Consider the following 72089-nt stretch of genomic DNA (forward strand, 5'->3'; position numbering starts at 1 on the left):
CAAACACTTCGTCCAGCCCTGGGGATTTGTTTGCCTTGAGTTTCACCATTTGTTTAATAACATCCTCCCTGGTAACAAACTAGTCACCTATCCTCTTCCCCACCAACAGACTTGTTTGGCTGAAGCATAATGTTAAGTTGCTTTTTAGTAAATACAGAGATAAAATATTTATTTAAAATACAGTACTACTATTCTCTTCGTAATTATCAGTAATCTGACCTGTCTCAGTTTTTAATGGACTTATCCTTTCCTAATCTTTGCTCAATTTAACTTAAAAAAAAAAACTAAGATTTGTCTTTGCTTGGCCTGCAATACAAACTTCATAGTTTCTTTTTGCCCTCCTCCTCTCTTTTTTTTAACATTCTAAACCGACATCGAAAATTCTTGTTCTAAACCGACATCCCCATTATTAATCCTTTTTTACCAGGCTCTCTTTCTACCTATAAGGTTCTTCAGATCCTTTGTTATCCATTTTGGGTCATTAGTATTCGATCTATTCAATTTGTATGGTGTACTACATTCCTGTGTGTTGCTTAGAATATTTTATATATTACTTAAAATAATATATACATTTTATATAAATAAGTTATATTTTGAATCCACATCAAAATTCCTTCTTATGTCACCCATCACTAGGTTCATGTCTCACTCTCAAGACTGGCCCACCACCCCCATACCCAGGACTTTCCAATCTATTACACCAAAAAAATTTCTTAGCCTTTCGGAAATCTGGCACATTAACAATTTTCCCCTACAAATCTATTTCATTCTATGCTAAATCTGATTTCTTTGTGATCACTATTCCCTAGCTCATTCCACTTCGATGTCATTAATTTGTGTCTTCGTTAGTCAACACAGTCTAAAATATAATTTTCTTGCATATACAAGACTTATCAACCTACACAACCATTTTCCATTACATGTAAATCAAAACCTTATTATGACAGCTACAGACTTAATCTCAGACTTGACACTACACTACATCAAGAACATTTAATGTAACAGTATTAAAATATTTAATGAACCCACCTTCTCTTGGAAGCTGAAAACACATTCAGCAAGACGTTGAACATAGGGGTCCAATTTGTATGACTCCCACACCAATGACATGCCCTTTAAGGGAGAAAATGCTATGAAAATATACATTTCTAAAATGATTATAAATACATTATATTTCATGTAATCAGTAATTATCAACAACATAATGGTAATGAAGCTTTAAGCCATTAAAGTTCAGTGAAAAACCTACACATTTACCTCTGAAACGAGCCCCTGAACTTCCTTCCGCATCCCTGCTACAAGGAGTAATATGTTGGTCTTGTCTTCCATCTGTAATGAATACTAACGTAAAACATTTGTACAACAAAAATAAAGTGTGACCAAAATTCAAAGATTTATGAAAACTAATCAAGAAAATGTAACTAGTCTTGTTCACTACTGTTAACCATTGATGATCCTGGTATTATGAGGTCTAGTTCTGATAATTTACCTTACAGAATATTACTTTAGAATACAATTATATTCATTTTAACACACTACCCTCAGGGTTGCATGCAAAAAATGCTATGCAAAGTGTTATTTTGAAATTAAATACTGTATGCAAATCCAGTGATGCTGTAAACAAATTTCAAACATGCTAGTTAAGCATTAGCAATTAAAATTAATAACCAGACAATTCTAAGTAATCACATATTGATGTAACCGAGCTCAAACAGCATTATTCAGGGCCTGACCCAATTACTGTGCGCCATCTCTGAGCGAGCGCTAGCGAGGCTTTGTGGGGTAAATTCATAACCACACAATAAATCCAGCATGCAAGCCCCTGACAGTGTTAGTATTCCACCATGCAAATCACCTCAAATTAAGTCCATTACATCTTACACAGTCTCCAAAGATACTAGACAATTATCCTCTTCACATCATGCGCAGCCACCAAACAGTGCTCCACCAAGCTCCGTAATAGACAAGGGGGACGAAACGACAAGGGACAAAAATTCAAATGACGTCAAAATTGATTTTGTCTGATTTACGTCAATAAATAAGCTGTCAAAGAAAATGGATTTTATTTGCATCTACAGGATTCATAGCAGATGACACCCAAACTTGTTTTTTTATATCATTAACTTGTCAAAATGTTGCACACTACTGAATACTAATTACAGACTCATCACAGCCACGGGATAATTAAGCAAGGGCAACAGCAAAAGGGAAAGCCTCAGCATGGAATAAGGAGTCATCACAAATGATATTAATAAGTTCCTAATTATTAAATTACTAAATTATATGCAAGACAAAAGCTTTGACATTTGTAAATGTGCTTTTACACACCAAGTGCCTCTCTTCGTTAGATTCCTTGACAATAGAATACCGAATCCCTCAAGGCATAAACAAAAAAAAATCTTTATATATGAAATAAAAATTTTCTGGTAATCTAGTTAATTATATATACTAAGAATCTGTGCTTATAGAGCTATAGTAAGCAGGGGAAATGAGAGTGTATATGAGGGATATTGAAGAGCAAAAATCAGTGTGGAAATACATCATAGACTATTGCCTCTACCCTCACATGACATGTCCCGACAGCTTCTGTTAAGCTACGAGTAATTCCTCTCCAACAGGCTCCTGCATGCTTATGTTTATTATTTTCTTAAAGCATTACTTAGCTCTAACAAACCGTTCATTATTCATTAAAATTGTTCATTTTATCAATACAAAATCTGTCATGTGAGGTGCAGCAAAAGGATTGGGGATAACAGTCAAGTGTTGTGATGGACGAGAGAGCGCGGTTATGGCAAGAGTTACACTGATGAAGCCACACAGATTCTGACAAGACGAACATACCAACAGGGACGCTTTGATGGCAGGGCTGTGTGGTCCACCCCGCGACAACAGCTGTGGTACCACCATAACATCAAAAATCATTACCAACAAGACAGATGTTGGTTGTCAGGATTGGCAAGTTAGTTGTATCAAACTTTATAAGATTTTCTTCATAACTAAAGTTTTGGGGAGGGGGGGAGGGGGGGGGGGTTAAATAATGCAAGGTAAATCGCTAGTAAACATATTAGGTATACCACTCCACAAGATCCTAGTCACACATTAGCATCATGGATATCTACACCTATATTTTTAAATACCCATTTATCTTACTAAATTTCAAGTCATTACAAGTAACTTTCAATAATCTAATATAATATTGAAGCACTAGATTTATATATATACTGTATATCCTTTAAAGCCATAAGCTATAACCCCTGTAAATCTATTATCTAATATATATATATATATATATATAAGAAAGCAAGAGGCCTGCCCCATGATGCAAAAAACAAAACAAAAAGCCACTTCAAATATCAACGTAAACACACTAGCCAGCATCTATTAACAGCATGAGCAAGCTGGGAAAACGGCAACACCACCACTCAAACTCACTTAAAACTACAGTATTAGACTTTACAAGTAATTATTTGAAGTGGTTTTTCTCTACACTGGAAAAAGCTTTTGAGCCTGCAGTACTCCCATTTCAAATGGTATATCAATATACAGTATTCACGTCGTCGTTTCCCAGATTCCATTCTAATTCATGAGAGTACCGCTGCTATGAGTCTTAAAACATTCAACGAAGATTATGCCCTTACCTTCTCCAATGTTCGTTCATATGTGCGGACACTCTCTATGAGGGAAATGGCAAAGGGATACAGCTGATTGGCTTGATGTGCCTTGTTGACAATAGCTAACGGCACTCTGAAGCCAAGATTCTTCAGGTTCCGAACCTAAAACAAATGCATACAATTATATTAAATATTGAAATAAAATTTATAGAGATAAAAATAGCCTCTATCATCCATGTACACACAAGGTGTGTACATGGAGCAATTATATTTTTAAGCAAATTCAGTCTGTTTAAGGACGCTATGAGCAACAGGCAAAAATGTTCAAATTTCAAGGAATTTGTATCATCTTGCAATACTGTGTGGGGTAAAAACATTCCACATCTTTCTGTTCCCAGGTGGTTCCAGATAATATTTAGGTTCAATCCAGAGATCCTAAGATTCATTTAGGTCAAACCTCTTACCTTGATTACCCAAAAGTATCAGCCCATAGAAGACCAAAAGATTAGCACTCCCACTGGAAAACTTTCAACAAATTGCATTAACATTTTCACAAAATTTAGTTTTTCATTGAACTTTCTTGGATTTGGACAGTCAAAAACCCTAGTCTTACAGGGATTCAATGGATCATGGTTGGCCAAGTATAATAAATTAAAAATGTCACATGCAGTTCAGCTTTCTCTGCACGTGATTTTCTTCCCTGCAAATCTCAATTGTTCAATTAATGAAGTACAGTGGCATCTCAATTCAACACAAAAATTCAGCGAATCTCCAGTTGGAACACTTTCCATGCCCGATTTACTTGCCAAATTTGACGAACAAGAGTTCGCTGAAGCAGGGGATGTGTGGATTTGCTTTGGATGTTGAGACCCGAGCTCATACATGGAAGCAATATTACAAGAAATAGTCAAGACTTGGGAAAGTCACTGAGCATATTTAAAACTAAACTATGTTCCCCCCCCCAATTGCAGAGTTTTTGGTCAGTAAAATATATGGGCCCTTTATCTTTTGAAAACGAGATTTCAAGGCTTATGCATAACAAATATGCTGGATGTGGTTAAATCTTTATCAGACAGGTTCTCTTGGCAATTGCCCTTGTATGACAGCTTGAAATTATAATTTCGCTCAGTGTAATCAGCCCATAAAGCGTAGGAAATATTAGGTATGAATGGAAGCACTTAACATGGCTCCATGTAGAACAGGATACGACGGTGTCGCGTTCTGTTCTACCCCTATGGCTTCAATCACGTTTTTAAAAGATTGTCATAGTAAGTAAATAAGTAAGAGGTTTTGGGAAAGCCAATTATCACATTTAAAACCAATTTCTATGGTTCATTTTAATCGAGATGCCCCAGTTTTCGTTCAATAATATGGGTCCCTCCTCTGAAAATGAGATTTCAAAACTAGGGTATAAAATGCTAGATGTAGTTAAACCTCTCTACAGGAAGGTTCTCTTAGTAGTTGGCTTTCGTACGACAGGCTGAAATTAAAATTTCGCTCTGTGAAAACAACCCTTTGAGGGTCAAAAATATTATGGAATGAGTGATAACCAATAATATGGCTCCAATCACAGTTTTGATGGTTTTTGTAGATGGACTCAACATTACACAAAACAGTTGGAGCCTTAATTAAATTATTTACGATATTTAAAAACCAAATTCTATGGTTTGTTGTTATTCTGAGTGATCAAGGTTTCTGCTAACTCAGATATGGTCCAGTTACCTTTTCAAACAGTTTTGAGGCTGGGAATGTGAGAAATAAGCTAGATGTAATATTTTTTTTCTAGACATGTTCATTTGGTAGTGGTCTGTTGTAGGTTGAAATGAAAACTTCACTAAGGGAAATTGACCCATAAGGCATGGGAAATGCATCCTGGAGATATCTCTGGTTACAACAAATTGGGGTTGGTTCCATGTAGTTCGTTGAATTGAGGTTGGACTGTATGGCCAGCTCAGAATATAACAAAAGCATTAAACTGGCCAATGGGGCTTCAAACATTATTATTTTCTGAAATTGATGGCAGAAGCATATTTGGCATAAATTTAAATTTACTCACCTCTTTGGACAGTGTGATGATTTCTGGCAAGAAATTAACTTTTAACTTGCACTCATTTCCTTTACCGGTCTTTGATCGAAGCATTTCAATTGCAAAGATGCGGCCAGACACACCCAAATTGCGTTGCTGAACCTAAATGAAATATTACAAGACATTAATTAAACAAGAAATTATGTACAACATATGGACAATACCAACGGACAAAAGTTCATCAACTATATCGACAAGCAGCAACAACACGTAATTTAATCTTTCAATCGGAAAATTCAATCTTTTTCATTAGCAGTCATATCTGTCTACTTTCATGAATCTATTAAGCTCAAAGGTTAAATAATAATAACTATAAAAATTAAAACCTTCCATAGTATTCACAGTGAATTGTATTCATAATGTCATACAGGAAAATGTGCTATGCTCACAAGTATGAGGAAAGGGTATATTAGATGTAGATACATTACAACATTGGAACTACCCTAGATTGTTATACTAGACTTAATACTGTGCTACTTTACGCCGGTACACCAGGACGGACCGAAAAGTTGTCGTTCCTTCATTTTCTGACGTATGGTTTGGTCATCATATTTTCAGCCCCGTTATTGCGACTCCTCGTCTGCAGTTTATATAATTATTCACGACTATGCTTTTACTTAGTATTTATGGCTTTGTTAATGTAAACATTTTAGATAATGAGAAATTTCCCCCAGGAGTTTATAATAATTATTTATTGAACGGTTAGTAACTGTTCAGTAAGGTTGGCTTGCTGCACAACCCTTGCCTATGCTGCCTTTACTTGTATAATGTGGATTTAACTAATTCATTTACCGTTAGCAGGCATTTCTTTTACCTTTCTCATTTTATTATTTACCCCTAGACTCTTAACGTTTATTTAGGCCAATAACTTGAAAGTTTAAATGTTTGAAGACAGTATTAATTTTTGGAGGCAAATTGTAAGATACAAAATGACAAAACCCGGCCTACTAACTAGTGGTATTCAAGTAATTCAAAGTAAAGCATTAAGTGTAATATTACCACCACCCATAATGCTTTCCTAGGAAGTACCTCTTTCTCTGCACTTTCCATAAAGTTTGCCCCATGTCACCATCTCCATTGGAATCCATCATCCAGTCAATTTTTTTTTTTTTTTTTTTTTTTTTTTTTTTTTTTTTTTTTTTTTGAGAGATATATACAGTTGTTACATTCTTGTACAGCCATTAGTACGCGTAGCGTTTCGGGCAGGTCCCTAGAATACGATCCCCTGCCACAAAGAATCGTTTTTTCATCCAAGTACACATTTTACTGTTGCGTTAAACAGAGGCTACAGTTAAGGATTAGCGCCCAGTAAATCCTCCCCAGCCAGGATACGAACCCATGACATAGTACAATTTATCTGTGCAATAACATCACCGAGCAAGGCACCGAGCAAGCCAAGCTCCAAGCACTAGGAGCTTGGCTCCCATTGGTATCCTATTTATGACCTTAAGACTGTTGTCCTCATTATACTCTTCCAGAGCCTCCTGCTCTTAAGAGGATATTGTACGATCACTACTAACATTGTCTTGTTTTCTAGCCCAACTACTTGGGCTGGACGGGAGCAACAGTCTCGCTGCATGCAGGTCGGCGTTCAATCCCCGACCGTCCGCAAGTGGTTGGGCACCATTCTTTTCCCCCCGTCCCATCCCAAATCCTTATCCTGACTGCTTTCCAGTGCTATATAGTCGTAATAGCTTGGCACTTTCCCCCTGATACTTACCTTACCTTGTTTTCTATCATTACCATGTCCATTATATAATCCTGTGCATCCCCAATCTCTACCACAGGTTTTTCTTAAATACTCGAATGCATTTTCAATAGCAATGATACTCCTTCGTATCATTTCTTTGGTAACGTTATAGCTCCTTGAATAGACAGTATCACTCTACGATTATTTTTAAATTTTAATTTATGTAGTTACAATTGTGTGGCTGCATCTCTTGTACCTTTTTTGCAATTTCAAATGCTAAGATGTCATACCATCAGCATTTGTAAACATTACTGTTCCTTATTCTATTTATACTATTGCATTATTACGGGGGGGGGGGGATAGAGGCCACATGCAGGATAAAGGGGTTCACCATGCGTCATTTTGGAATAGAATTCGTTACTGTATATTGATAAATTGAATTTTAATACTGCCACCTCAGAAAACTTGAAATATGTAATATAACAAAATAGATAGTGTTTCTGCCCGAAACGCTATGCGTGTTAGTGGCTTTACAAGAATTTAAAAACATCAATGCTATGTACTCTCTAAAACCCAATGTACTTTCTTGTATATAAATAAATAAATAAGTAAATAATCTCAAATTAACTAATAAGCCTGTAATACTTTACTGCACTTTCTCAATTGCTATTCTAGTAGCAGATTCTCATTCTTCAAGCATCTTGCCCAAGACCACAACCACTTTTCTGATGCAATTATCCCAGGAGTCTTATTTTATTATATTTTGGCCCATGTAAGGTCTGTGTATTGCAGAGTACGAAGACCATTGAACTTTGCAGTTACTTCTCTAAATGAGAGAGATACATATATGACACTTTGCAATAATAGTAATTTAATTTCATTATTTGTTACTGTACTAATGTTTGTTAAATAATATATATTTACTATTGGCAGCATTAGATAAAATAATGTGAACTGAGCATATGTTAAATTTGTTTAAGCTTGTTAAAAACCTATACTGATAAACTGGAAAAGATTACCCATGCTGCAATTACAATTTCTTATGTATAGTTTTGATGACGAATTGACTAAACAAATCAATGCAAAACAAAGGAAAACATACCTTTCTTGCCCAGTCATCAAATATATCTTGAGTATTCAACTTCAGTCTAAAAGAATCTCCATCTCCTTTGAGTTTCTGCCCTTCAACATGGCTTTCCCAGCCCTTGCCGAGAACATCCTCTACTCGTCTCATGTAAGCAGTTAGCTGACGATCAATCTGCTTGGCCCAAATAATGGATCCAGATACAGGAGGGATGTCTCGAACATGACTCATTCGACACGATTTGCTTTGAGGATACTGGACCTAAAATGTTAACAATAATATTACTACAAACATTTCAATAAATACAATGAACTTAAAATGTATAGTAAAGTACATGAAAAAATTCAGGTTGTGCAAAACCATTAAAAATCATAAATAGACACCCTTTTATTAATAAAGTAGCATTGTACCTACCTTAAACTTTTCATGAAGGCTCTCAATGTCATCCTTCACTCGCTGAATGAGCTGTGTCTGATACTCCCTGATGGCACCTCGAATGTGTGGACGCACAAACAAGGCATTGAAACGAGAAAATATGCGGAACATCTCATTGGCATTCTTGGCTGTACCCAATTGGTCCCTCAGGCGAGCTGTGATGCGTGTCTGAATAAAATTATAAATAATTATTTAAAGCTGTAATATTATTTTCTAAATTTGCAGTTTATAAAACAAAGTACTTTATCTACCTGAATTTGTAAAGAAAACACTTAACATGGTGTATTAAAAACACAAGTCCCCTAGTACTATATGTATACTGTAGGTACGATAAATTATTTTAATTTATAACTATAAAGTATTGGAAAATATGATTATTCATTCGATTGACAGGGATGCAGTCAATAAAACAGATACAAATGAGGACAATAAATTGTAGTACTACTCTATCTCCAAGTCCTAATGCCTTGAATATATACAGCACTGTTCATATCACTTTGATTCATCAATAAAATGCTGTTCATTATGACGAGTATAATACTAAAGGCAAGAAAATGTTACATAAATATATTCATAATAATTTTCCATCTACAAAAAATGCTTGACAAATTCAGGGAAATATTCTGTAATAGTACACCATAATTTAACGTTTCACACTTACCTCCACACGGTCAATTCGTTCATCGTAACGCTTCAGTGCAGCCTCCCACATTTCTGTTCCCTCTTTGCTAATATCTAGTCCATCAACTTCCTTCACATTTTCGTAGGCTAGATTAACCTAAAACAAACGATGACAAAGGGTAAATTTAGCTAATGGTTCTGGTGAAGGGATAAGGTAAAAATGTTGACAAACCTTAAATAACAAAATTTGTTATTAAAATATGTGCATTCCTTAACACTAGCTGGCACGAAGTGCTAGTTCCCTTCACTGCTTCGTAGGTCTCCTTAGAGTTACCCAAGAAGGAACTTTTTACTTGCCCAAATTACTTTTATGTTACCCAAGTAACTTTTGACCCAAAAGTTACAGAATACAGTACAATTCCTCACCTTCATGGAGGTTGGGAGGCATCAGTCAAGAAAAATACTACAGTAAAAACAAAAGAAAGGTACCCCATCCATGTGAGCTTATTCCCACACTAAATGTTTCAGCACTGCAGAGAACCAGCACCATCACACTACAGCAATACAATTGCAGCAGCAGCAATCCACTGCTTCATGTAAAGTCTAAAGTGCTTCTTTCAAAATTCCATTTTCCCTTGTTTTCTGCAATTTCTTGTGCACTCTTCTCACACACGCTTCCTCACACTCATTAACCACGAATGGCCATCTTGGCTTCTCATTCGTTGTCGTCCTTTCAAGCTCGCCCATTTGCCAGCCCAACATTTGCACAGAATGATTAAATCAATTTGATTAACGCAACCTTATTTACCAATTTTTATAATTTTTAAATTAAATATGCATCCTTTACACTATCGTTCAAACAAATGCATCTGTCCATTTCAACATCCATACATCTGTTCATCAGGGCACATACTACAGTACTCCTCTGCATACAGTGTATGTAGAGGAGTACTCCTGCATACACTGTATGCAGTACACTGTCTGTATACAGTACTCCTCCATGCAACCCTATTAGCTACCTCTTCTAACCAGGGCTTTTAGTATAAGGAAAATAGAATTTTCAAATGGAAAAGTGAAGGGTGAACGTGCTCTAAGCCTTGAAGATGAGAGTACTTACCCTTGCTCTTTAATTAGTATATAAACCTGGTTTAAAACACGGACATAATTTAGTAATATGTCTTAAGAAACAACGTATTAATCTTGAGTATTTCACAAATGGGACAGGTAATTGATGATGAAAAATGTAAGAGGGTGAGGATTGTACCATGCACGAGTTTAATTAAATTTCGGGCTTTGAGCTGTATAGTTTAAAGAAAAATATGACTAGCAAGAAATACATATGGCACATATACAAATGTAAAAATATAACATTACAAATTACAGTACTAATCAGATTCTATCGATTCAGTAACCCGTATTATTCTTGGCAAGATCTAACACTATTAAAAAATTATAAATGGGTGCTCATACTTCTTCAATGGCATTTAAATCAGCAGCATCCATCTCCGGCTTGAGTTCTGCTGTATCACCATCCGCTAGAGTTGTCGTCTTCACCACAGTTGGTCGAAGAACCCGCACTATGACGGTTCGTAGTTGTTCGTGCTGACGACGGAACTTGCGCATTTGCTCCATACGTAACTGCAACTTCTTGTGAGCAGGAGATACTCGCCATACCATTTTCAGCTGCTCATCGCGCTTCTTTTTCACAATGTCTCTGTAAAGAAAATTAATCAATATATTATACTGGTGTTGACCAGACCACACACTAGAAGATGAAGGGACGACGACGTTTCGGTCAGTCCTGGACCTTTCTCAAGTACTTGAAGGGACGATGACAAACGTCGTCGTCCCTTCACCTTCTAGTGTGTGGTCTGGTCAACATACTTTAGCCACGTTATTGTGACTCATCGCCTGCATATTATACTGGTATCAAATATATTACCTAAACAAATTTATACTAATACTTATGTAATATTTAACCAATTAAATATTAGCCTAAAATATTATTCTCAATGCAGTTAAAAAATATAGACTATTTTTAAAGATGTCAATAACATACAAAAATGCAGGTGGGAAAAATATTAGATACAAAATTCCAAAGAAAAAAAAGTTGAATTGGATACCTACCGAAGAAGGCCCTGAAGCTTTTCATATTCATCGTCCCAAGCAATGAACACATCAAAGCACTGGCTCATCACCTTCTCGAACTCCTCAAAAGCAATATGCATCAGACGACGCGTTCCCAGGACCTGTGTAGTTAACATTAAATATTCACATAGTGAGTGCAGATCATATCAACATATCAATATCATACCATATCAACATAAAGGTGTTGATATGGTCAACATATATAAGTGATAAAAGACAGATCTTCCAGGTACACCAAGTTAATAGTTTCTAATGAATAAACTTATATTAAGCTAGCAACCTCATCTCTGGAGCCAAGACTGTTTTTATCCCTACTTTAACTTTGATTTCACCTATAGCACTATTTCAAACATCAATATTTAAACTTTTTGTTTTTAATGTATGCACATATTTTAGTTTAATTTATATTTTAATCATCATAATGCTAACCTTTAAGATCTGGGATGACAAATCTCTTGAAATAGCCTCCACCAGTCTTAACGCTCTCTGAATAGGATACTTTGTTGATCTAATCTTCCGAAGGTGGTTAAAGATAGCCTGTACAGCCGAGCGGATCTTCTCCAACTCTGTGGCTGCCAAGAGGTCATTCAATGGGAAATCCTTCATGAGAGGAGCATAATCATTCACTGTTGCCAAAGCCTGTTTTAGACCTGTAATGATAAACGTACATATTTGATTAAGATCCGATAAATTAACACTAATTTATACTGCATATCTATAATACTTAAACATGACCTCAATATGCATGTTCTTTATATTATCCTCTTACTTACCAGTATCGGTATCGAATGACACCGTTGCATGAAAACGTTTCCCATGCTTCAAGACATCCAGCGTAAGCGCAACCTCTAAGCTTTCTCGCTTATCTTGTATTTTAAGTAGAGCCCTTTCTAAGTTGAGCCAGAAGCTTATCTCTTGCAAGGCAGTACCACTTGATGGATCTCTGTCCAGCTTGGTCACCTGATTTACAAAGATATTACATACTATCAGCTTAGATGTAATTTCAAAAGGCATGAATGTTACACAGTATATCAGCAACTGCTTGGGTACATTTAGTTAAGTTTTTCAAAGATTTAACTAGTCTATTTATGGACACATTTCAGACCAAGTCAGTATAGTATTTTATGGAAATTTACAGTGCAAATGTAGTCCACTTTTTGTTAACTATTCAATAAAGGGTTAGCATAAATGAGATATACAAATGGACGAAAGGGTATAACAAGCATGTTATTAATAGGGTGCTAAGTAAACAAAATAGAACAAAACAATGAACACACACTGGATAAAGTCGAGATTTGGAAAAAGCTTAGATAAATACTGGTTTGGTAATAGGTTTGCAGATTTATGGAATAAGGCTATTCACCATTTACCAATCGGGTAATCCATTACAATTATTTTACATTTTCTACGTATCACATCAATGAAATTATATTAGCTACACCAAAAAACTTCCTTCACATTTCTTTTATACTAGCAAATATGCAATATAATTATCCCCTTAACTTTTGAGCTCCAACTAGTAATTCATTAACCCTTGAAGAGTGACTTGTCATCTAAAGTGCCAACTCGGCCCAAAGAAATCCTGCTTCTTTTTCAGTCATGTGAGACGTGTACAGTAGCCAGGTGGAAAAATCAACACATCTGCATTACAGTATACACACAATTTGTCAACTTGTGTTGACGAGGCTCAAATGATGAAATTGGGCGATGTTCATGGTTTTATCTATTAGAATTTTTTTGTACTGAATACTTAGCTTATGTACATTTAGTGCATATAAATAGGTACAAAACTAATCAAGCACTGCATATAGACCTACAATGAACAGTAATATGTACTAAATTCTTTATTCATATAATACTTAAATCTGTTCCCCCCTGGCACAGCTCACCCAAGAAATTGCATTACTACCCACTCCTTTGCTGGTCTGGGAATAGTCTCCTATTTTGTCTGGGAATATCAACCAGAGATTCCGACACTGACGGGAAAGACCAAAATGTGACTTGGCAATCACAGGTTACTAGAGGTTAGTTACTATAACCTCGATTTGAGCAATTAAAAAACAAAACTAAGATTTTAACATAGGTCTAGGTACTGTATACGCTACTCATTACACGCATCAAGAGCTATTATACCCTTTATTACCATTATGGGTATACAAACCGGACAACAACAACAGAAATCCACACAAGACGATAAGCGTATTAGCCCGGGGGAATCAACACATGACAACTGCTCTTAAGGGTTAAATTATAATTGGTATCCAAGAAAATATGCACTTAATGCCTATTTATGTCATATGCCTATATATTTTTTTTTTTTGAGATATATACAAGAGTTGTTACATTCTTGTACAGCCATTACTATGCGTAGCATTTCGGGCAGGTCCCTGGAATACGATCCCCGCCGCGAAGAATCGTTTTTACAACCAAGTACACATTTTACTGTTGCGTTAAACAGACGCTACAGTTAAGGATTTGCGCCCAGTAAATCCTCCCCGGCCAGGATCCGAACCCATGACAAAGTGCTCGCTTTGGTTATTAATATTGGTTACAGCTATATTTCAACAAATACAAGAGCATGCACTATATATTTATCCTGACCAGGATTTTGCCTATATGTTAATTACTACTAGAAATATAATTTAAATATCTAATATGCAATACCTTCTGGATCTCCCTGATCCACCTAGCCACTCCATTCTGTAGCTGGTTGAGGAAATTTGAATCTTCTACTCTATCACCAAAGTCAGCAACCTTAGGACGTGTTCCTTCATCGGCACACTTCTTGATAACCTGTAAACAAAACATGCCATACAATATTTACAAAAATAGAGAATGAACTCATACACCAAATGTGCATTTATTAAATACAGTATACATTTAATGCTATGTTAATCAAGTTCAAAAAAGTAAACTTTCATGATTTTATTTACATCATATTCCACTCTTACAATTAGCATTCCCTTTGATTCAAGTAGCCATTTGATAAAGCAGCTCAAAGCAGTAGAGATAGGCCATGTTGCAAAAGGTCAATTGGCACCTTTTACCCATGTAACAACTAAAAAAAAAAAACAATGCATTACATTTCACTCAGTTTGTTCTTAAGGCTCAACTTACACATACATTACACACAGAAATTACAATAGCGTGATGCATCAATGAACAAATCCACAAGGGCCGTGACGAGGATTCGAACCTACGTCTCGAGAGCATTAAGGCAGCGTCTGGGATGCTCTCAGAAGTAGGTTCGAATCCTCGTCACGGCCCTTGTGGATTTGCACATACATTGATAGTCTTGCTTTACTGTACTTCAAACTTAACACTTCCTTGTCAGCTACTGCTGTTTACCTCTCATAACCTATAAATTTCAACACAATTCATTTATGTCATGAAACCTTAATTGTAAACTACATAATATTTGACATAGAAAGTGGCTAACCTGTGCAACAGTTGGATGGATGGGCAGAGATATATCTGGGATATCAATATTCTGTTGCAAATGCAGGAGGCCCATTTCCAACTCTGCAATCTTTTTTTCAACTGATGGTGCCATTTTATCTCCATCTCTAATGTGAAGAGAAGAATAATTAATGAATTGCGGTACAATCAACCCACAATAACACACACACTGAAACTTACACTTGTAAAATACAAAGAAAAGCTAAATACTTGCCTCTCAATCTTGCCGGATTCTTTAACAAACGATTTAAAATATGGAGCAACAGCATTTGCAACGATTGCATGCAGTGTCTCGTATGGTGAGCCATCACTCAGGTTCAAGGTACGTATCTGGGACGCGATCGACTTGTCTGCCTCAATTACTCCACCTCGCTTGATACACAGGATGCTGAAAAGGTAGAAGAAATATAAATGTTGAAATCTCGTCAAAATATTTTAAAAATTTAATAAACTCTGGTATTGCTCCTCTAAAATTATGCTATAGTTGCCAAAATTAGTTGTTTAATTTACACTATTTTGCATGAATGTTACTGTAAGAACTAGCCTGATCAAATTATATCAATACAACTTTAAATAAATGACTGAGTAAAGAAGTACAGTACTGTATAAAGAATAGCAATTCATCTTGGAAAACAATGATCACAGCAGTGTAATGACTCAAGAACGTGATCCAAAGAGTGAAGAAACCAAAGATAATTGTGAGAAGTCACCGCCACAACTTGGCATTAGGAAGTCATGCACCAAAACCCGTGTACTGTAAACCTTACGTCAAATTTCTAAACTTTACAGTTTTAATACTTTAGAGGTCAAATCTATACAGGTGTGAATATGTGCCTTCAAACTCATATAAAACAAGGGTTGCCTGTACTCGTGAAAATTCAGGAATTCATATTAACCTGTTCATTTTTATCGAGGTAAAATGTACACCAGTCGAGATTAGATACACCACCTCCTTTTCCTCCTCCATCTCTCCCCTTCTTCTGTTTCTTCTGTAAATATTAAATAATTACATAATTTAAATTATGCATTGTAACAATTACATTATATAATTATTAACACTTTTGCATGCCCGGCGGGCCACCTGCATCGCACCGGAGGGCAAGGCCGGGCATTGCCGCTGAGCACACAACCCAATTGTAAATTCTTTCACTCACAATGTTTATACTTAATAAGAATATGCAAAAATGAATGCATGATACCGAGAGCATCATCAGGATGCCAAAGTGTTAATATAATAATCTTTCAGAAAATAAAAAAAATTACCTAACTCCATATAGGAAAGAATGAAACAGATGCAAACACTTATGAAGTACAATGTATACAATGAACCAGTCTTTTCAAACACCTCAGAACATCAGCGTAAAATAGTGTGTAAAACAAAGAATAATGTATTGGACTTCTTTTTGTAACAAAAGTGACACGCTCTGTCAAAAGGAATGACCTCACACCTGCTGCCAATTGGCAATAGTGCCTATATGGTTTGTGTAGTGAATGTTGATAGGACTCCAGACAAATTAATATAATATAGGTTCTACAGTTCAGCTAGTATATAGACACTGCCCAATGATTAGAACAAAATTACCTTGCCCTCTCTAGCAGCAGCTAACCTGTTTGTTGTTGATTCATGTAAGAAATCTTGTCTGCTCACTCTGCATTGGCAATACCTTTTACCTTATTTTAACTCAATACCTTCACATACAGAGTATAGGATTACTTTATCACCTTCACAGTCATAATCCAACCCATTCTTTCGTTTAGATAGTAATTTTAAACTAAGTGCACCATAGTACAAAGATTGACATACTAAGCAATTAGATAATAGAATTTGGTACTATTCACTTTATAGAATCCAAAAAATGAAGCTAAAAAAACACTTAAATATTCCTAGGCCTAGTACTGTATAGTGCACACACACTATATTAGGCCCAAGATAATGGGTATTAGGCCTAGGAAGGTTAGGTTAGTTTAGATTGTGTTTGCAACAAATACAAAACCTTTTCTGCTTTGTCCAAATTCAATAGTACAGATTTCTACTTTCAAATTATGTTGTACGTTGGTATATGTATTATGGTCCTTGTTACGAATCTTACCTCCTGTGGAGGTTTGACTATTATAAATTGTTTATTAATATAGAGGAGTTGATTAGTGTGTTTTCTTGAAATTAATCTGCACCTGGCAACTAGGAGGCCGCGAGTGACTGATATTACCCGCCCAGCAAAGTACTGTAGTTCCTTTGAGCTGGAGATCATTCAGGAATAAGGTGTATTGTATAGCAAAACTATGTGAAGGAAAAATGGAGTATCAAAAAATCTACATAGAGAATATGGTAAATGGTATTAGTAAGGGTTTTGATTGGAAATGTTGAAAGATAGTGTATTAAGGGGGGAGTGAGAGGACAGCGACAGACGCCATTTTCACTAGACGCGGAGCAGCAGCTGTCTGACCAGTCTTTGTTTGCCGAGGGATTTCTCCAGCCATACCATAAGATAAGCCACAGGGTTGTATTAACGGGGTTGCAAGGAAGGGTAGAGTACACCGACAACCTACTGAGCAGTTTCTAAGAGAGTCCAGATTTCCTCGGGATTTATGTGTGTGTGACACTGGATGACAGAGGTGGTGGAGGAGTGCACAGTTCCAGTGTCGGACTAACAGCTATAGGGGAACCGAGCCCCATTAGGGTTATAAGATAATATTTTTCTTTCTGAATGCATCGAGTTACAAGGAATTAATTCTGTTATGTAATATTATGTTTTATAAATAGATATTTGTGTCATATCTACTTGGCTGTTTTCCCTACTTGTGTCTCCATTGGCTCAACTGAAAGCATCAAAAACCCCTAGACAACGTGAGCTGAGTAGTGGGGAAAAAGGTCGTGACACTGAAAATAAAATAATAACCCCAACCGTGATGGTCCTCATCGTTACTATTAGCACTACCAAAACAGGAGAATGGGCTGCATAATCAAACAGTAGCTTTAGCCCTTAAACTGTCAACAGCTGTCTGACATTCTTTGGTTTCTATGGCATTCATCCCACACTTCTGGGAATGTTACTTTCAATCTACTGTATCAATAGCCTCAATAGTGTGTATCAATATCTGTATCAATAGTGTGATTTTTCAGACATTAACATTAATATATATTGCACATTAACATTTTCACAAAATATCCTCAATCCCTATCTAATACCAATATATTCTAACTGTATAATACTACACTACAAAATACCATTACCTTTGGTAGCACATCTTTGTATGAGGAGCGATTTGGACTGAGAGTCTCCAACAAATTTCCGAATAACCTCCAAGTACTGCGGAGCGTTAAGAGCAGTTTGAAGTTCAACCGATGGTTCGTCGTCATCTTCAAGCATAACAGACGCTACTCGTTTTACATAGCGCACGACTGTGTCGACCTCTGCTACTGCACAGACGGCTTCAAGGCCTCCATCCCCCCCACCCTCTCCTGTTTGGAGAATTAAATTTATTAAACTATTACACAATGGGATTACAATATATAGATAATAAATTTTAAAACGTGAAGAGTTAGTTACTCTATACACACAAACCATTAGCAAGAGTATAGCTGACTACTATAGTACAAAAACATTAAATTAAAATACAAACACAAAATTTAATGTTACAAAAAAAACATTAGATGAAATGGACTGCTTCAATGACAACCTCTGGACCAGTTTAAAATCTTTAGTACCATTCCATTAAAGTTTTTTATAACTTTCGCAACTTATATTTAGTACTGTATTCTATTATGTTTTCATTATGTATCAGAAGCATGAACTAACATTTCAAAACCTATTCATAAATTTACGGAGTGAAAGATATAAACTGGTCCAGTAATGTAAAGTATCACAGAACCAAAATAATGCAGTGTTTAAACATATTGAATCCAACATTCACAATCCTTTGATATGGCCAAATTTCCCCATTCAGAAAAATTTTCTAGCTGGTGCAGAGCATTTGTAGTTCAGGGCGGACCAAAACGTTCTAGTTGGTCTTCAAAAAAAAAGCTGCACTTTAATACAATATAGCCCTGGGGCTTGTGATCCCTGTGTTCTTCCTGGAAGAAAAATTGCAAGATGCATTGCACCCCCTCTCTTCCTGGAAGGCTGCAATGTAATGAGTTTTGTGTCCAGTTTGTATAATTATACAAAATTAGTTGGTCAAGCTATTATAGTAGCCTTTATATCCCTCTTGACACTTTAGCATAGTCTGTGGAATTTTTAGAGGTTGTGTGTGGGTGAGGGAGCCGGTCGGCCGAGCGGACAGCACGCTGGACTTGTGATCCTGTGGTCCTGGGTTCGATCCCAGGCGCCGGCGAGAAACAATGGGCAGGTTTTCTTTCACCCTATGCCCCTGTTACCTAGCAGTAAAATAGGTACCTGGGTGTTAGTCAGCTGTCACGGGCTGCTTCCTGGGGGTGGAGGCCTGGTCGAGGACCGGGCCGTGGGGACACTAAAGCCCCGAAACCATCTCAAGATAACCTCTCAAGATGGGTAATGAATGGGTGAGAAAACTAGGTGCCTGTTATGATCGCCGTCTAATAGTCGTCCTTTCCGGCCTCAAGTCATTTTTACCTATCTAGATAGAAAGACCGCAGACGGCCCAAGCTGTAATCTAAGTTAGGAAGGAACGAGTCATACACAATCTTGCATGATATTTGGCTGTAAAGGGGCGAACCGAGGCAGATTGTGAAACAAAATGGTGCCCAGGTGGGCGGTGATACATCCAGGGCTTGGTGGAGTGTCACGACACATGCCTCAAGCTCATAAATCGTAAGAGATGACTGGTTGGGGCTCAGGTGCTCGGCTAATCAGCAACGAGCTTTCTGTGATGTCATCGGCGGGCACCGAACCCACCCCAGGAAGCAGAGCCCAGCTCACTGTTGAGCTAGACTTCAGACGGGGAGCTTGTGACCATGGGTGCTTTGGATCTTAAGTGGCGAGTTGAGCCTAGGAGAAAGGTAACATGACTGACCGTAGTGAGGTGCCACGGGGACCTTTCTAGATAAGGTCATACGAGTACTGTCGACAACAGAACCTGCTGAGAGTAGAAGAGACTTGATAGCATATGTTTTTATGTCTATCATCATCTAGTCAGACTTTGTTTACCCTGTTAGCACAGGTGGTTCTCTAGCTGCTGCAACTCACTATTGCTGAGCAAGCAGTGGTTGAGGGAAGAGCCATTTGGTTCACCACAATATCTGCACTTTCCTTAGCATATGAATAGCCTAGATACGATCATTTTTCAATACTGAAGGGCGACACGTAATTAACATCTTAAGGTTACCTTGAGATGATTTCGAGGCTTAGCGTCCCTCGGGGCCCGGTCCTCGCCCAGGCCTCCTTTTTGTTACACACTTCCCAGGAAGCAGCCCGTGAACAGGTGCATCAGGGTGAAAGACACTGCCCATTTGTTTCCGCCTCCACCGGGGATCGAACCCGGAATCTTGGGACTACGAATCCCAAGCGCTCTCCACTCAGCCGTCAGGCCCCATCTTTGTCAGAATGTTGATGTACTCTGCAGGAATGACTTCTGATGTCAGAGACCAAGTCTAGATTTAGGCTTAGTTGGCCTAGGGCGATCTCAATAAACCTGACCTTCCCTGAATGCAAACCTCAAATTTGTCTAAATCCTGGATACCCTTGTCAGTGTTAAGTGAACAGTGGCACCAGGTGAAAGAAAACATACCAGACATTTGTCTCCTTAAACCAGAGCTTCCTCTAAGATGTTCGTCGTCGACTTGAGCTGACATCTTCCTTCACCGACGAGTTGATTTTCAATTTAATTCAATTCTCAAAATAAACAATACCCAAATTTGTAACAAATTAGATGGCAAATTCCTTGGCATTCTCATTGACCACAAGCTGAATTTCCAGGGACACATTCTAAACATATCAAAAAAAGTTTCAAAAAATGTGGGCATTCTTTCTAAGATCAGATATTATGTACCACGCCCTGCCCTGGTGACTCTCTATTACTCCCTTATCTATCCATATCTCAACTATGGTATTTGTGCTTGGGGCTCTACTACCCAAAATCACTTACGTCCTCTAATTACTCAACACAAAGCTGCTATTAGGACAATATCCAATTCTGGCCCCAGACATCACTCGGTACCCCTACTTAAATCTCTGAATATGTTAGACATTAAGTCACTGCACATTCTCTCATGTGTATTATACATATATAAAACGCTAAACTATAATGCCAATCCTGATCTCAAAAGCTTCATAGAAGGTTGTAACAGAACCCATGAGCACCACACCAGAAATAAATACAGTTTTGATATTCCTAGAGTACGACTTAAACTAGAAATGCTCTACAACTCAAGGGGCCCAGAATGTGGAATGACCTTCCCAACCATGTTAAAGACTGTACCTCTCTCAACCAGTTTAAGTTAAAATCGAAGCTATACCTAATAAATTCCCTGTAACCTACCTTACCCCTCTATTGTCAACCCATGTATGTTTTTTGTTTTTTTTTTGTTTTTCAAATCAACGCTGTTTGAATGTAATTTTCTGTAATAATTTGTAATTGTATTTGTGCTGCTTTTTCAACAATGTTCCCCCCTCTTTTACCTCTATTTTTATTTGTACTCAACGCATTTTTTTCTTTTTACCCATTAGTTTTAAGCTTTAGTCATTAGTGTTTTTTCCTGCCCGAAACGCTTTGCGTAATAGTGGCTTTAGGCATTGTATGTACTAGCTCTATCTATAAAGCCAACAAACTTTGTAAAATCTCTTTATGTATGTACCTTTACCTAAATAAAAATTATTATTATTATTATTATTAATTTTTATATCAAACAATCCCTACAAGCGAACCTTATGATAAATGCACAGCTACATCATTACTCATAAACACGCCTCGTCTTCCAAGCTAAATAAAATATGCTAATTAAAGACAGGAACTGTTTAAAACAATTAAAACAGCGGGAGGCAGGGAGGGTAAACAATAGACCCGGGAATTACTGCAGGTGAGGAACAATAACAAAGAGCTCCTCCTGAGGTACAGACGGAGCTCCTGAGGTACAGAGAGGAGTGAGCAGCCTCCGCCTACCTTCTTCACCGGGATCCATGTTGACCAGAGTCACAGCACCGGCATATGGCGCGGCTGGTGTGTGTATAGAACATCCACAGACACCACCAACACCCTGGATCACCTGACACTGGGGCGGCGACAGCTGACTCACTGCCCGCCAATACCGTTATAAACGACACAACTCCACTTAAATAGGTTCAGGACAGCCGCTGCCACCATTAGAATGCGTCTCACAACCGCTGCCACCATTAGAATGCTTCTCAGATACCATTACCTCTGTTCCTCTGTTTTATGCTGGCAGATGCATCAGTTCCGTCGTCTATACTAGGGAGATTCGATCCACCGCTTACGGTCATTGATCCGAGATATTTTGCAAAGTACTTTGTACTAGATAATGAATGATATATTTTGTAATAAATGTGTAAATATTTATTTAATAACGGAAGCTTGAATCGCAAATATTCCAGGTGGGCGGAAGTAGGTGGGCGGAAGTAGGTGGGCGCAGCATGCAGGAGGAGGATGACTTGCTGGGCGCCCAGCATATATGGTGCTTGTGCATTCATTTTTGTTTTTTAATTTTGCCCCGAGGGGCGAGTTTATTGGGCAGCGCCACTCAACCTATGAGTGGACATACTGCCATAGCAGCATGTCCACTCAACCTATGAGTGGACATACTGCCATAGCAGCATGTACAACACTCCCCAATAGGAAGAAAACCCGCTGGGTTGCATGTGCATCTATGTAGATATGCATGAGGTTCAACTCCTGCACGAGTTGAACCTCATGCATATGTACTCATATGCATGAGTATATGCTCTTTATATGTACTCATTTGCGTATTCCGTTTCCATTGTGACCCTAATATCTTGTCCCTCTTCAGTATGTAGTGAAAATTGATACACAGAGTTTTAAAATCTCATTTGTATGGATACCATCTCACAGTGGGGCCTGACGGCTGAGTGGATAGCGCTCGATATTCGTAGTCCTATCCTAGCGGGTTCGACAAGGGGCGTTAAATAAAGTAACATCTGAATGCAGCATTTTAGGCTAAAAGTATCTGCACAAAAGTCCAAAGCAATGAGACTAGGTGGCAACACTCCAGACAGGCAGGTTGCACAATATCAATATCTCGGAGTGTAGATAGATTCTAAAATTACATTCAACAAGAAAATTCAATATCTGAAGGAGAAAGCAAAATCACGACTGAATATAATGAGAGCAATCACAGGGCCCCATCTAGGAGCGGGTCACAAGGTGTTTTACACAAAAATGTTTTACATACATGCCGTTCATTCCCTAGTTGATTATGCAGCGCCTGTCTTACTCACTCTTTCTCCTGGTTAGTGTTAAACCTTGAGGTTATTCAAAATGATGCAATGCGAGTCATAACAGGAGCTCCCAGATGGACTAAAATACTGAACCTAAGAATAAAAACCAAGCTAACGTTATGGTAAAAGGGATTGCTGCGTGCATGCTGACCAAGATATTGACTAGACTTAGAATCAGTTCACTTAAAGATATAATCACTGGAGCACTAACTCTGGACAGAAGAGACTCCAATAGCAACAGGTGGACCCATTGTGCGATAACAAACACAATCACTGAGAGGGATGTCGACGAAATACATGCAGACTTTGTTATGCAAGCCCCTTGGGAATCTCCGCCAGCAGATTTTAAGATTATAGTTCTTGAAGGAAAAAAGAACCAGACTAATCCTTATCCGCTATGCAATATTGCACAGATGCATATAGAAGCAAACTTGGCATCCGACAGCTTCACATACTTCACAGATGGATCAGTAGACCAGCAGGGACAAGAAACCGAAGCTGCAGTTAAAGCAGCAAACTGTAAATAGTTGGAGACTCTCAAACGGGTGTTCGAATTTACAAACAGAGATGCTAGCCATTCAAAAGATATGATAAAATCCATCTGATCACAAATGTCATATCATTAATGCAAACACTCAAACATCAAGGCCGTCTGGGACTTATCAACTGGGTGCCAAGTCATGTGGGAATAATAGGAAGTGACATTGCAGACGAAGCTGCAAAACTTGCAACTAAAAGAGGAAATGTAGACATTTACATACTACAGAGTCTATTACAGATTAAGAAAGTAATTAGAAGTAGAGCAATGCAGAAGATATACATTGACTACAACACAGCAGTTGCAACATCAGGATCTACGGGTTGGTACAAGAATTCAGCCAACTACGAACCACTTAGTTTGATGAAAGGGAGCAGTAGAACAACAGAAGTACACTTATATTGCATCAGGCTTGGATACCCATGTGTATGGGAAATAGGCTTATAGGTTTCGGAAGATGAAAGGAAACGTCAGCACTGTGGAGAAATGCCCGACAGACCACTGGAACATTATCCAACACAGTGCACAGTTACAAACCCAAGAGGAGTTTGTCAACAAACAATATTGTTTGAAAATAGCAAGACATGGGTTGACATTTAGGGGGTAAGGCAGGTTACATGGAATTTATTAGGTAGTACTTAGTTTTTCTCTTAAACTTGTTGAGAGGTACAGTCTTTGACATGATTGGGAAGGTCATTCCACATTCTGGATCCCTTGATTAGTAGAGCATTTCTACAATTGATATGTTTATCCTACACACCTCCCCCTATCCAGTGGGCAGCGGTGGATAGGTTACAATCACTTAGTTACTACCTACAGTTAGCAAACTGGGGATATTTGGCTAAAATTTCTGGTAGCAGACCATTTTGAATGAAATATTTACACATCTATGGAACATTTATTATAGAATTGTCTGAATTCACGTATCTTTTCGCACTCCATCACATAGTGACGGAGGGTGAGCGAATAATTTTGTTGACACAGTTTACATTTGGTCAGGTCTACATCAGCAGATAATGAGATCTCCCAGAGATACTTGTAACCGAGTCTAAGCCGAGCAGCAGTAACATCTAGAAGTCTGCTGATTTTATTGGATGATCCATAGATGTGTGGCTCCTCTTGCATGATAGTATGATGATAGATGGAATTACTGGTGTCGATTTCACTTTGCCTCAGAGCTACAAGATTTTGTTGAAGTTCTTGGTGTGCTATTGACAAACCTTAGATTGTCAATAAGTAGACTCGCCAGCAGAAATGTTGTTGATTTAGGGGCGAGAAAAAATATTTTGTTTATTATTAAATTTTGATCCTCAGGTTTGTGTAGTAGAGACCAACTTGAGTTATATACGGTTTACGTAAAACTACGACTGGAGGTGTAGGGTGAAGCAGTGTTCTTAGAATATTGTTTTAGATTCAGCTACTGGGAACCAAAAGTTGCAAGTAGCACGGGCTATGGTGAGCCCGTAGTGGACTTACCTGGCACAGGAGCGGGTTATGGCAGGTGGCTGCAGATAAGGAATCCCCAATGATGAACACACAAGTTATAAGCTATGTGAGCAAGAGCTACAAACACACTATAGGACATTTGTGAGTGCCCTCTTACTGTATCAATGATTTCAGACCAAATGATAAGAGATACAGTACTTTGAACTGTAACTATGTAAAATATACTTCTGCCCGGCTTGGCGCCTTCTTTTGATAATTACTTATTAGTGCTGTTAACTACTTCATTCATGTCTTCAAGAATATTGGAAAATATTCTTGTGCTTTACCCAGAGTTTCAAGTTTCCTCCTGATTCCATGTATGACTAACCATCCTGAGAGATGAGGATACTTGATAATTCGTTTTGTCGGGGGACAGACAGCCTGTGTATATACATATGTTAGATTCATATCGACCTCTCCCCTAGGTCGAAATATGACCTTTCCTATAATGCAACCCACACAGCAGTTGACTAAGTCCCAGGTATATCTACTTAAATTACTGCTAGGTGAATATAGGCATTATGTAATAGGAAACGTGCCCAACCGTTTCTGTCCCTCCTGGGATTCGAACCCGAGAATCATCGATCGAGTCTGTACTACAGAGACTCGAGATGAACTCATATAGCAAGCTTTTGATCTATACTCTGTAATTCCTGGTATAGGATTAGGTAGCAGGATATTGCTTTGTGTAGATATATAAGCTTGTTATTAAATAAACAAATAGGTATATCCTCACCTCTTCTTCAGAAGGCTGTCATTTATTTAATAATTCATTATTTTTGTAATAAATTGATTCAGTAGTGTTCCAGTAATTATTCAGTGAGGATTTCGATTAATAGTTTATTCAGTTAATGAGCTTGAGATTCATGAGGTGTCGCAGTGAAGTGACAATGAAGAGAACATGTCATATCATGTCGTGTTATGTCATGACATGACACAGAGAAGTCATGAGTATCCCTCTTGCTTGTGTTATGCTGTCAGACAGAAGTGGATCTCAATTTCCTTTTCCCCCTGTAACATTCTTCATGTCTTGTTGATAGTGTAGTGACCCCTCACAGGTCACGTCATTGTGACCTGTGTTCTTCATGTCTCTAATCTACTACTTTCACGTCTGTTTTACATGTCTTGAAGATGAAGGAGGAAGAAGTCTTAGAGTAAGAAATTATAACAATGAACAAGAATATAACAACTCTTGTATATATCTCCAAAAAAAAAAACAATAACACATAATATCATATTTACAGCACTGGTAAGCATTTCTTCCCAGCACACAAATATTATAACAATTTGTATATTTATATGGTGAGAAAACTCGCCGTGGAGGACCAGCCGGATACGGTTAATCAGATTAACAATAATTATTTTAGTTTGCGCTGAAAAACGGGAAGAACGGGCGCAGGCTCTTGAGCAAATGTAAGGGGAGACTCTGCAATTTCCGCCGCTGCTCCAGCGCTAGGATGAGCTTGGCGTGGTCCACGGTGCCAAAGAACGGCTCGTTCTTGACCAGCACGTAGGCGTGAGGCGGGATTTCCGGTCGATAATTGGAGAAGTAGAAGCGATCCCTGGCTTCCTTGGTGCGTGGGGTCGGCGGCACGAATTTATTCCGCGTCTCGCTCGGAATATCGTTCTCGTTAGGGATGTCTGAAAGAAGGGAAATTGTGGGGGAAAGTTAGTTTTAGACACAAAGTTAAAGAGCATTTTAAAGCCTGCTATTTCCCTAGCTCAAGTCTGAGTATAGTAATGTGTATTATACACATTATATAAATGTTAAATCTATGTATTCATTTACAACAAACTCCATGAGTGGGCAAACAAATGGTTCCTAGAATTCAACCCCAGCCAGTGTAAGGAAATGAACTTTGGAAAGGGAAAAATGAGACCAGGAGGTATTTATGCTATAAGGGAACGACAACTAGAGGAGCTGGAGTGAGAAAAGGATTTTTGGGGTGAATATAATTCGAATACTCTCTCTCCAGAGGCACACATAAACAAGGTAACATCAGCAGCATGTGGGACGCTGGCGAACATGATTGCCTATTTCAAGGCAATCCACAGACAGCCTTTATTAAACCACTACTGGAATATACAGCACCGGTCTGGAATCCGAACCTTGTGAAGCATAAAGCCAAAATTAAAAGGTATAAAGATTTGCTACAAGAATAATGCCAGAGCTAAGATCGAAAACTTATGAGAATAGCTTAAGGGAACTGGATCTCACATCTCTAAAGAAGAGAAGAAACAGGGTGGACATGATCGCAACATCCAAGATACTGAAGGGAATTGACAAGGTGGACAAAGACAGCCTCTTTAAAATGAGAAAAAAAGAGAGGCGAGAGGACATAAGTGGAATCTGGAAACGTAAATGAGTAAAAAAAAGTAAGGAAATACTCGTACCCTGTAAGGCTAGTCAACAAGTGGAATGTATTGATAGAAGAAGTTGTAGAAGCCACCTCCATCCACAACTTTAAAACTAGATTCGATAAAGAATTCGAACGTCTGAATAGTTATATGATAACACAATAGGTACAACAAGGTTAGTAGGCTACACCTCACTTCCCCATCGACATTGGTAGGTAATTACTGATAGGTAAGTAGAAGAAACAACAGTTTCAAATTCCCCGTTACGGGCTACATGGAAACTTTGTTCCGAATAGCTGAATCTAAAACAACAGCAAGTTCCACGATCTTCATTTGTTGGAGAGAAAACAAGTGAATTCTAACTCTCTGTAGGAGGGCGTTCTAACCCTCCTACAGAGAGTTAAAACGCTCTTCCACCACCTATCAGGAGAAACCGTACAGGCCAAGACAAGTGCTTCAGCTGAGAATAAAGCTTGAGCACCATGGAGAGAAAGGTTCCACTCTGTGTCAACTTTCAGTCCGGCTAGGGGCCGCTGGATACATTGTCTCTCAGGTAAATACAACTGTGGCAGTCAGTGGAGAGGAGTCGCCCACTCTGGCAACACCAACTCTCACTTCCAATATATCAACCCCACTATCAACTTCCGTTGCTTATCATTCTCATAGAAGCCAGATTATGTATAGATGCCAGAACAGCAGGTATTCCTTGGTGTACATTATATTACGTTAGTTGATCTACCTGTCGCTTGGCGTCTGGAGCGGTACTTCTTGGGTGATCTGATGGAGTTGGCAGCCTTGGTCTCCTCCCTGGTCTCCGTGTTGGACGTGTCTACAGCCTGTGTCTCCTTCCTGATCTCCGTGTTGGTCGTGTCTACAGCCTTGGTCTCCTCCCTGGTCTCCGTGTTGGTCGTGTCTACAGCCTTGGTCTCCTCCCTGGTCTCCGTGTTGGTCGTGTCTACAGCCTTGGTCTCCTCCCTGGTCTCCGTGTTGGACGTGTCTACAGCCTGTGTCTCCTTCCTGGTCTCTGTGTTGGTCGTGTCTACAGCCTTGGTCTCCTTCCTGATCTCCGTGTTGGTCGTGTCTACAGCCTTGGTCTCCTCCCTGGTCTCCGTGTTGGTCGTGTCTACAGCCTTGGTCTCCTTCCTGGTCTCCATGTTGGTCGTGTCCACAGCCTGTGTCTCCTCCCTGGTCTCCATGTTGGTCGTGTCCACAGCCTGTGTCTCCTCCCTGGTTTCCATGTTGGTCGTGTCGGTGGGTCGGCAAAGCATGGGCTCCGGGAGGCACAGTAACAGCCCCAACAACAGTGTCTGAAAATAGGAACTTTGGTTAATGTTACACAACATTTCCACGCACATATTGGTTAATGTTTCACATTATGTTACTATGTAACTCCTAATCACCTTCCCTCTGACTCTCTCACGTCATCAAACAGTGGAGGAGTAATTTTCTGTGATTCAGATCAGTTCTTCACGCTTTCGAAAACCCAATATGCAAAATAAATGCTAAGAATGTTGTAACATCCATTGTAAACATCATTAACACACAAAGCAAGAGTTTCAGAGTCATTTTAATGGATGTCGTCACACACAGGTTTAGTCCAGCATTATATGACACAAACAAGGCAGCTAAATCGACAATCGACTTGAGAATGGTCCAGGACGGACCGAAACGTCGTCGTCCCTTCACTTTCTAATGTGTGGTCTGGTCAACATACGTCAGCCACGTTATTGTGACTCATCGCCTGCAAGGAAGCTAAAACTGCATATGTTTAGTCTGAAACTGAGTTAGACTCAGGCATTCCAATCTCTGTTGTTAAAAAGTAATATTTCAGGAAATTAGGAACGGAAGAGGAGTCACTGAAACTCAAAGGGCAGAAAGTAAGAGTATGAAGTTGTTTAAAAACCGAGAATTATATGTAACGATTGTACAAAGAATACACTAGACAGTGTGACATTGTAATTGCCAGAATTAGGCTGGGATATCCATATCCATGACAGGTGGCTATAGGTAATGAATCCCCCCCCAATGGTGAACATCCTAATTGTAAACTATGTGAACAAGAGCTGGGACATACTCTCCAACACTATATATGTGATTGTCCTGTTATTAGTGATTTCAATGGTATGAGGTACTCTGAATTCTGTAACTATTTCATACACTCACGAATATTGGAAGATATTCTTGTGTTGTGCCCAGAGTTTGCTAGTGGAGGCTAATAGATTAGTCTATTTCATATGTCCTCTCCTGATTCCATGTGTGACAAACCATGCTGTGAGAAAGGGATATTAGACGAACTCATAACTAGCTTTTGATCTCATTTTGTTTTGTTTATATATATATATATATATATATATATATATATATATATATATATATATATATATATATATATATATATATATATATATATATGTCGTACCTAGTAGCCAGAACGCACTTCTCAGCCTACTATGCAAGGCCCGATTTGCCTAATAAGCCAAGTTTTCCTGAATTAATATATTTTCTCTAATTTTTTCTTATTAAAATGATAAAGCTACCCATTTCATTATATATGAGGTCAATTTTTTTTATTGGAGTTAAAATTAACGTAGATATATGACCAAACCTAACCAACCCTACCTAACCTAACCTAACCTATCTTTAGAGGTTAGGTTAGGTTAAGTAGCAGAAAAAAGTTAGGTTAGGTTAGTTTAGGTAGGTTAGGTAGTCGAAAAACAATTAATTCATGAAAACTTGGCTTATTAGGCAAATCGGGCCATGTATAGTAGGCTGAGAAGTGCGTTCTGGCTACTAGGTACGACATATATATATATATATATATATATATAATATATATATATATACAAGAGTTGTTACTTTCTTGTACAGCCACTAGTACGCATAGCATTTCGGGCAGGTCCTTAATCCTAATTTTCCCTGGAATACGACCCGCCAAATCGTTTAACAACCAGGTACATATTCACTGCTGGGTGAACAGAGGCTACAGTTAAGAATTGATGTGCAGTCAATCCACCCCGGCTAGGATACGAACCCAAGCAAAAAGAGCTCGCCAAGCGCCAGCCCAGTGTCTTACCACTGCGCCACGGGGACCATATAGAACAGCCTAGCAACACATCGCTGTGTATACCTAAAAAGCTTCACATCAAAGTCCCGTAAGCGGATGGCTTCACAGTGGCTGCGTTGGACGAATGTTTTATGTCCAAAAACTTGGACATAAGGCCAGATGTCCAAGGGGACGGGGTGTCCAGGGTCCCGTAGTGTCCAGAGGGAGGAAGGAATGTCCACTAGGGAGAAGTGTCCATAGAGAGGGGTGTCCCAGACCGGAGTAGTGTCAAGAGGAAGGTCGAGGGAGTCACAGGGCGAAGGACAGCCAATAGAGGAGTCCTTCCATCACGAGAAGAGTCAAGAGGTTAAGGACATGAGGGAGAGGCGTGGAGGGACAGGTTAGGGGGACCATGAGGGAGGAGTCTGCCCTCCCAACAGTGATGGACACGAAGGGGAGGGAGAGAACCATTATTCTGTCGGTCATATATACACATAGTGATCTCATTCACTGCGAGAAAGCAGCCCAAGAAGGCAGGGCATGAAGGCAGCGCGCCTCTGTGGAAAGCCTAGTGTTTGCCAGGGAAAAATCGTGACCGCTTTCTCCCCAACCTGTTACCCTGCCACAGGTGGTGGTGGTGGGGGGGGGGGGAAGGGGGAACACAGGTGATGGAGGGGTAAATTACAGGTGTTGGAGGGTAATTACAGGTGCTGGAGGATAATTACAGGTGCTGGAGGTTTATTACAGGTGCTGGAGGGTAATTACAGGTGCTGGAGGATAATTACAGGTGCTGGAGGGTAATTACAGGTGCTGGAGGGTAATTACAGGTGCTGGAGGGTTATTACAGGTGCTGGCGGGTAATTACAGGTGCTGGAGGATTATTACAGGTGCTGGAGGATAATTACAGGTGCTGGAGGGTAATTACAGGTGCTGGAGGGTTATTACAGGTGCTGGAGGATAATTACAGGTGCTGGAGGGTAATTACAGGTGCTGGAGGGTTATTACAGGTGCTGGAGGATAATTACAGGTGCTGGAGGGTAATTACAGGTGCTGGAGGGGTAATTACAGGTGCTGGAGGGTAATTACAGGTGCTGGAGGGTAATTACAGGTGCTGGAGGGTAATTACAGGTGCTGGAGGGTAATTACAGGTGCTGGAGGATAATTACAGGTGCTGGCGGGTAATTACAGGTGCTGAAGGGTTATTACAGGTGCTCGAGGGTAATTACAGGTGCTGGAGGATAATTACAGGTGCTGGAGGGTTATTACAGGTGCTGGCGGGTAATTACAGGTGCTGAAGGGTTATTACAGGTGCTCGAGGGTAATTACAGGTGCTGGAGGATAATTACAGGTGCTGGAGGATAATTACAGGTGCTGGCGGGTAATTACAGGTGCTGGAGGGTAATTACAGGTGCTGGAGGATAATTACAGGTGCTGGAGGGTATTACAGGTGCTGGAGGGTAATTACAGGTGCTGGAGGATAATTACAGGTGCTGGAGGGTTATTACAGGTGCTGGAGGATAATTACAGGTGCTGGAGGATAATTACAGGTGCTGGAGGGTTATTACAGGTGCTGGAGGATAATTACAGGTGCTGGAGGATAATTACAGGTGCTGGAGGGTTATTACAGGTGCTGGAGGATAATTACAGGTGCTGGCGGGTAATTACAGGTGCTGGAGGATAATTACAGGTGCTGGAGGGTAATTACAGGTGCTGGAGGATAATTACAGGTGCTGGCGGGTAATTACAGGTGCTGGAGGGTAATTACAGGTGCTGGAGGGTAATTACAGGTGCTGAAGGGTAATTACAGGTGCTACAGGTTAATTACAGGTGCTGGACGGGGCGATGCATGCTAAACAGAGACAATGTAATGACAGAACCGTGCCAACAGTGACAGTCACTGTTGGACAGAACCGTGCCAACAGTGACAGTGGACAGAAGTGTGGGGTCTGTAAGACTCATCGAGGTGTGACGAGAGTGAGTCAGGATCAGGTTCAACTCACCTTTCCTTCTCAGGTCACCCATCCACACACCAACATCACCATAATATATATATATATATCCTCAGGGGATTCGAACTCTGGGTGTCAGGGCGTCTCCCAACCAAGAGCACTTCCCCCACAAGCGAAAAACACCCGCTAGGGAAATTTTCAACTTTTTCCCCTGTGTCGCACACATTACCCACGGGGGGCAGGAACACCCCCCTGTGTCACACACACAGTACCCACAGGGGGCAGGAACACCCCCTGTGTCACACACAGTACCCACGGGGGGCAGGAACTCCCCCTGTATACTCACCCTCAGCATGGCTGGCCGGGGCGGTTATACACCTGTGTACCGCCTCAAGTTTCCCGCCAAACTGCCGGCGCCACGCGCCTCAACCCCAAGAAGAAGAGAAAGGCACTAACAACTCCTCCCCATCACACTCAACTCTCCTGAACTGCTCCGTTCACGTCACAGATATCCTGCACGCTGATTGGCTCTAGCTCTATACCAACCGACAGATTCTCATGTTGCAGCTTATGCAATATGGTCAATATATATCTCCTGCATTGCTCTCTCATTATTTTCTTAATCTGCATTAGACCCTCTGGTACTTCTATGTCTGCAATGCACCTCTGAGTTGCAAGAGGGTCAAACCTATACATTGGGTTTACCAAATGTAAACCAATGGTTTATTGGTATACATTTTTGGTCCTCGTAGAGCAATAATACCTGGTAGTGGGGGGGGGGGTTGGCAAAAGGCTTGCATAGTAATATCTGTATGTTGACACTTCTCTTGGTCATTTATTGACCACTCTAAGTATCAGGTTGTCTAATAAAATATTAATACTGTAATGATAAAATTGTTATCTATAGTTTAGCCTAACAATTACCTTATCAATTATGTCCAGCGAAGATCCTTCCACAAGTACATAGAGGAATTGCTCTCTCAATCACTCCTTGCATCTGATTTTTATTTTATAAATCAAATCTGATTAAGTTTTAAGATTTCATAGCAAAATAAAATAAATTGTGAGGTAACTTCTAATATTGCCAATATTGTATTCACAAAGGCTCAAAATAGGGCTAAAATCCTATTCTTTTTTCCTTGCGTTATGTTAAACAAGAATACACAAAATTTGAAGAAAAAACAATCCATGAATAACCTGTAAAGGTATTCACAAATATATTATTTAAATATATTCAAGAAACGTTAATTACATGGATGTATCTGGCGACATTTACAATATAAAAACCGGTTAGTCTCCAATTGGAACGCGGTTTGATGACGTCATTACAGATATCAATGACGTCATAGAGAGGCAGGTAACTGCCACTCCCTGAGGGAAATTTCCGAAACTTTCCTACGTCATGTATAAATAGTCCTTAACTCAGGTCATAGTTATTTAAAGGCGATGACGAATGCTTCAGAGACTACAAGATTGCATAGCCTCCCTTAGCCCCAGTCCGTTAGGCCTCCCTCAGCCCCAGTCCGTTAGGCCTCCCTCAGCCCCAGTCCGTTAGGCCTCCCTCAGCCCCAGTCCGTTAGGTTTCCCCGCCTCGGTCCGTCAAGTTCCCCTGCCTCGGTCCGCCGTTTACCCCGCCTCGGTCCGCCGTTTCCCCGCCTGGACCCGTCAAGTTTCCCCAGGATATATTTACCCCGCCCAGCGTGCCGGCTCACGTTACCCGCTCACCTGGAGCAGCAGGTTTCCACAGGGGAGCTCCCGCAATACTTTCTAAACACACATCCTTGTCATGGACACCGGAGAAAAGAAGGCTGATTTTGCTTTGAAAATTAACTTGTGGGGTAACATTTATCGTCTCGCAATTTTAGCATCATGGCAGTTTTGTATATACTTAATTGTCAACCGCCATGAGAGGACTAGGCTATGTGGAGAGTTCCCGCCATGAGAGGACTAGGCTATGTGGAGATTTCCCGCCATGAGAGGACTAGGCTATGTGGAGATTTCCCGCCATGAGAGACTAGGCTATGTGATTTCCCGCCATGAGAGGACTAGGCTATGTGGAGATTTCCCGCCATGAGAGGACTAGGCTATGTGGAGAGTTCCCGCCATGAGAGGACTAGGCTATGTGAAGATTTCCCGCCATGAGAGGACTAGGCTATGTGGAGAGTTTCCCGCCATGAGAGGACTAGGCTATGTGGATAGTTCCCGCCACGCTTTGGCGGGAACAGGTATATACGACTCGGATTCCTCTTGGACTAATATGACACGTCAGGGGAAGGACATATTGTGCTGTAGAGCTGCATAGCATAAAACTGTATAGCATGTGTCACAGCTTATTATTTATTTATATATACAAGAAGGTACATTGGGTTTATGAGAGTACATAGCATGATGTGTTTACATCTTGCAAAGCCACTAACACGCATGTAGCGTTTCGGGCAGGTCCCTAATCTAACAGATAATTTTAAATATGTAATTTGCAGCAAAAAATAAAGAATATTAACAGGTACATTGTAAGAAAATTTGAAGAAAATTAATAGGTACATTATAGTAAAATTCGAGAATTATCAACTGGTACATTGTAGCAAATTTGAGGATTATTAATAGGTACATTGTAGTAAAATTTTCGTTCAACATAATAACCAGGATTTAAGATGATAGCAGTGAATACAATGAAGTTGCATAGCTTAGGCACATATATTGGGAGAATTGGGTAGAATAAGATACAGTGTGAGTTTAAAGTACTAGGTAGGAAGAAACAGTGAGGATGAAATTAGCACTTTTTTGAGTTACTTTTGAATAAGGCATAGATTGGATAAGCCCTAGTTAGTATGACACATGAACGAAGGTTGAATCTAGCGTGATAAGGAAGTGTGACACTGGAAGAAAGACTTAAATTAGCGTGACAGATATCAAATCAACTTTATTCATGCCACAATACACTAGCTAGATGACTGCATTACTTCCTGCATAGGAGAGAGAGAGGCATTTGCGCTTTTCCTGAGTAAGAGAGCGGATTGCATCACTTTAATAGTGTTCAGATGTCCGTTGAACACCCTGAATGCTTCCTAAGGGCATCAAAACACTATTTACAGTTGTTTCTGATAAAACATTTGCCCCATGAATAGATTCTACTTCTCAGTGTTTGATTTCAAGACATCCTCTCCACCGTGTGAGGTTATCGTGTCCAAACCGGTGCTGATTCACAGAACCAGTTTACGATCAGCAGCTCAGTATAACCTGTGCTAGGCTTGCGTAACCTCACAACGTTTGTTCTGGCTATTGACTGTAAGCCTTTCACATCATTCTCCATGTGCCTTAATTTACTTAATACATTATTATGATAGTTATACACATACATACTCCTTACTATATATATATATATATTATATTATATATATAAATATATAATATATAATATATATATATATATATATATATATATATATATATATATATATATATATATTATATATATATAATACTACTGAATATAGTCCTGGGGACCATTCAGGCTTGTTTGCATATATATATATATAATATATATATATATATATATATATATATATATATATATATATATATATATATATATATATATATATATATATATATATATACATATATTAGATTATTTTGCCAAATTCTGGCTCTCTGCACATATTTGGAGTTTAAAATTGCGACTTTTTATACCGAAAATATGCCAATTACTGAAAGCGGTGGTGGGTTACATTTTGCCCAAACCCCCTGCAGTTTTCGGAATATCCCAAAAATCCCAAATTCGACTCCTGAGTAATATTTTGGAGCCAAATTCTGGATCACTGCACCTATTCGCAGTTTAAAATTCCGACTTTTTATACCGAAAATATGCCAATTAATGAAAGCGGCGGTGGGTCACATTTTGCCCAAACCCCCCTGCAGTTTTCAAATTATTTCAAACATCCCAAATTCGACTCCTGAGTCATATTTTGGAGCAAAATTCTGGCTCTCTGCACCTATTCACAGTTTGAAATTGCGACTTTTTATACCAAATATATGCAAATTACGGAAAGCGGCAGTGGGTCACATTTTGCCCAAACCCCCCTGCAGTTTTCAAAATATCCCAAACACCCCAAATTCGACTCTTAAGTCATATTTTCGAGCCAAATTCTGGCTCTCTGCACCTATTCGCAGTTTGAAATTCCGAATTTTTATACCGAAATATGCCAATTACTGTAAGCGGCGGTGGGTCACATTTTGCCCAAACCCCCCTGCAGTTTTCAAATATCCCAAACACCCCAAATTCGACTCCTGAGTCATATTTGGAGCCAAATTCTGGCTCTCTGCACCTATTCGCAGTTTGGAAATTGCAACTTTTTATACCAAAAATATGCCAATTACTGAAAGCGGTGGTAGGTCACATTTTGGCCAAACCCCCCAGCAGTTTTCAAAATATCCCAAACACCCAAATTCGACTCCTGAGTCATATTTTGGAACCAAATTCTGGCTCTCTGCACCTATTCGCAGTTTGAAACTCCGACTTTTTATACCGAAAATATGCCAATTACTGAAAGCAGCGGTGGGTCACATTTTGCCCAAACCCCCTGCAGTTTTCAAAATATCCCAAACAACCCAAATTCGACTCCTGAGTCATATTTCGGAGCCAAATTCTGGCTCTCTGCACCTATTCGCAGTTTGAAATTCCGAATTTCTATCCGAAAATATGCCAATTACTGAAAGCGGCGGTGGGTCACATTTTGCCCAAACCCCCCTGCAGTTTTCGGAATATCCCAAACATCCAAATTCGACTCCCGAGTCATATTTTGGAGCAAAATTCTGGATCTCTGCACCTATTCGCAGTTCAAATTTCCGACTTTTTATACCGAAAATATGCCAATTACTGAAAGCGGCGGTGGGTCATATTTTGCCCAAACCCCCCTGCAGTTTTCAAATTATTTCAAACATCCCAAATTCGATTCCCGAGTCATATTTTGGAGCCAAATTATGGCTCTCTGCACCTATTCGCAGTTTGAAATTGCGACTTTTTATACCAAAAATATGCCAATTACTGAAAGCGGTGGTGGGTTACATTTTGCCCAAACCCCCCCTGCAGTTTTCAAATTATTTCAAACATCCCAAATTCGATTCCCGAGTCATATTTTGGAGCCAATTATGGCTCTCTGCACCTATTCGCAGTTTGAAATTCCGACTTTTTATACCGAAAAAATGCCATTACTGAAAGCGGCGGTGGGTCACATTTTGCCCAAACCCCCTGCAGTTTTCAAAATATCTCAAACATCTCGTATCTGACTCATTTTAAGGCAATCAAGTAAGGCAAGAGTTCCTAAGGCAACAGTAAGGCAAGAGTTCCTAAGGCAACATTAAGGCAAGAGTTCCTAAGGCAACAGTAAGGCTCTAACTGTTGACTATCCTTCGACCCCACCTGTGTAAGGCCCCAAGCTCTATGGTCTGGGGCCAACCCTCCCATTATTCTGGGCTCTAGGAGGCTGTAACTCTGGACCCCACCTGTATAAGGCCCAAAGCTCTATGGTCTGGGGCCAACCCTCCCATTATCCTGGTGCTCTAGGAGACTCTACCTCTGGACCCCACCTGTGTAGGCCCCAAGCTCTATGGTCTGGGGCCAACCCTCCCATTATCCTGGTGCTCTAGGAGACTCTACCTCTGGACCCCACCTGTGTAAGGCCCCAAGCTCTATGGTCTGGGCCAACCCTCCCATTATCCTGGTGCTCTAGGAGACTCTACCTCTGGACCCCACCTGTGTAAGTAAGTAATTATCAACAGAAGGCACCAAACCGGGAAGGCTATGTAGCACCATCAAATGTACGGGATAATCAGAGGGCGCTAAATTCACCAAGGATGCCAATACGAGAACAGAAACGCATAAGGCGAACGATATCAAAAGTATCCGAGTCACCAAGAATACTATCGAGAGACAAGCGACTACGGAGATGGTCGGAAAACAAGACACGCTCGTTCCGGAAGTCAGGACATTCAACAAGGATATGCACGATCGTAAGAGGGACAATGCAATTAAGACAATAAGGAGCAGGATGGCGCTCCATCAAGTGACCATGAGTTGAGAGAGTATGGCCAATACGCAACCTCACCAGAGCCGTTACCCATCGCCGGTTACGGTGGTTGAAGGACGGTCACGAGGACACACAACTTTTAAGAGTACGTAGTTTGTTACCTGTAACAGACGACCAACAAGCCTGCCAACGGGTAAGGATGGAGGAATAGATAACCGGGTAAAAGTCGGAATAAGGAATACCTTTACAAGAGATGGGACAAGAGCGGACAGCTTCCCTGGCAGCAGCATCTGCACGCTCATTTAAAGACACCAATATGGCTGGGAACCCAACAAAACTCAACCAACTTAAATTTACTGTGAACAAGAAACAGCCAATGCTGGTTCTCGACAACTACTGGATGAACCGGATTAAAGGACCCGAGAGCCATGAGGGCACTACGAGAGTCAACAAAATTTGGCTGCAAAATATGGCTCTGCCATCGAAATTGGGATATTTTGAAAATTGTAGGGGAGATTGGGACAAATGTGCCCAAACGCCGCTTTCAGTACTTGGCATATGTTGGGTATAAAAAGTCGTAATTTCAAACGGCGAATACGTGCATAGAGCCATGATTTGGCTCCAAAATATGGCTCAGACCTCGAAATTGGGATGTTTGGGATATTTTAAAAAACTGCAGGGGGGTGTGGGACAAATATGACCAAACTCCGGTTTCAGTACTTGGCATATGTTCCCTATAAAAAGTCGTAATATCAAACTGTGAATACGTGCAGAGAGCCAGAAATTGGCTTAAAATATTGCTCAGGCCTCGAAATTGGATGTTTGGGATATTTTGAAAATTGCAGGCGAGTTTGTTTCAAATGTGACTCACTGCCGGTTTCAGTACTTTGCATATGTTGGGTATAAAAGTCGTAATTTCAAACTGCGAATACGTGCAGAGAGCCAGAATTTGGCTCCAAAATATGGCTCAGGTCTCGAAATTGGGATGTTTGGGGTATTTTTAAAACTGCAGAGGAGATTGGGACAAATGTGACCAAACGCCGCTTTCAGTACTTGGCATATGTTGGGTATAAAAAGTCGTAATTTCAAACTGCGAATACGTGCAGATAGCCAGAATATGGCTCCAAAATATGGCTCAGGCCTCGTAATTGGGATGTTTGGGATATTTTGAAAACTGCAGGGGAGTTTGTGAAAATGTGACTCAATGCCGCTTTCAGTACTTGGCATATGTTGGGTATAAAAAGTCGTATTTTCAAACTGCGAATACGTGCAAAGAGCCAGAATTTGGTTCCAAAATATGCTCAGGCCTCGAAATTCGGAAGTTTGGGATACTTTGAAAACTGCAGGGGGGTTTGGGACAAATATGACCAAACGCCGCTTACAGTACTTGGCATATGTTGGGTATAAAAAAGTCGCAATTTCAAACTGCGAATACGTGCAGAGAGCCAGAATTTGGCTCCAAAATATGGCTCAGGCCTCGAAATTGGGATGTTTGGGATATTTTGAAAACTGCAGGGAGATTTGGGACAAATGTGACCATACGCCGCTTTCAGTACTTGGCATATGTTGAGTATAAAAAGTCGTAATTTCAAACTGCGAATACGTGCAGAGAGCCAGAATTTGGCACCAAAATATGGCTCAGGCCTTGAAATTGGGATATTTGGATATTTTGAAAACTGCAGGGAGGTTTGGGTCAAATGTGACCAAACGCCGCTTTCAGTACTTGGCACATGTTGGGTATAAAAAGGAGCAATTTCAAACTGCGAATACGTGCAAAGAGCAAAAATTTGTCTCCAAAATATGGCTCATGCCTCGAAATTGGGATATTTGGGATATTTTGAAAACTGCAGCGGAGTTTGTTCAAAATTTGACTCACTGCTGCTTTCAGGACTTGGCATATGCTGGGTGTAAAAAAAATTCGTAATTTTAAATTGCGAATACGTGCAGAGAACCCAGAATTTTGCTCCAAAATATGGCTCAGGCCTCGAAATTGGAATGTTTGGGATATTTTGAAAACTCCAGGCGGGTTTGTGCAAAATTTGACTCACTGCCGCTTTCAGTACTTGGCATATGTTGGGTATAAAAAGTCGTAATATGAAACTGCGAATACGTGCAGAGAGCCACAATTTGGCTCCAAAATATGGATCAGGCCTCGAAATTGGGATACTTGGGATATTTTGCAAACTGCAGGAGGTTTGGGACAAATGTGACCAAACGCCGCTTTCAGTACTTGGCATATGTTGGGTATAAAAGTCGTAATTTTAAACTGCGAATACGTGCTGAGAGCCAGAATTTGGCTCCAAAATATGGCTCAGGCCTCGAAATTGGGATATTTGGGATATTTTGAAAACTGCAGGGGAGTTTGTGCAAAATGTGACTCACTGGCCGCTTTCAATACTTGGCATATGTTGGGTATAAAAAGTCGTATTTTCAAACTGCGAATACGTGCAGAGACCCAGAATTTGGCACCAAAATATGGCTCAGGCCTTGAAATTGGATATTTGGGATATTTTGAAAACTGCAGGGAGGTTTGGGTCAAATGTGACCAAACGCCGCTTTCAGTACTTGGCACATGTTGGGTATAAAAAGGAGCTATTTCAAACTGCGAATACGTGCAGAGAGCAAAAATTTGGCTCCAAAATATGGCTCATGTCTCGAAATTGGGATATTTGGGATATTTTGAAAACTGCAGGAGAGTTTGTGCAAAATGTGACTCACTGCTGCTTTCAGGACTGGGCATATGCTGGGTATAATTAGTCGTACTTTCAAACTGCGAATACGTGAAGAGAGCCAGAATTTGCTCCAAAAATATGGCTCAGGCCTCGAAATTGGGAAGTTTTTTATATTTTGAAAACTGCAGGGAGGTTTGGGTTGAATGTGACCAAACACCGCTTTCAGTACTTGGCATATGTTGGGTATAAAAAGTCGTAATTTCAAACTGCGAGTACGTGCAGAGAGACGGAATTTGGCCCTAAAATATGGCTCAGGCCTCGATATTGGGATATTTGGGATATTTTAAAAACTGCAGGGGAGTTTGTGCAAAATGTGACTCACTGCCGCTTTCAGGACTTGGCATATGTTGGGTATAAAAAGTCGTATTTTAAAACTGCGAATACGTGAAGAGAGCCAGAATTTGGCTCCAAAATATGGCTCAGGCCTCGAAATTTGGATGTTTGGGATATTTTTGTAAACTGCAGGGGGTTTGGGACAAATATGACCAAACGCCGCTTTCAGTACTTGGCATATGTTGGATATAAAAATTCGTAATTTCCAACTGCGAATACGTGCAGAGAGCCAGAATTTGGCTCCAAAATATGGCTCAGGCCTCGAAATTGGGATTGTTTGGGATATTTTGAAAACTGCAGGGGAGATTTGGGACAAATGTGACCATACGCCGCTTTCAGTACTTTGGCATATGTTGAGTATAAAAAGTCGTAATTTCAAACTGCGAATACGTGCAGAGAGCCAGAATTTGGCACCAAAACATGGCTCAGGCCTTGAAATTGGATATTTTGGATATTTTGAAAACTGCAGGGAGGTTTGGGTCAAATGTGACCAAACGCCGCTTTCAGTACTTGGCACATGTTGGGTATAAAAAGGAGCAATTTTCAAACTGCGAATACGTGCAGAGAGCAAAAATTTGGCTCCAAAATATGGTTCATGCCTCGAAATAGGGATATTTGGGATATTTTTGAAAACTGCAGCGGAGTTTGTGCAAAATGTGACTCACTGCTGCTTTCAGGACTTGGCATATGCTGGGTGTAAAAAAAATTCGTAATTTTAAACTGCGAATACGTGCAGAGAGCCAGAATTTGGCTCCAAAATATGGCTCAGGCCTCGAAATTGGGATGTTTGGGGTATTTTTAAAACTGCAGAGGAGATTGGGACAAATGTGACCAAACGCCGCTTTCAGTACTTGGCATATGTTGGGTATAAAAAGTCGTAATTTCAAACTGCGAATACGTGCAGAGAGCCAGAATATGGCTCCAAAATATGGCTCAGGCTTCGTAATTGGGATGTTTGGGATATTTTGAAAACTGCAGGGGAGTTTGTGAAAATGTGACTCACTGCCGCTTTCAGTACTTGGCATATGTTGGGTATAAAAAGTCGTATTTTCAAACTGCGAATACGTGCAGAGAGCCAAGAATTTGGCTCCAAAATATGGCTCAGGCCTCGAAATTGGGATGTTGGGATATTTTGAAAACTGCAGGGAGATTTGGGACAAATGTGACCATTACGCCGCTTTCAGTACTTGGCATATGTTGAGTATAAAAAGTCGTAATTTCAAACTGCGAATACGTTCAGAGAGCCAGAATTTGGCACCAAAATATGGCTCAGGCCTTGAAATTGGAATATTTGGGATATTTTGAAAACTGCAGGGAGGTTTGGTCAAATGTGACCAAACGCCGCTTTCAGTACTGGGCACATGTTGGGTATAAAAAGGAGCAATTTCAAACTGCGAATACGTGCAGAGAGCAAAAATTTGGCTCCAAAATATGGCTCATGCCTCGAAATGGGATATTTGGGATATTTTGAAAACTGCAGCGGAGTTTGTGCAAAATGTGACTCACTGCTGCTTTCAGGACTTGGCATATGCTGGGTGTAAAAAAAATTCGTAATTTTAACTGCGAATACGTGCAGAGAGCCAGAATTTGGCTCCAAAATATGGCTCAGGCCTCGAAATTGGAATGTTTGGGATATTTGAAAACTCCAGGCGGGTTTGTGCAAAATGTGACTCACTGCCGCTTTCAGTACTTGGCATATGTTGGGTATAAAAAGTCGTAATATGAAACTGCGAATACGTGCAGAGAGCCATAATTTGGCTCCAAAATATGGATCAGGCCTCGAAATTGGGATACTTGGGATATTTTGCAAACTGCAGGGAGGTTTGGGACAAATGTGACCAAACGCCGCTTTCAGTACTTGGCATATGTTGGGTATAAAAAGTCGTAATTTTAAACTGCGAATACGTGCTGAGAGCCAGAATTTGGCTCCAAAATATGGCTCTGTTCTCGAAATTGGGATATTTTGAAACTGTAGGGAGATTGGGACAAATGTGCCCAAACGCCGCTTTCAGTACTTGGCATATGTTGGGTATAAAAAGTCGTAATTTCAAACGGCGAATACGTGCATAGAGCCATGATTTGGCTCCAAAATATGGCTCAGACCTCGAAATTGGGATGTTTTGGATATTTTAAAAACTGCAGGGGGTGTGGGACAATATGACCAAACTCCAGTTTCAGTACTTGGCATATGTTCCGTATAAAAAGTCGTAGTATCAACTGCAAATACGTGCAGAGAGCGAGAAATTGGCTTAAAAATATTGCTCAGGCCTCGAAATTGGGATGTTTGGGGTATTTTGAAAATTGCAGGGGAGTTTGTTCAAAATGTGACTCACTGCCGGTTTCAGTACTTTGCATATGTTGGGTATAAAAGTCGTAATTCCAAACTGCGAATACGTGCAGAGAGCCAGAATTTGGCTCCAAAATATGGCTTAGGCCTCGTAATTGGGATGTTTGGGATATTTTGAAAACTGCAGAGGAGTTTGTGAAAATGTGACTCACTGCCGCTTTCAGTACTTGGCATATGTTGGGTATAAAAAGTCGTATTTTCAAACTGCGAATACGTGCAAAGAGCCAGAATTTGGTTCCAAAATATGGCTCAGGCCTCGAAATTCGGAAGTTTGGGATATTTTGAAAACTGCAGGGGGTTTGGGACAAATATGACCAAACGCCGCTTTCAGTACTTGGCATATGTTGGGTATAAAAAAGTCGCAATTTCAAACTTGCGAATACGTGCAGAGAGCCAGAATTTGGCTCCAAAATATGGCTCAGGCCTCGAAATTGGGATATTTGGGATATTTTGAAAACTGCAGGGGAGTTTGTGCAAAATGTGACTCACTGCCGCTTTCAATACTTGGCATATGTTGGGTATAAAAAGTCGTAATATCAAACTGCGAATACGTGCAGAGAGCCAGAATTTGCACCAAAATATGGCTCAGGCCTTGAAATTGGGATATTTGGGATATTTTGAAAACTGCAGGGAGGTTTGGGTCAAATGTGACCAAACGCCGCTTTCAGTATTGGCACATGTTGGGTATAAAAAGGAGCTATTTCAAACTGCGAATACGTGCAGAGAGCAAAAATTTGGCTCCAAAATATGGCTCATGCCTCGAAACTGGGATATTTGGATATTTTGAAAACTGCAGGGGAGTTTTGTGCAAAATGTGACTCACTGCTGCTTTCAGGACTTTGCATATGTTGGGTATAATTAGTCGTATTTTCAAACTGCGAATACGTGAAGAGAGCCAGAATTTGGCTCCAAAATATGGTTCAGGCCACGAAATTGGGAAGTTTTTTATATTTTGAAAACTGCAGGGAGGTTTGGGTTGAATGTGACCAAACACCGCTTTCAGTACTTGGCATATGTTGGTATAAAAGTCGTAATTTCAAACTGCGAATACGTGCAGAGAGACGGAATTTGGCGCTAAAATATGGCTCAGGCCTCAATATTGGGATATTTGGGATATTTTAAAAAACTGCAGGGGAGTTTGTGCAAATGTGACTCACTGCTGCTTTCAGGACTTGGCATATGCTGGGTATAAAAAATCGTATTTTCAAACTGCGAATACGTGAAGAGAGCCAGAATTTGGCTCCAAAATATGGCTCAGGCCTCGAATTGGAAGTTTTTTATATTTTAAAAACTGCAGGGAGGTTTGGGTTGAATGTGACCAACACACCGCTTTCAGTACTTGGCATATGTTGGGTATAAAAAGTCGCAATTTCAAACTGCGAGTACGTGCAGAGAGACGGAATTTGGCCCTAAAATATGGCTCAGGCCTCGATATTGGGATATTGGGATATTTTAAAAACTGCAAGGGGAGTTTGTGCAAAATGTGACTCACTGCCGCTTTCAGGACTTGGCATATGTTGGGTATAAAAAGTCGTATTTTAAAACTGCGAATACGTGAAGAGAGCCAGAATTTGGCTCCAAATTATGGCTCAGGCCTCGTAATTGGGATGTTTGGATATTTTAAAAAACGGCAGGGGGGTGTGGGACAAATATGACCAAACTCCGGTTTCAGTACTTGGCATATGTTCCATATAAAAAGTCGTAATTTCAAACTGCGAATACGTGCAGAGAGCCAGAAATTGACTCAAAAATATTGCTCTGGCCTCGAATTTGGGATGTTTGGGATATTTTGAAAATTGCAGGGGAGTTTGTTCAAAATGTGACTCACTGCCGGTTTCAGTACTTGGCATATGTTGGGTATAAAAGTCGTAATTTCAAACTGTGAGTACGTGCAGAGAGCCAGAATTTGGCTAAAAAATATGGCTCAGGCCTCGAAATTGGGATGTTTTGGGTATTTTTAAAACTGCAGAGGAGATTGGGACAAATGTGACCAAACGCCGCTTTCAGTACTTGGCATATGTTGGGTATAAAAAGTCGTAATTTCAAACTGCGAATACGTGCAGAGAGCCAGAATATGGCTCCAAAATATGGCTCAGGCCTCGTAATTGGGATGTTTGGGATATTTTGAAAACTGCAGGGGAGTTTGTGAAAATGTGACTCACTGCCGCTTTCAGTACTTGGCATATGTTGGGTATAAAAAGTCGTATTTTCAAACTGCGAATACGTGCAAAGAGCCAGAATTTGGTTCCAAAATATGGCTCAGGCCTCGAAATTCGGAAGTTTGGGATACTTTGAAAACTGCAGGGGGGTTTGGGACAAATATGACCAAACGCCGCTTACAGTACTTGGCATATGTTGGGTATAAAAAAGTCGCAATTTCAAACTGCGAATACGTGCAGAGAGCCAGAATTTGGCTCCAAAATATGGCTCAGGCCTCGAAATTGGGATGTTTGGGATATTTTGAAAACTGCAGGGAGATTTGGGACAAATGTGACCATACGCCGCTTTCAGTACTTGGCATATGTTGAGTATAAAAAGTCGTAATTTCAAACTGCGAATACGTGCATAGAGCCAGAATTTGGAACAAAATATGGCTCAGGCCTTGAAATTGGGATATTTGGGATATTTTGAAAACTGCAGGGAGGTTTGGGTCAAATGTGACCAAACGCCGCTTTCAGTACTTGGCACATGTTGGGTATAAAAAGGAGCAATTTCAAACTGCGAATACGTGCAGAGAGCAAAATTTGGCTCCAAAATATGGCTCATGCCTCGAAATTGGGATATTTGGGATATTTTGAAAACTGCAGCGGAGTTTGTGCAAAATGTGACTCACTGCTGCTTTCAGGACTTGGCATATGCTAGGTGTAAAAAAAAAATCGTAATTTTAAACTGCGAATACGTGCAGAGAGCCAGAATTTGGCTCCAAAATATGGCTCAGGCCTCGAAATTGGAATGTTTGGGATATTTTGAAAACTCCAGGCGGGTTTGTGCAAAATGTGACTCACTGCCGCTTTCAGTACTTGTCATATGTTGGGTATAAAAAGTCGTAATATGAAACTTCGAATACGTGCAGAGAGCCATAATTTGGCTCCAAAATATGGATCAGGCCTCGAATTTGGGATACTTGGGATATTTTGCAAACTGCAGGGAGGTTTGGGACAAATGTGACAAACGCCGCTTTCAGTACTTGGCATATGTTGGGTTAAAAATTCGTAATTTTAAACTGCGAATACGTGCTGAGAGCCAGAATTGGCTCCAAAATATGGCTCTGCCCTCGAAATTGGGATATTTTGAAAACTGTAGGGGAGATTGGGACAAATGTGCCCAAACGCCGCTTTCAGTACTTGGCATATGTTGGGTATAAAAAGTCGTAATTTCAAACGGCGAATACGTGCATAGAGCCATGATTTGGCTCCAAAAATATGGCTCAGACCTCGAAATTGGGATGTTTGGGATATTTTAAAAAACTGCAGGGGGGTGTGGGACAAATATGACCAAACTCCGGTTTCAGTACTTGGCATATGTTCCGTATAAAAAGTCGTAGTATCAAACTGCAAATACGTGCAGAGAGCCAGAAATTGGCTTAAAAATATTGCTCAGGCCTCGAAATTGGGATGTTTGGGATATTTTGAAAATTGCAGGGGAGTTTGTTCAAATGTGACTCATTGCCGGTTTCAGTACTTTGCATATGCTGGGTATAAAAGTCGTAATTCCAAACTGCGAATATGTGCAGAGAGCCAGAATTTGGCTCCAAAATATGGCTCAGGCCTCGTAATTGGGATGTTTGGGATATTTTGAAAACTGCAGAGGAGTTTGTGAAAATGTGACTCACTGCCGCTTTCAGTACTTGGCATATGTTGGGTATAAAAAGTCGTATTTTCAAACTGCGAATACGTGCAAAGAGCCAGAATTTGGTTCCAAAATATAGCTCAGGCCTCGAAATTCGGAAGTTTGGATATTTTGAAAACTGCAGGGGGGTTTGGGACAAATATGACCAAACGCCGCTTTCAGTACTTGGCATATGTTGGGTATAAAAAGTCGCAATTTCAAACTGCGATTACGTGCAGAGAGCCAGAATTTGGCTCCAAAATATGGCTCAGGCCTCGAAATTGGGATATTTGGGATATTTTGAAAACTGCAGGGAGGTTTGGGTCAAATGTGACCAAACGCCGCTTTCAGTACTTGGCACATGTTGGGTATAAAAAGGAGCTATTTCAAACTGCGAATACGTGCAGAGAGCAAAAATTTGGCTCCAAAATATGGCTCATGCCTCGAAATTGGGATATTTGGGATATTTTGAAAACTGCAGGGGAGTTTGTGCAAAATGTGACTCACTGCTGCTTTCAGGACTTGGTATATGCTGGGTATAATAAGTCGTATTTTCAAACTGCGAATACGTGAAGAGAGCCAGAATTTGGCTCCAAAATATGGCTCAGGCCTCGAATTGGGAAGTTTTTATATTTTGAAAACTGCAGGAAGGTTTGGGTTGAATGTGACCAAACACCGCTTTCAGTACTTGGCATATGTTGGGTATAAAAGTCGTAATTTCAAACTGCGAATACGTGCAGAGAGACGGAATTTGGCGCTAAAATATGCTCAGGCCTCGATATTGGATATTTGGGATATTTTAAAAACTGCAGGGGAGTTTGTGCAAATGTGACTCACTGCTGCTTTCAGGACTTGGCATATGCTGGGTATAAAAGTCGTATTTTCAAACTGCGAATACGTGAAGAGAGCCAGAATTTGGCTCCAAAATATGGCTCAGGCCTCGAAATTGGGAAGTTTTTTATATTTTGAAAACTGCAGGGAGTTTGGGTTGAATGTGACCAAACACCGCTTTCAGTACTTGGCATATGTTGGGTATAAAAAAGTCGTAATTTCAAACTGCGAATACGTGCAGAGAGACGGAATTTGGCGCTAAAATATGGCTCAGGCCTCGATATTGGGATATTTGGGATATTTTAAAAACTGCAGGGGAGTTTGTGCAAAATGTGACTCACTACCGCTTTCAGGACTTGGCATATGTTGGGTATAAGAAGTCGTATTATAAAACTGCGAATACATGAAGAGAGCCAGAATTTGGCTCCAAAATATGGCTCAGGCCTCGAAATTTGGAAGTTTGGGATATTTTGTAAACTGCAGGGGGTTTGGGACAAATATGACCAAACGCCGCTTTCAGTACTTGGCATATGTTGGATATAAAAATTCGTAATTTCCAACTGCGAATACGTGCAGAGAGCCAGAATTTGGCTCCAAAAAATGGCTCAGGCCTCGTAATTGGGATGTTTGGGATATTTTAAAAACGGCAGCGAGGTTTGGGACAAATATGACCAAACTCCGGTTTCAGTACTTGGCATATGTTCCATATAAAAAGTCTTAATTTCAAACTGCGAATACGTTCAGAGAGCCAGAAATTGACTCAAAAATATTGCTCTGGCCTCGAATTTGGGATGTTTGGGATATTTTGAAAATTGCAGGGGAGTTTGTTCAAAATGTGACTCACTGCCGGTTTCAGTACTTGGCATATGTTGGGTATAAAAGTCGTAATTTCAAACTGTGAGTACGTGCAGAGAGCCAGAATTTGGCTCCAAAATATGGCTCAGGCCTCGAAATTAGGATGTTTGGGGTATTTTTAAAACTGCAGAGGAGATTGGGACAAATGTGACCAAACGCCGCTTTCAGTACTTGGCATATGTTGGGTATAAAAAGTCGTAATTTCAAACTGCGAATACGTGCAGAGAGCCAGAATTTGGCTCCAAAATATGGCTCAGGCCTCGTAATTGGGATGTTTGGGATATTTTGAAAACTGCAGCGGAGTTTGTGCAAAATGTGACTCACTGCTGCTTTCAGGACTTGGCATATGCTGGGTATAAAAAAAATTCGTAATTTTAAACTGCGAATACGTGCAGAGAGCCAGAATTTGGCTCCAAAATATGGCTCAGGCCTCGAAATTGGAATGTTTGGGATATTTTGAAAACTCCAGGCGGGTTTGTGCAAAATGTGACTCACTGCCGCTTTCAGTACTTGGCATATGTTGGGTATAAAAAGTCGTAATATGAAACTGCGAATACGTGCAGAGAGCCATAATTTGGCTCCAAAATATGGATCAGGCCTCGAAATTGGGATACTTGGGATATTTTGCAAACTGCAGGGAGGTTTGGGACAAATGTGACCAAACGCCGCTTTCAGTACTTGGCATATGTTGGGTATAAAAAGTCGTAATTTTAAACTGCGAATACGTGCTGAGAGCCAGAATTTGGCTCCAAAATATGGCTCTGCCCTTGAAATTGGGATATTTTGAAAACTGTAGGGGAGATTGGGACAAATGTGCCCAAACGCCGCTTTCAGTACTTGGCATATGTTGGGTATAAAAAGTCGTAATTTCAAACGGCGAATACGTGCATAGAGCCATGATTTGGCTCCAAAATATGGCTCAGACCTCGAAATTGGGATGTTTGGGATATTTTAAAAAACTGCAGGGGGGTGTGGGACAAATATGACAAACTCCGGTTTCAGTACTTGGCATATGTTCCGTATAAAAAGTCGTAATATCAAACTGCGAATACGTGCAGAGAGCCAGAAATTGGCTTAAAAATATTGATCAGGCCTCGAAATTGGGATGTTTGGGATATTTTGAAAATTGCAGGGGAGTTTGTTCAAAATGTGACTCACTGCCGGTTTCAGTACTTTGCATATGTTGGGTATAAAAGTCGCAATTTCAAACTGCGAATACGTGCAGATAGCCAGAATTTGGCTCCAAAATATGGCTCAGGCCTCGTAATTGGGATGTTTGGGATATTTTGAAAACTGCAGAGGAGTTTGTGAAAATGTGACTCACTGCCGCTTTCAGTACTTGGCATATGTTGGGTATAAAAAGTCGTATTTTCAAACTGCGAATACGTGCAAAGAGCCAGAATTTGGTTCCAAAATATGGCTCAGGCCTCGAAATTCGGAAGTTTGGGATATTTTGAAAACTGCAGGGGGTTTGGGACAAATATGACCAAACGCCGCTTTCAGTACTTGGCATATGTTGGGTATATAAAAGTCGCAATTTCAAAACTGCGAATACGTGCAGAGAGCCAGAATTTGGCTCCAAAATATGGCTCAGGCCTCGAAATTGGGATATTTGGGATATTTTGAAAACTGCAGGGGAGTTTGTGCAAAATGTGACTCACTGCCGCTTTCAATACTTGGCATAGGTTGGGTATAAAAAGTCGTAATATCAAACTGCGAATACGTGCAGAGAGCCAGAATTTGGCACCAAAATATGGTTCAGGCCTTGAAATTGGGATATTTGTGATATTTTGAAAACTGCAGGGAGGTTTGGTTCAAATGTGACCAAACGCCGCTTTCAGTACTTGGCACATGTTGGGTATAAAAAGGAGCTATTTCAAACTGCGAATACGTGCAGAGAGCAAAAATTTGGCTCCAAAATATGGCTCATGCCTCGAAATTGGGATATTTGGGATATTTTGAAAACTGCAAGGGAGTTTGTGCAAAATGTGACTCACTGCTGCTTTCAGGACTTGGCATATGCTGGGTATAAAAAGTCGTATTTTCAAACTGCGAATACGTGAAGGGAGCCAGAATTGGTTCCAAAATATGGCTCAGGCCTCGAAATTGGGAAGTTTTTTATATTTTGAAAACTGCAGGGAGGTTTGGGTTGAATGTGACTAAACACCGCTTTCAGTACTTGGCATATGTTGGGTATAAAAAGTCGTAATTTCAAACTGCGAATACGTGCAGAGAGACGGAATTTGGCGGTAAAATATGGCTCAGGCCTCGATATTGGGATATTTGGGATATTTTAAAAACTGCAGGGGAGTTTGTGCAAAATGTGACTCACTGCTGCTTTCAGGACTTGGCATATGCTGGGTATAAAAAGTTATATTTTCAAACTGCGAATATGTGAAGAGAGCCAGAATTTGGCTCCAAAATATGGCTCAGGCCTCGAAATTGGGAAGTTTTTTATATTTTGAAAACTGCAGGGAGGTTTGGGTTGAATGTGACCAAACACCGCTATCAGTACTTGGCATATGTTGGGTATAAAAAGTCGTAATTTCAAACTGCGAATACGTGCAGAGAGACGGAATTTGGCGATAAAATATGGCTCAGGCCTCGATATTGGGATATTTGGGATATTTTAAAAACTGCAGGGGATTTTGTGCAAAATGTGACTCACTGCCGCTTTCAGGACTTGGCATATGTTGGGTATAAAAAGTCGTATTTTAAAACTGCGAATACGTGAAGAGAGCCAGAATTTGGCTCCAAAATATGGCTCAGGCCTCGAAATTTGGAAGTTTGGGATATTTTGTAAACTGCAGGGGGTTTGGGACAAATATGACCAAACGCCACTTTCAGTACTTGGCATATGTTGGATATAATAATTCGTAATTTCCAACTGCGAATACGTGCAGAGAGCCAGAATTTGGCTCCAAAATATGGCTCAGGCCTCGAAATTGGGATGTTTGGGATATTTTAAAAAACGGCAGGGGGGTGTGGGACAAATATGACCAAACTCCGGTTTCAGTACTTGGCATATGTTCCATATAAAAAGTCGTAATTTCAAACTGCGAATACGTGCAGAGAGCCAGAAATTGACTCAAAAATATTGCTCTGGCTTCGAAATTGGGATGTTTGGGATATTTTGAAAATTGCAGGGGAGTTTGTTCAAAATGTTACTCACTGCCGGTTTCAGTACTTGGCATATGTTGGGTATAAAAGTCGTAATTTCAAACTGTGAGTACGTGCAGAGAGCCAGAATTTGGCTCCAAAATATGGCTCAGGCCTCGAAATTGGGATGTTTGGGGTATTTTTAAAACTGCAGAGGAGATTGGGACAAATGTGACCAAACGCCGCTTTCAGTACTTGGCATATGTTGGGTATAAAAAGTCGTAATTTCAAACTGCAAATACGTGCAGAGAGCCAGAATTTGGCTCCAAAATATGGCTCAGGCCTCGTAATTGGGATGTTTGGGATATTTTGAAAACTGCAGGGGAGTTTGTGAAAATGTTACTCACTGCCGCTTTCAGTACTTGGCATATGTTGGGTATAAAAAGTCGTAATTTCAAACGGCGAATACGTGCATAGAGCCATGATTTGGCTCCAAAATATGGCTCAGACCTCGAAATTGGGATGTTTGGGATATTTTAAAAAACTGCAGGGGGGTGTGGGACAATTATGTCCAAACTCCGGTTTCAGTACTTGGCATATGTTCCGTATAAACAGTCGTAATATCAAACTGCGAATACGTGCAGAGAGCCAGAAATTGGCTTAAAAATATTGCTCAGGCCTCGAAATTGGGATGTTTGGGATATTTTGAAAATTGCAGGGGAGTTTGTTCAAAATGTGACTCACTGCCGGTTTCAGTACTTTGCATATGTTGGGTATAAAAGTCGTAATTTCAAACTGCGAATACGTGCAGAGAGCCAGAATTTGGCTCCAAAATATGGCTCATGCCTCGAAATTGGGATATTTGGGATATTTTGAAAACTGCAGGGGAGTTTGTGCAAAATGTGACTCACTGCTGCTTTCAGGACTTGGCATATGCTGGGTATAAAAAGTCGTATTTTCAAACTGCGAATACGTGCAAAGAGCCAGAATTTGGTTCCAAAATATGGCTCAGGCCTCGAAATTCGGAAGTTTGGGATATTTTAAAAACTGCAGGGGGGTTTGGGACAAATATGACCAAACGCTGCTTTCAGTACTTGGCATATGTTGGGTATATAAAAGTCGCAATTTCAAACTGCGAATACGTGCAGAGAGCCAGAATTTGGCTCCAAAATATGGCTCAGGCCTCGAAATTGGGATATTTGGGATATTTTGAAAACTGCAGGGGAGTTTGTGCAAAATGTGACTCACTGCCGCTTTCAATACTTGGCATATGTTGGGTATAAAAAGTCGTAATTTCAAACTGCGAATACGTGCAGAGAGCCTGAATTTGGCACCAAAATATGGCTCAGGCCTTGAAATTGGGATATTTGGGATATTTTGAAAACTACAGGGAGGTTTTGGTCAAATGTGACCAAACGCCGCTTTCAGTACTTGGCACATGTTGGGTATAAAAAGGAGCAATTTCAAACTGCGAATACGTGCAGAGAGCAAAAATTTGGCTCCAAAATATGGCTCATGCCTCGAAATTGGGATATTTGGGATATTTTGAAAACTGCAGCGGAGTTTGTGCAAAATGTGACTCACTGCTGCTTTCAGGACTTGGCATATGCTGGGTATAAAAACTCGTAATTTGAAACTGCGAATACGTGCAGTGAACCAGAATTTGGCTACAAAATATGGCTCAGCTAGGCCTCGAAATTGGGATGTTTGGAATATTTTGAAAACTGCAGGGGAGTTTGTTCAAAATGTGACTAACTGCCGGTTTCAGTACTTGGCATATGTTGGGTATAAAAGTCGTAATTTCAAACTGCGAATACGTGCAAAGAGCCAGAATTTGGCTCCAAAATATAGCTCATGCCTCGTAATTGGGATGTTTGGGATATTTTGAAAACTGCAGGGAGGTTTGGGAGAAATGTGACCAAACGCCGCTTTCAGTACTTGGCATATGTTGGGTATAAAAAGTCGTAATTTCAAACTGCGAATACGTGCAAAGAGCCAGAATTTGGCTCCAAAATATGGCTCAGGCCTCGTAATTGGGATGTTTGGGATATTTTGAAAACTGCAGGGGAGTTTGGGACAAAATGACAAAACGCCACTTTCAGTATTTTACATGTATTGGGTATAAAAAGTCGTAATTTCAAACTGCGAAAACGAGCAGAGAGCTAGAATTTCGCTCAAAAATATGGCTCAGGTCTCGAAATTGGGATGTTTGGGATATTTTGAAAACTGCAGTGAGGTTTGGGACAAATGTGGCCAAACGCCGCTTTCAGTACTTCGCATATTTGGTATAAAAATATCGTAATTTCAAACAGCGAATACGTGCAGAGAGCCAGAATTTGGCTCCAAAATATGGCTATGGCCTCGAAATTGGGATGTTTGGGATATTTTGAAAACTCCAGGGGGGTTTGTGCAAATTGTGACTCACTGCCGCTTTCAGTACTTGGCATATGTTGGGTATAAAATTCGTAATATCAAACTGCGAATACGTGCAGAGAGCCATAGTTTGGTTCTAAAATATGGATCAGGCCTCGAAATTGGGATACTTGGGATATTTTGCAAACTGCAGGGAGGTTTGGGACAAATGTGACCAAACGCCGCTTTCAGTACTTGGCATATGTTGGGTATAAAAAGTCATAATTTCAAACTGCGAAAACGTGCAGAGCTAGAATTTGTCTCCAAAATACGGCTCAGGCCTCGAAATTCGGAAGTTTGGGATATTTTGAAAACTGCAGGGGAGTTTGTTCAAAATGTGACTCACTGCCGGTTTCAGTGCTTGGCATATGTTGGGTATAAAATTCGTAATTTCAAACAGCAAATACGTGCAAAGAGCTAGAATTTTGCTCCAAAATATGGCTCAGGCCTCGTAATTGGGATGTTTGGGATATTTTGAAAACTGCAGGGGGGATTGGGACAAATATGACCAAACGCCGCTTTCAGTACTTGGCATATGTTGGGTATAACAAAGTCGCAATTTCAAACTGTGAATACGTGCTGAGAGCCAGAATTTGGCTCAAAAATATGGCTCAGGCCTCGAAATTGGGATGTTTGGGATATTTTGAAAACTGCAGGGGAGTTTGGGACAAAAATGACCAAATGCCACTTTCAGTACTTGGCATATGTTGGGTATAAAAAGTAGTAATTTCAAACTGCGAAAACGTGCAGAGAGCTAGAATTTGGCTCCAAAATATGGCTCAGGCCTCGAAATTGGGATGTTTGGGATATTTTGAAAACTGCAGGGAGGTTTGGGACAAATGTGACCAAATGCCGCTTTCAGTACTTCGCATATATTTGGTATAAAAATGTCGAAATTTCAAAGAGCGAATACATGCAGAGAGCCAGAATTTGGCTCCAAAATATGGCTCAGGCCTCGAAATTGGGATGTTTGGGATATTTTGAAAACTGCAGGGGAGTTTGGGACAAAAATGACCAAACGCCACTTTCAGTACTTGGCATATGTTGGGTATAAAAAGTCGTAATTTCAAACTGCGAAAACGTGCAGAGAGCTAGAATTTGGCTCCAAAATATGGCTCAGGCCTCGAAATTCGGAAGTTTGGGATATTTTGTAAACTGCAGGGGGTTTGGGACAAATATGACCAAATGCCCTTTTAACTACTTGCCATATGTTGGGTATAAAAAGTCGTAATTTCACACTGCGAATACGTGCAGTGAGCTTGAATTTGGCTCCAAAATATGGCTCAGGCCTCGAAATTGGGATGTTTGGGATATTTTGAAAACTGCAGGGAGATTTGGGACAAATGTGACCAAACGCCGCTTTCAGTACTTGGCACATGTTGGGTATAAAAAGGAGTAATTTCAAACTGCGAATACGTGCAGAGAGCAAGAATTTGGCTCCAAAATATGGCTCATGCCTCGAAATTGGGATATTTGGGATATTTTGAAAACTGCAGGGGAGTTTGAGCAAAATGTGACTCACTGCTGCTTTCAGGACTTGGCATATGCTGGGTATAAAAAGTCGTATTTTCAAACTGCGAATACGTGCAAAGAGCCAGAATTTGGCTCCAAAATATGGCTCAGGCCTCAAAATTGGGATGTTTGGGATATTTTGAAAACTGCAGGGGAGTTTGGGACAAAAATGACCAAATGCCACTTTCAGTACTTGGCATATGTTGGCTATAAAAAGTCGTAATTTCAAACTGCGAAAACGTGCAGAGAGCTAGAATTTGGCTCCAAAATATGGCTCAGGCCTCGAAATTGGGATGTTTGGGATATTTTGAAAACTGCAGGGAGGTTTGGGAGAAATGTGACCAAACGCCGCTTTCAGTACTTCGCATATGTTTGATATAAAAATGTCGAAATTTCAAAGAGCGAATACGTGCAGAGAGCCAGAATTTGGCTCCAAAATATGGCTCAGGCCTCGAAATTGGGAAGTTTGGGATATTTTGAAAACTGCAGGGGGGTTTGGGACAAATATGACCAAACGCCGCTTTCAGTACTTGGCATATGTTGGGTATAAAAATCGTAATTTCACACTGCGAATACGTGCAGTGAGCTTGAATTTGGCTCCAAAATAAGGCTCAGGCCTCGAAATTGGGATGTTTGGGATATTTTGAAAACTGCAGGGGAGTTTGTTCAAAATGTGACTCACTGCCGGTTTCAGTGCTTGGCATATGTTGGGTATAAAATTCGTAATTTCAAACTGCGAATACGTGCAAAGAGCTAGAATTTTGCTCCAAAATATGGCTCAGGCCTCGTAATTGGGATGTTTGGGATATTTTGAAAACTGCAGGGGAGTTTGTGAAAATGTGACTCACTGCCGCTTTCAGTACTTGGCATATGTTGGGTATAAAAAGTCGTATTTTCAAACTGCGAATACGTGCAAAGAGCCAGAATTTGGCTCCAAAATATGGCTCAGGCCTCGAAATTTGGATGTTTGGGATAATTTGAAAACTGCAGGGGGGTTTGGGACAAATATGACCAAACGCCGCTTTCAGTACTTGGCATATGTTGGTTATAAAAAGTCGTAATTTCAAACTGCGAAAACGTGCAGAGAGCTAGAATTTGGCTCCAAAATATGGCTCAGGCCTCGAAATTTGGATGTTTGGGATAATTTGAAAACTGCAGGGGGGTTTGGGACAAATATGACCAAATGCCGCTTTCAGTACTTGGCATATGTTGGGTATAAAAAAGTCACAATTTCAAACTTTGAATACGTGCAGAGAGCCAGAATTTTGCTCCAAAATATGGCTCAGGCCTCGAAATTGGGATGTTTGGGATATTTTGAAAACTGCAGGGGAGTTTGGGACAAAAATGACCAAACGCCACTTTCAGTACTTGGCATATGTTGGGTATAAAAAGTCGTAATTTCAAACTGCGAAAACGTGCAGAGAGCTAGAATTTGGCTCCAAAATATGGCTCAGGCCTCTAAATTCGGAAGTTTGGGATATTTTGAAAACTGCAGGGGGGTTTGGGACAAATATGACCAAACGCCGCTTTCAGTACTTGGCATATGTTGGGTATAAAAAAGTCGCAATTTGAAACTGCGAATACGTGCAGAGAGCCAGAATTTGGCTCCAAAATATGGCTCAGGCCTCGAAATTGGGATGTTTGGGATATTTTGAAAACTGCAGGGAGATTTGGGACAAATGTGACCAAACGCCGCTTTCAGTACTTGGCATATGTTGAGTATAAAAATTCGTAATTTTAAACTGCGAATACGTGCAGAGAGCCAGAATTTGGCTCCAAAATATGGCTCAGGCCTCGAAATTGGGATGTTTGGGACATTTTGAAAACTGCAGGGGAGTTTGTGCAAAATGTGACTCACTGCTGCTTTCAGGACTTGGCATATGCTGGGTATAAAAAGTCGTATTTTCAAACTGCGAATACGTGAAGAGAGTCAGAATTTGGCTCCCAAATATGGCTCAGGCCTCGAAATTGGGAAGTTTGGGATATTTTGTAAACTGCAGGGGGTTTGGGACAAATATGACCAAATGCCCCTTTAAGTACTTGCCATATGGTGGGTATAAAAATCGTAATTTCACACTGCGAATACGTGCAGTGAGCTTGAATTTGGCTCCAAAATATGGCTCAGGCCTCGAAATTGGGATGTTTGGGATATTTTGAAAACTGCAGGGGAGTTTGTTCAAAATGTGACTCACTGCCGGTTTCAGTGCTTGGCATATGTTGGGTATAAAATTCGTAATTTCAAACTGCGAATACGTGCAGAGAGCCAGAAATTGGCTCCAAAATATGGTTCAGGCCTCGTAATTGGGATATTTGGGATATTTTGTAAACTGCAAGGGAGTTTGTGCAATATGTGACTTACTGCCGCTTTCAGTACTTGGCATATGTTGGGTATAAAAAGTCGTAATATCAAACTGCGAATACGTGCAGAGAGCCAGAATTTGGCACCAAAATATGGCTCAGGCCTTCAAATTGGGATATTTGGGATATTTTGAAAACTGCAGGGAGGTTTGGGTCAAATGTGACCAAACGCCGCTTTCAGTACTTGGCACATATTGGGTATAAAAAGGAGTAATTTCAAACTGCGAATACGTGCAGAGAGCAAGAATTTGGCTCCAAAATATGGATCATGCCTCGAAATTGGGATATTTGGGATATTTTGAAAACTGCTGGGGAGTTTGAGCAAAATGTGACTCACTGCTGCTTTCAGGACTTGGCATATGCTGGGTGTAAAAAGTCGTATTTTCAAACTGCGAATACGTGCTGAGAGCCAGAATTTGGCTCAAAAATATGGCTCAGGCCTCGAAATTGGGATGTTTGGGATGTTTTGAAAACTGCAGGGGAGTTTGGGACAAAAATGACCAAATGCCACTTTCAGTACTTGGCATATGTTGGGTATAAAAAGTAGTAATTTCAAACTGCGAAAACGTGCAGAGAGCTAGAATTTGGCTCCAAAATATGGCTCAGGCCTCGAAATTGGGATGTTTGGGATATTTTGAAAACTGCAGGGAGGTTTGGGACAAATGTGACCAAATGCCGCTTTCAGTACTTCGCATATATTTGGTATAAAAATGTCGAAATTTCAAAGAGCGAATACATGCAGAGAGCCAGAATTTGGCTCCAAAATATGGCTCAGGCCTCGAAATTGGGATGTTTGGGATATTTTGAAAACTGCAGGGGAGTTTGGGACAAAAATGACCAAAACGCCACTTTCAGTACTTGGCATATGTTGGGTATAAAAAGTCGTAATTTCAAACTGCGAAAACGTGCAGAGAGCTAGAATTTGGCTCCAAAATATGGCTCAGGCCTCGAAATTCGGAAGTTTGGGATATTTTGTAAACTGCAGGGGGTTTGGGACAAATATGACCAAATGCCCCTTTAAGTACTTGCCATATGTTGGGTATAAAAAGTCGTAATTTCACACTGCGAATACGTGCAGTGTGCTTGAATTTGGCTCCAAAATATGGCTCAGGCCTCGAAATTGGGATGTTTGGGATATTTTGAAAACTGCAGGGAGATTTGGGACAAATGTGACCAAACGCCGCTTTCAGTACCTGGCACATGTTGGGTATAAAAAGGAGTAATTTCAAACTGCGAATACGTGCAGAGAGCAAGAATTTGGCTCCAAAATATGGCTCATGCCTCGAAATTGGGATATTTGGGATATTTTGAAAACTGCAGGGGAGTTTGAGCAAAATGTGACTCACTGCTGCTTTCAGGACTTGGCATATGCTGGGTATAAAAAGTCGTATTTTCAAACTGCGAATACGTGCAAAGAGCCAGAATTTGGCTCCAAAATATGGCTCAGGCCTCAAAATTGGGATGTTTGGGATATTTTGAAAACTGCAGGGGAGTTTGGGACAAAAATGACCAAATGCCACTTTCAGTACTTGGCATATGTTGGGTATAAAAAGTCGTAATTTCAAACTGCGAAAACGTGCAGAGAGCTAGAATTTGGCTCCAAAATATGGCTCAGGCCTCGAAATTGGGATGTTTGGGATATTTTGAAAACTGCAGGGAGGTTTGGGACAAATGTGACCAAACGCCGCTTTCAGTACTTCGCATATGTTTGATATAAAAATGTCGAAATTTCAAAGAGCGAATACGTGCAGAGAGCCAGAATTTGGCTCCAAAATATGGCTCAGGCCTCGAAATTGGGAAGTTTGGGATATTTTGAAAACTGCAGGGGGGTTTGGAACAAATATGACCAAACGCCGCTTTCAGTACTTGGCATATGTTGGGTATAAAAATCGTAATTTCACACTGCGAATACGTGCAGTGAGCTTGAATTTGGCTCCAAAATGTGGCTCAGGCCTCGAAATTGGGATGTTTGGGATATTTTGAAAACTGCAGGGGAGTTTGTTCAAAATGTGACTCACTGCCGGTTTCAGTGCTTGGCATATGTTGGGTATAAAATTCGTAATTTCAAACTGCGAATACGTGCAAAGAGCTAGAATTTTGCTCCAAAATATGGCTCAGGCCTCGTAATTGGGATGTTTGGGATATTTTGAAAACTGCAGGGGAGTTTGTGAAAATGTGACTCACTGCCGCTTTCAGTACTTGGCATATGTTGGGTATAAAAAGTCGTATTTTCAAACTGCGAATACGTGCAAAGAGCCAGAATTTGGCTCCAAAATATGGCTCAGGCCTCGAAATTTGGATGTTTGGGATAATTTGAAAACTGCAGGGGGGTTTGGGACAAATATGACCAAACGCCGCTTTCAGTACTTGGCATATGTTGGGTATAAAAAGTCGTAATTTCAAACTGCGAAAACGTGCAGAGAGCTAGAATTTGGCTCCAAAATATGGCTTAGGCCTCGAAATTTGGATGTTTGGGATAATTTGAAAACTGCAGGGGGGTTTGGGACAAATATGACCAAATGCCGCTTTCAGTACTTGGCATATGTTGGGTATAAAAAAGTCACAATTTCAAACTTTGAATACGTGCAGAGAGCCAGAATTTTGCTCCAAAATATGGCTCAGGCCTCGAAATTGGGATGTTTGGGATATTTTGAAAACTGCAGGGGAGTTTGGGACAAAAATGACCAAACGCCACTTTCAGTACTTGGCATATGTTGGGTATAAAAAGTCGTAATTTCAAACTGCGAAAACGTGCAGAGAGCTAGAATTTGGCTCCAAAATATGGCTCAGGCCTCTAAATTCGTAAGTTTGGGATATTTTGAAAACTGCAGGGGGGTTTGGGACAAATATGACCAAACGCCGCTTTCAGTACTTGGCATATGTTGGGTATAAAAAAGTCGCAATTTGAAACTGCGAATACGTGCAGAGAGCCAGAATTTGGCTCCAAAATATGGCTCAAGCCTCGAAATTGGGATGTTTGGGATATTTTGAAAACTGCAGGGAGATTTGGGACAAATGTGACCAAACGCCGCTTTCAGTACTTGGCATATGTTGAGTATAAAAATTCGTAATTTTAAACTGCGAATACGTGCAGAGAGCCAGAATTTGGCTCCAAAATATGGCTCAGGCCTCGAAATTGGGATGTTTGGGACATATTGAAAACTGCAGGGGAGTTTGTGCAAAATGTGACTCACTGCTGCTTTCAGGACTTGGCATATGCTGGGTATAAAAAGTCGTATTTTCAAACTGCGAATACGTGAAGAGAGTCAGAATTTGGCTCCAAAATATGGCTCAGGCCTCGAAATTGGGAAGTTTGGGATATTTTGTAAACTGCAGGGGGTTTGGGACAAATATGACCAAATGCCCCTTTAAGTACTTGCCATATGTTGGGTATAAAAATCGTAATTTCACACTGCGAATACGTGCAGTGAGCTTGAATTTGGCTCCAAAATATGGCTCAGGCCTCGAAATTGGGATGTTTGGGATATTTTGAAAACTGCAGGGGAGTTTGTTCAAAATGTGACTCACTGCCGGTTTCAGTGCTTGGCATATGTTGGGTATAAAATTCGTAATTTCAAACTGCGAATACGTGCAGAGAGCCAGAAATTGGCTCCAAAATATGGTTCAGGCCTCGTAATTGGGATATTTGGGATATTTTGTAAACTGCAAGGGAGTTTGTGCAATATGTGACTTACTGCCGCTTTCAGTACTTGGCATATGTTGGGTATAAAAAGTCGTAATATCAAACTGCGAATACGTGCAGAGAAACAGAATTTGGCACCAAAATATGGCTCAGGCCTTCAAATTGGGATATTTGGGATATTTTGAAAACTGCAGGGAGGTTTGGGTCAAATGTGACCAAACGCCGCTTTCAGTACTTGGCACATATTGGGTATAAAAAGGAGTAATTTCAAACTGCGAATACGTGCAGAGAGCAAGAATTTGGCTCCAAAATATGGATCATGCCTCGAAATTGGGATATTTGGGATATTTTGAAAACTGCTGGGGAGTTTGAGCAAAATGTGACTCACTGCTGCTTTCAGGACTTGGCATATGCTGGGTGTAAAAAGTCGTATTTTCAAACTGCAAATACGTGCAAAGAGCCAGAATTTGGCTCCAAAATATGGCTCAGGCCTCGAAATTGGGATGTTTGGGATATTTTGAAAACTGCAGGGGAGTTTGTTCAAAATGTGACTCACTGCCGGTTTCAGTGCTTGGCATATGTTGGGTATAAAATTCGTAATTTCAAACTGCGAATACGTGCAAAGAGCTAGAATTTTGCTCCAAAATATGGCTCAGGCCTCGTAATTGGGATGTTTGGGATATTTTGAAAACTGCAGGGGAGTTTGTGAAAATGTGACTCACTGCCGCTTTCAGTACTTGGCATATGTTGGGTATAAAAAGTCGTATTTTCAAACTGCGAATACGTGCAAAGAGCCAGAATTTGGCTCCAAAATATGGCTCAGGCCTCGAAATTTGGATGTTTGGGATAATTTGAAAACTGCAGGGGGGTTTGGGACAAATATGACCAAACGCCGCTTTCAGTACTTGGCATATGTTGGGTATAAAAAGTCGTAATTTCAAACTGCGAAAACGTGCAGAGAGCTAGAATTTGGCTCCAAAATATGGCTCAGGCCTCGAAATTTGGATGTTTGGGATAATTTGAAAACTGCAGGGGGGTTTGGGACAAATATGACCAAATGCCGCTTTCAGTACTTGGCATATGTTGGGTATAAAAAAGTCACAATTTCAAACTTTGAATACGTGCAGAGAGCCAGAATTTTGCTCCAAAATATGGCTCAGGCCTCGAAATTGGGATGTTTGGGATATTTTGAAAACTGCAGGGGAGTTTGGGACAAAAATGACCAAACGCCACTTTCAGTACTTGGCATATGTTGGGTATAAAAAGTCGTAATTTCAAACTGCGAAAACGTGCAGAGAGCTAGAATTTGGCTCCAAAATATGGCTCAGGCCTCTAAATTCGGAAGTTTGGGATATTTTGAAAACTGCAGGGGGGTTTGGGACAAATATGACCAAATGCCGCTTTCAGTACTTGGCATATGTTGGGTATAAAAAAGTCGCAATTTGAAACTGCGAATACGTGCAGAGAGCCAGAATTTGGCTCCAAAATATGGCTCAAGCCTCGAAATTGGGATGTTTGGGATATTTTGAAAACTGCAGGGAGATTTGGGACAAATGTGACCAAACGCCGCTTTCAGTACTTGGCATATGTTAGTATAAAAATTCGTAATTTTAAACTGCGAATACGTGCAGAGAGCCAGAATTTGGCTCCAAAATATGGCTCAGGCCTCGAAATTGGGATGTTTGGGACATATTGAAAACTGCAGGGGAGTTTGTGCAAAATGTGACTCACTGCTGCTTTCAGGACTTGGCATATGCTGGGTATAAAAAGTCGTATTTTCAAACTGCGAATACGTGAAGAGAGTCAGAATTTGGCTCCAAAATATGGCTCAGGCCTCGAAATTGGGAAGTTTGGGATATTTTGTAAACTGCAGGGGGTTTGGGACAAATATGACCAAATGCCCCTTTAAGTACTTGCCATATGTTGGGTATAAAAATCGTAATTTCACACTGCGAATACGTGCAGTGAGCTTGAATTTGGCTCCAAAATATGGCTCAGGCCTCGAAATTGGGATGTTTGGGATATTTTGAAAACTGCAGGGGAGTTTGTTCAAAATGTGACTCACTGCCGGTTTCAGTGCTTGGCATATGTTGGGTATAAAATTCGTAATTTCAAACTGCGAATACGTGCAGAGAGCCAGAAATTGGCTCCAAAATATGGTTCAGGCCTCGTAATTGGGATATTTGGGATATTTTGTAAACTGCAAGGGAGTTTGTGCAATATGTGACTTACTGCCGCTTTCAGTACTTGGCATATGTTGGGTATAAAAAGTCGTAATATCAAACTGCGAATACGTGCAGAGAGCCAGAATTTGGCACCAAAATATGGCTCAGGCCTTCAAATTGGGATATTTGGGATATTTTGAAAACTGCAGGGAGGTTTGGGTCAAATGTGACCAAACGCCGCTTTCAGTACTTGGCACATATTGGGTATAAAAAGGAGTAATTTCAAACTGCGAATACGTGCAGAGAGCAAGAATTTGGCTCCAAAATATGGATCATGCCTCGAAATTGGGATATTTGGGATATTTTGAAAACTGCTGGGGAGTTTGAGCAAAATGTGACTCACTGCTGCTTTCAGGACTTGGCATATGCTGGGTGTAAAAAGTCGTATTTTCAAACTGCAAATACGTGCAAAGAGCCAGAATTTGGCTCCAAAATATGGCTCAGGCCTCGAAATTGGGATGTTTGGGATATTTTGAAAACTGCAGGGGAGTTTGGGACAAAAATGACCAAATGCCACTTTCAGTACTTGGCATATGTTGGGTATAAAAAGTCGTAATTTCAAACTGCGAAAACGTGCAGAGAGCTAGAATTTGGCTCCAAAATATGGCTCAGGCCTCGAAATTGGGATGTTTGGGATATTTTGAAAACTGCAGGGAGGTTTGGGACAAATGTGACCAAACCCCCCTTTCAGTACTTCGCATATTTTTGGTATAAAAATGTAGAAATCTCAAAGAGGGAATACGTGCAGAGAGCCAGAATTTGGCTCCAAAATATGGCTCAGGCCTCGAAATTGGGAAGTTTGGGATATTTTGAAAACTGCAGGGGGGTTTGGGACAAATATGACCAAACGCCGCTTTCAGTACTTGGCATATGTTGGGTATAAAAAGTCGTAATTTCACACTGCGAATACGTGCAGTGAGCCAGAATTTGGCTCCAAAATATGGCTCAGGCCTCGAAATTGGGATGTTTGGGATATTTTGAAAACTGCAGGGGAGTTTGTGCAAAATGTGACTCACCGCTGCTTTCAGGACTTGGCATATGTTGGGTATAAAAAGTCGTATTTTCAAACTGCGAATACGTGAAGAGAGTCAGAATTTGGCTCCAAAATATGGCTCAGGCCTCGAAATTGGGAAGTTTGGGATATTTTGTAAACTGCAGGGGGTTTGGGACATATATGACCAAATGCCCCTTTAAGTACTTGCCATATGTTGGGTATAAAAATCGTAATTTCACACTGCGAATACGTGCAGTGAGCTTGAATTTGGCTCCAAAATATGGCTCAGGCCTCGAAATTGGGATGTTTGGGATATTTTGAAAACTGCAGGGGAGTTTGTTCAAAATTTGACTCACTGCCGGTTTCAGTGCTTGGCATATGTTGGGTATAAAATTCGTAATTTCAAACTGCGAATACGTGCAAAGAGCTAGAATTTTGCTCCAAAATATGGCTCAGGCCTCGTAATTGGGATGTTTGGGATATTTTGAAAACTGCAGGGGAGTTTGTGAAAATGTGACTCACTGCCGCTTTCAGTACTTGGCATATGTTGGGTATAAAAAGTCGTATTTGCAAACTGCGAATACGTGCAAAGAGCCAGAATTTGGCTCCAAAATATGGCTCAGGCCTCGAAATTTGGATGTTTGGGATAATTTGAAAACTGCAGGGGGGTTTGGGACAAATATGACCAAACGCCGCTTTCAGTACTTGGCATATGTTGGGTATAAAAAAGTCGCAATTTCAAACTTTGAATACGTGCAGAGAGCCAGAATTTTGCTCCAAAATATGGCTCAGGCCTCGAAATTGGGATGTTTGGGATATTTTGAAAACGGCAGGGGAGTTTGGGACAAAAATGACCAAACGCCACTTTCAGTACTTGGCATATGTTGGGTATAAAAAGTCGTAATTTCAAACTGCGAAAATGTGCAGAGAGCTAGAATTTGGCTCCAAAATATGGCTCAGGCCTCGAAATTCGGAAGTTTGGGATATTTTGAAAACTGCAGGGGGGTTTGGGACAAATATGACCAAACGCCGCTTTCAGTACTTGGCATATGTTGGGTATAAAAAAGTCACAATTTGAAACTGCGAATACGTGCAGAGAGCCAGAATTTGGCTCCAAAATATGGCTCAGGCCTCGAAATTGGGATGTTTGGGATATTTTGAAAACTGCAGGGAGATTTGGGACAAATGTGACCAAACGCCGCTTTCAGTACTTGGCATATGTTGGGTATAAAAAGTCGTAATATCACACTGCGAATACGTGCAGAGAGCCATAATTTGGCTCCAAAATATGGCTCAGGCCTCGAAATTGGGATGTTTGGGATATTTTGAAAACTGCAGGGGAGTTTGGGACAAAAATGACCAAACGCCACTTTCAGTACTTGGCATATGTTGGGTATAAAAAGTCGTAATTTCAAACTGCGAAAACGTGCAGAGAGCTAGAACTTGGCTCCAAAACATGGCACAGGCCTCGAAATTCGGAAGTTTGGGATATTTTGAAAACTGCAGGGGGGTTTGGGACAAATGTGACCAAACGCCGCTTTCAGTACTTCGCATATGTTTGGTATAAAAATATTGAAATTTCAAAGAGCGAATACGTGCAGAGAGCCAGAATTTGGCTCCAAAATATGGCTCTGGCCTCGAAATTGGGAAGTTTGGAATATTTTGAAAACTGCAGGGGGGTTTGGGACAAATATGACCAAACACCGCTTTCAGTACTTGGCATATGTTGGGTATAAAAAAGTCGCAATTTCAAACTGTGAACACGTGCAGAGAGCCAGAATTTTGCTCCAAAATATGGCTCAGGCCTCGAAATTAGGATCTTTGGGATATTTTGAAAACTGCAGGGGAGTTTGGGACAAAAATGACCAAACGCCTCTTTCAGTACTTGGCATATGTTGGGTATAAAAAGTCGTAATTTCAAACTGCAAAAACGTGCAGAGAGCTAGAACTTGGCTCCAAAATATGGCTCAGGCCTCGAAATTCGGAAGTTTGGGATATTTTGAAAACTGCAGGGGGGTTTGGGACAAATATGACCAAACGCCGCATTCAGTACTTGGCATATGTTTGGTGTAAAAAAGTCGCAATTTCAAACTGCGAATACGTGCAGAGAGCCAGAATTTGGCTCCAAAATATGGCTCAGGCCTTGAAATTGGGATATTTGGGATATTTTGAAAACTGCAGGGAGGTTTGGGTCAAATATGACCAAACGCCGCTTTCAGTACTTGGCACATGTTGGGTATAAAAAGGAGTAATTTCAATCTGCGAATACATGCAGAGAGCAAGAATTTGGCTCCAAAATATGGCTCATGCCTCGAAATTGGGATATTTGGGATATTTTGAAAACTGCAAGGGAGTTTGTGCAAAATGTGACTTACTGCCGCTTTCAGTACTTGGCATATGTTGGGTATAAAAAGTCGTAATATCAAACTGCGAATACGTGCAGAGAGCCAGAATTTGGCACCAAAATATGGCTCAGGCCTTGAAATTGGGATATTTGGGATATTTTGAAAACTGCATTGGAGTTTGTTCAAAATGTGACTCACTGCCAGTTTCAGTACTTGGCATATGTTGGGTATAAAATTCGTAATTTCAAACTGCGAATACGTGCAGAGAGCCAGAATTTGGCTCCAAAATGTGGCTCAGGCCTCGTAATTCGGATGTTTGGGATATTTTGAAAACTGCAGGGGAGTTTGTAAAAATGTGACTCACTGCCGCTTTCAGTACTTGGAATATGTTGGGTATAAAAAGTCGTATTTTCAAACTGCGAATACGTGCAGAGAGCCATAATTTGGCTCCAAAATATTGCTCAGGCCTTGAAATTGGGAAGTTTGGGATATTTTGTAAACTGCAGGGGGTTTGGGACAAATATGGCCAAACGCCCCTTTCAGTACTTGGCATATGTTGGGTATAAAAAGTCGTAATTTCACACTGCGAATACGTGCAGTGAGCCAGAATTTGGCTCCAAAATATGGCTCAGGCCTCGAAATTGGGATGTTTGGGATATTTTGAAGACTGCAGGGGAGTTTGTTCAAAATGTGACTCACTGCTGGTTTCAGTGCTTGGCATATGTTGGGTATAAAATTCGTAATTTCAAACTGCGAATACGTGCAAAGAGCCAGAATTTGACTCCAAAATATGGCTCAGGCCTCGAAATTTGGATGTTTGGGATGTTTTGAAAACTGCAGGGGGGTTTGGGACAAATATGACCATACGCCGCTTTCAGTACTTGGCATATGTTGGGTATAAAAATTCGCAATTTCAAACTGTGAATACGTGCAGAGAGCCAGAATTTGGCTCAAAAATATGTCTCAGGCCTCGAAATTGGGATGTTTGGGATATTTTGAAAACTGCAGGGGAGTTTGGGACAAAAATTACCAAATGCCACTTTCAGTACTTGGCATATGTTGGGTATAAAAAGTCGTAATTTCAAACTGCGAAAACGTGCAGAGAGCTAGAATTTGGCTCTAAAATATGGCTCAGGCCTCGAAATTGGCATGTTTGGGATATTTTAAAAACTGCAGGGAGGTTTGGGACAAATATGACCAAACGCCGCTTTCAGTACTTGGCATATGTTGGGTATAAAAAAGTCGCAATTTCAATCTGTGAATACGAGCAGAGAGCCAGAATTTAGCTCCAAAATATGGCTCAGGCCTCGAAATTGGGATGTTTGGGATATTTTAAAAACTGCAGGGAGATTTGGGACAAATGTGATCAAACGCCGCTTTCAGTACTTGGCATATGTTGAGTATAAAAATTCGTAATTTTAAACTGCGAATACGTGCAGAGAGCCAGAAATTGGCTCCAAAATATGGTTCAGGCCTCGAAATTGGGATATTTGGGATATTTTGAAAACTGCAAGGGAGTTTGTGCAAAATGTGACTTACTGCCGCTTTCATTACTTGGCATATGTTGGGTATAAAAAGTCGTAATATCAAACTGCGAATACGTGCAGAGAGCCAGAATTTGGCACCAAAATTGGCCTTGAAATTGGGATATTTGGGATATTTTGAAAACTGCAGGGAGGTTTGGGTCAAATGTGACCAAACGCCGCTTTCAGTACTTGGCACATGTTGGGTATAAAAAGGAGTAATTTCAAACTGCGAATACGTGCAGTGAGCCAGAATTTGGCTCCAAAATATGGCTCAGGCCTCGAAGTTGGGATATTTTGGATATTTTGAAAACTGCAGGGGATTTTGTGCAAAATGTGACTCACTGCCACTTTCAGTACTTGGCATATGTTGGGTATGAAATCGTAATTTCAAACTGCAAATACGTGCAGAGAGCCAGAATTTGGCTCCAAAATATGGCTCAGGCCTCGAAGTTGGGATGTTTGGGATATTTTGAAAACTGCAGGGGATTTTGTGCAAAATGTGACTCACTGCCGCTTTCAGTACTTGGCATAAGTTGGGTATAAAAACTCGTAATTTGAAACTGCGAATACGTGCAGAGAGCCAGAATTCGGCTCCAAAATATGGCTCAGGCCTCGAAATGCCACGTTCAGTATAAAAAAGTCGTAATTTCTAACTGTGAATACAAGCAGAGAGCCAGAATTTGGCTCAAAAATATGGCTCAGGCCTCGAAATTGGGATGTTTGGGATATTTTTTAAACTGCTGGGGAGTTTGGTACAAAAATGACCAAACGCCACTTTCAGTACTTGGCATATGTTGGGTATAAAAAGTCGTAATTTCAAACTGCGAAAACGTGCAGAGAGCTAGAACTTGGCTCCAAAATATGGCACAGGCCTCGAAATTCGGAAGTTTGGGATATTTTGAAAACTGCAGGGGGGTTTGGGACAAATGTGACCAAACGCCGCTTTCAGTACTTCGCATATGTTTGGTATAAAAATATTGAAATTTCAAAGAGCGAATACGTGCAGAGAGCCAGAATATGGCTCCAAAATATGGCTCAGGCCTCGAAATTGGGATATTTGGGATATTTTGAAAACTGCAGGGAGGTTTGGGTCATATATGACCAAACGCCGCTTTCAGTACTTGGCACATGTTGGGTATAAAAAGGAGTAATTTCAAACTGCGAATACATGCAGAGAGCAAGAATTTGGCTCCAAAATATGGCTCATGCCTCGAAATTGGGATATTTGGGATATTTTGAAAACTGCATTGGAGTTTGTTCAAAATGTGACTCACTGCCAGTTTCAGTACTTGGCATATGTTGGGTATAAAATTCGTAATTTCAAACTGCGAATACGTGCAAAGAGCCAGAATTTGGCTCCAAAATGTGGCTCAGGCCTCGTAATTCGGATGTTTGGGATATTTTGAAAACTGCAGGGGAGTTTGTAAAAATGTGACTCACTGCCGCTTTCAGTACTTGGAATATGTTGGGTATAAAAAGTCGTATTTTCAAACTGCGAATACGTGCAGAGAGCCATAATTTGGCTCCAAAATATGGCTCAGGCCTCGAAATTGGGATGTTTGGGATATTTTGAAAACTGCAGGGGGGTTTGGGACAAATATGACCAAACGCCGCTTTCAGTACTTGGCCTATGTTGGGTATAAAAAGTCGTAATTTCAAACTACGAATACGTGCAGAGAGCCAGAATTTGGCTCCAAAATATGGCTCAGGCCTCCTAATTTGGATGTTTGGGATATTTGGAACACTGCAGGGGAGTTTGTGAAAATGTGACTCACTGTCGCTTTCAGTACCTGGCATATGTTGGGTATAAAAAGTCATATTTTCAAACTGCGAATACGTGCAAAGAGCCAGAATTTGGTTCCAAAATATGGCTCAGGCCTCGAAATTCGGAAGTTTGGGATATTTTGAAAACTGCAGGGGGGTTTGGGACAAATATGACCAAACGCCGCTTTCAGTACTTGGCATATGTTGGGTATAAAAAAGTCGCAATTTCACACTGCGAATACGTGCAGTGAGCCAGAATTTGGCTCCAAAATATGGCTCAGGCCTCGAAATTGGGATGTTTTGAATATTTTGAAAACTGCAAGGGAGTTTGTTCAAAATGTGACTCACTGCCGGTTTCAGTACTTGGC

The 72089-nt window shown here is 40.5% G+C and overlaps 2 protein-coding genes across 3 annotated transcripts; both read right to left on the minus strand.

Annotated features, from left to right (window-relative positions):
* Positions 1–978: 978 nt before the first annotated feature.
* LOC138356511 (cytoplasmic dynein 1 heavy chain 1-like) lies at positions 979–22357 on the minus strand. 2 transcript variants are annotated; one of them, XM_069312658.1, is made up of 18 exons: positions 22209–22357; positions 18367–18594; positions 16031–16123; positions 15349–15522; positions 15115–15241; positions 14340–14468; positions 12449–12635; positions 12105–12325; positions 11655–11776; positions 10998–11241; positions 9568–9684; positions 8886–9074; positions 8490–8732; positions 5668–5799; positions 3639–3773; positions 2842–2892; positions 1258–1329; positions 979–1113 (listed from the first exon to the last, which is right to left on the minus strand). In XM_069312658.1, the coding sequence occupies exons 2-18, from the start codon at positions 18378–18380 to the stop codon at positions 994–996; spliced, it is 2370 nt and encodes a 789-aa protein (XP_069168759.1). In that variant the 5' UTR covers positions 18381–18594; positions 22209–22357; the 3' UTR covers positions 979–993. The 2 variants fall into 2 exon arrangements, with proteins under 2 accessions (XP_069168759.1, XP_069168760.1); XM_069312659.1 differs by lacking the exon at positions 2842–2892 and having other exon boundaries at positions 22209–22356.
* A 4007-nt stretch (positions 22358–26364) lies between these two features.
* On the minus strand, positions 26365–33357 carry LOC123746636 (surface protein). Its single transcript, XM_045728301.2, has 3 exons — positions 33238–33357; positions 28639–29206; positions 26365–27182 (listed from the first exon to the last, which is right to left on the minus strand). The coding sequence occupies exons 1-3, from the start codon at positions 33244–33246 to the stop codon at positions 26905–26907; spliced, it is 855 nt and encodes a 284-aa protein (XP_045584257.2). The 5' UTR covers positions 33247–33357; the 3' UTR covers positions 26365–26904.
* Between the last annotated feature and the right edge of the window lie 38732 nt (positions 33358–72089).

This window comes from Procambarus clarkii, chromosome 73 (assembly GCF_040958095.1).
Source record: "Procambarus clarkii isolate CNS0578487 chromosome 73, FALCON_Pclarkii_2.0, whole genome shotgun sequence".
Taxonomy (NCBI): Eukaryota; Metazoa; Arthropoda; class Malacostraca; order Decapoda; family Cambaridae; genus Procambarus; species Procambarus clarkii.

Coding starts and splice junctions, on each gene's coding strand:
- LOC138356511 (XM_069312658.1), bottom strand. Junction 12,326..12,448: donor GTCATTCGATACCGATACTG/GTAAGTAAGAGG, acceptor TTATCATTACAG/GTCTAAAACAGGCTTTGGCA. Junction 1,114..1,257: donor TTCAGGGGCTCGTTTCAGAG/GTAAATGTGTAG, acceptor TCTCCCTTAAAG/GGCATGTCATTGGTGTGGGA.
- LOC123746636 (XM_045728301.2), bottom strand. Junction 27,183..28,638: donor CTCCAGACGCCAAGCGACAG/GTAGATCAACTA, acceptor CCCTTCTTTCAG/ACATCCCTAACGAGAACGAT.